Below are 72,089 nucleotides of genomic sequence, written 5' to 3' on the forward strand. Positions count from 1 at the left end.
GACACTGTGTTGCCTTTTTTCTCCTTTTTTCCAGTTCTTAAGGTGTAATGTTAGGTTGTTCACTTGGGATCTCTCTTTTTCTTGATATAAACCCGTAATAATATAAACTTCCCTCCTATTACTGCTTTCACTGCATCCTAGAAGTTTTGATATGTTGCATTGTCATTCTTGTTTGGCTGTATATATCTTTTGATTTCTATTTCATTTCTTCTTTGACTCAAATATTTTTTAGAAGTATATTGTTTATTTTCCATACTTTTGTGGCTTTCTTTACTTCCTTTTTGCTGATGAATTCCAATTTCAAAAACTTATAGTCAGATAAAATGTTTGGTACAATTTCAATCTTCTTCAATATTTTGAAGTTAGTTATCTTTGTGGCCCAACATATGCTCTATCCTTGAAAATGTTCCATGCTCATTGGAAAAGAATTTATAATCTGAAGTACTGGAGTAAAATATTATGTAAAATCTATTATATCCATTTGGTCTAGTGTGTCATTTAAGTCTGATATTTCTTTATTAACTTTCTGTTTGGATGGTTTGTCTAAAGCTGTCAATGCTGTATTGAGATGTCAAAATATTGTTGTGCTTTTTTCTGTTTCTACTTTTTGATCACTTAGTAGATGTCATATATTTTGGTGCTCCCTGATTTCTTGCTTATATATTAAGAAGTGTTATGTCTTCTTGATAAAATGTCCCCTTTATCATTATGAAATGTCCATCTTTTCTTTTGTTACCTTTGTTGTCTTAATGTCAGCATTGTCAGATGTTAGCATGGTTATACTCGCTTTTTGGGGGGATATTATTTGCTTGGAGAATAATTTTCCAACATTTCACTTTGAGTCTACTTAGACCTTGGAGCTTATACATGTCTCCTGAATGTAGCATATGGTTCCATTTTGATTTTTGATTCAGTCTGTTACTCTGTGCCCCTTTATTGGTGAGTTCACTTCATTTACATTTAGAGTAATTATTGACATTAGGATTTCTTATAGCCATTTTGTGTTTTATTTTCTCATAGCTCTTTTTCTCCTTTGGGTCCTCTCTTTTGTATTTCTGTAAATTGTTTTTGTTTGGTGTTATTTTTTACTTCTTTTCCCTGTTTCTTATTATTTTAAGCTATGTGATTCAGTATTGTTTGTTTTGTGTGTGTGTGTGTGTGTGTGTGTGTGTGTGTGTGTGTGTGTGTGTGTAGGCTACCATCAGGTTATTAAGAAAAAAATTGTCATATGCAGAAAAATCCTTTGTCTTATGTGTGCTTCTGCACTCTATCGTTCTTTGCTACTGTAGATCTTCATCCTCTCCCCTTTTATATTATTGTTGTCACAGATTATCATTTATATTTTGACCTTGTTGGAGCTTTTACTTGTAGTTTTAATTTGTTTTGTTCTGTACATACTGTCTTTAGCTGTGCAAAAGCTTTTTAGTTTGATATAGTCCCATTTGTTTATCCTGTCTTTTATTTCATTTGCCTGTGGAGATAAATCAGCAAATATATTGCTGCGATAGATGTCAGTGAACTTACTGCCTATGTTTTCTTCTAGAATTTTTATGGTTTCCTGTCTTACATTTAAGTCCTTTATCCATTTTGAGTTTATTCTTGTGCATGGTGTAAGTTGGTGATCTAGTTTCATTTTTTTGCAGGTAGCTGTCCAGTTTTCCCAACACCATTTGTTAAAGAGACTGTCTTTACTACACTGTATGCTCTTATCTCCTTTGTCAAATATCAATTGTCCATAAAGATGTGGGTTTATTTCTGGGTTCTCTGTTCTGTTCCATTGATCTATATGCCTGTTCTTATACCAGTACCAAGTTGTTTTGAGTACAATGGCCTTGTAGTATAACTTGATATCAGGAAGTGTGATATCTCCCACTATATTCTTCTTTTTCAAGATTGATGAGGCTATTCGTGTTCTTTTATGGTTCCATATAAATTTTTGGAATATGTGTTCTATATCTTTGAAGTATGTCATTGGTATTTTAATTGGTATTGCATTGAATTTATAAATTGCTTTAGGTAATATAGACATTTTAATGATGTATATTTTTCCTAACCCTGAGCACGGTATATACTTTCACTTGTTTGTGTCTTCCTTGATTTCATTTATCAATGTTTTATAATTTTCTGAGTACAAGCCTTTAATCTCCTTGCTTAAATTTACTCCTAGGTACTTTATTTTTGTTGTTGTTGCAATAGTGAAGGGGATTGTTTCCTTAATTTCTCTTTCTGACAGTTCATTGTTTGTGTATAAAAGTGCCTCTGATTTCTGTGTATTAATTTTATATCCTGCCACCTTCCTGAATTTGTTTATTAGGTCCAGTAGTTTTTTGATTGAGACTTTAGGGTTTTCTATATACAGTATCATATCATCTGCAAATAATGATAGTTTTACTTCTTCTTTTCCAATTTGGATTCCTTTTATTTCTTCTTCTTGTCTGATTACTGTAGCTAGGACTTCCAGTACTATGTTGAATAAGAATGGTGAAAGGGGGCATCCCTGCCTTGTTCCTGATTTTAGGGGAATTGCTTTTAATTTTTGTCCATTAATTATGATGTTGGCTGTGGGTTTGTCATAGATGGCCTTTATCATGTTGAGGTATGTTCCCTGTATTCCCACTTTGCTAAGAGTTTTGATCATAAATGAGTGCTGGATTATATCGAATGCTTTTTCTGCATCTATTGAAAATATCATGTGGTTTTTCTCCTTCCTTTTGTTTATGTGGTGAATCACATTGATTGATTTGCAAATATTGTACCAGCCTTTCTTCCCCAAAGTAAATCCCACTTGATGATGATGTATGATTTTTTTCAAGTATGCTGGATCTGGTTTGCTAATATTTTGTTGAGGATTTTAGCATCTAAATTCATCAAGGATATTGGCCTACAATTGTCTTTCTTTGTGTTGTCTTTGCCTGGTTTTGGAATCAGAATTATGCTTGCCTCATAAAAGAAACTTGGAAGTCTTCCTTCCTCTTGAATTTTTTGAAATAGCTTGAGAAGCATAGGAGTTAGATCTTCTTTGAATATTTGGTAGAATTCACAAGTGATGCCATCGGGCCCAGAGGTTTTGTTTTTTGGGAGCTTTTTCTGGGTTCTCTGTTCTATTCCATTGATCTATGTCCTTGTTCTTATGCTAATTCCAAGCTATTTTGAATACAATGGCTTTATAGTATAACTTGATATCAGGATGTGTGATACTACCCACTTTGTTCTTCTTTTTCAAAATTGCTGAGGCTATTCGTGTTCTTTTTAGGTTCCATATAAATTTTTGGAATATGTGTTCTATGTCTTTGAAGTATGTCATTGATATTTTAATTGGCATTACATTGAATTTATAAATTAATTTGGGTAATATAGACATTTTTTTTTGTTTTTTTTGTTTTTAATTTTATTTTTTTAATGGGGTGACATCAATAAATCAGGATACATATATTCAAAGATAACAAGTCCAGGTTATCTTGTCGTTCAATTATGTTGCATACCCACCACCCAAAGTCAGATTGTCCTCTGTCACCTTCTATCTTGTTTTCTTTGTGCCCCTCCCCACCCCCTATCCCTCTCCCATTCCCCCCTCCCCCCCGTAACCACCACACTCTTATAAATGTCTCTTTGTTTCACTATTATGTCCCACCTACGTATGGAATAATACAGTTCCTGTTTTTTTCTGATTTACTTATTTCGCTTCGTATCATGTTATCAAGATCCCACCATTTTGCTGTAAATGTTCCGATGTCATCATTTCTTATGGCTGAGTAGTATTCCATAGTGTATATGTGCCACATCTTCTTTATCCAGTCATCTATTGATGGGCTTTTTGGTTGTTTCCATGTCCTGGCCACTGTGAACAATGCTGCAATAAACATGGGGTTGCATGTGTCTTTACGTATCAATGTTTCTGAGTTTTTGGGATATATACCCAGTAGAGGGATTGCTGGGTCATAAGGTAGTTCTATTTTCAGTTTTTTGAGGAACCACCATATTTTCTTCCATAATGGTTGTACTACTTTACATTCCCACCAACAGTGAATGAGGGTTCCTTTTTCTCCACAGCCTCTCCAACATTTGCTGTTACCTGACTTGCTAATAACAGCTAATCGAACAGGTGTGAGGTGGTATCTCATTGCCGTTTTGATTTGCATTTCTCTAATAGCTAAAGAAGATGAGCATCTTTTCATATATCTGTTGGCCATTTGTATTTCTTCCTGGGAGAAGTGTCTATTCATATCCTCTTCCCATTTTTTTATTGGATTGTTTGTTTGTTTGTTGTTGAGTTTTATGAGTTCTTTGTATATTTTGGATATTAGGCCCTTATCTGAGCTGTCGTTGGAAAATATCATTTCCCATTTAGTTGGCTTTCTGTTTATTTTGTTATCAGTTTCTCTTGCTGAGCAAAAACTTCTTTGTCTGATGTAGTCCCATTCATTAATTTTTGCCTTCACTTCTCTTGCCATTGGAGTCAAATTCATAAAATGCTCTTTAAAACCCAGGTCCCTGAGTTGAGTACCTATGTCTTCTTCTATGTACTTAATTGTTTCAGGTCTTATGTTTAGATCTTTGATCCATTTTGAGTTAATTTTTGTACAGGGGGAGAGACTGTAGTCCAGTTTCATTCTTTTGCATGTGGCTTTCCAGTTTTCCCAGCACCATTTATTGAAGAGGCTTTCTTTTCTCCATTGTGTGTTGTTGGCCCCTTTATCAAAAATTATTTGACTATATATATGTGGTTTTATTTCTGGACTTTCTATTCTGTTCCATTGGTCTGAGTGTCTATTTTTCTGCCAATACCATGCTGTTTTGATTGTCGTGGCCCTATAATAGAGTTTGAAGTCAGGTATTGAAATGCCCCCAGCTTCATTCTTTTTCTTTAGGATTGCTTTGGCTATTCGGGGTTTTTTATAGTTCCATATAAATCTGATGATTTTTTGCTCTATTTCTTTAAAAAATGTCATTGGAAGCTTGATGGGAATTGCATTAAATTTGTATATTGCTTTGGGTAAAATAGCCATCTTGATTATATTTATTCTTCCTAGCCAAGAACAAGGTATATTCTTCCATCTCATTATATCTTTTTCGATTTCCCTTAACAATGGTTTATAGTTTTCATTATATAAGTCCTTTACATTCTTTGTTATGTTTATTCCTAAGTATATTATTTTTTTTGTTGCAATCGTGAAGGGGATTATTCTTTTGAGTTCCTTCTCAGTTGTTTCATTGTTGGCATATAGAAAGGCTATTGACTTCTGTATGTTAATTTTGTATCCTGCGACCTTACTGTATTGGCTTATTGTTTCTAGTAGTCTTTTTGTGGATTCTTTGGGGTTTTCGATGTATAGTATCATATCATCTGCAAAAAGTGATACCTTTACTTCTTCTTTTCCAATATGGATGCCTTTTATTTCTTTGTCTTGTCTGATTGCTCTGGCTAGAACCTCTAGTACCACATTAAATAAGAGTGGAGAGAGTGGACAACCCTGTCTTGTTCCTGATTTAAGGGGGAAAGCCTTCAGTTTAGTGCCATTTAATATGATGTTAGCTGATGGTTTATCATATATGGCCTTTATCATGTTGAGATATTTTCCTTCTATACCCATTTTGTTGAGAGTCTTAAACATAAAATTGTGTTGTATTTTATCGAAAGCCTTTTCTGCGTCTATTGATAAGATCATGTGGTTTTTGTTCTTTGTTTTGTTGATATGGTGTATTACATTAACCGTTTTACGTATGTTGAACCATCCTTGAGATTCTGGGATGAATCCCACTTGATCATGATGTATTATTTTTTTAATATGTTGTTGTATTCGATTTGCTAGTATTTTGTTTAGTATTTTAGCATCTGTATTCATTAGAGATATTGGTCTGTAGTTTTCTTTTTTTGTGCCATCCTTGCCTGGTTTTGGTATGAGGGTTATGTTGGCTTCGTAAAATGTGTTTGGAAGTATTGCTTCTTCTTCAATTTTTTGGAAGACTTTGAGTAGAATAGGAACCAAGTCTTCTTTGAATGTTTGATAAAATTCGCTGGTATAGCCGTCAGGGCCTGGACTTTTATTTTTGGGGAGGTTTTTAATGGTTTTTTCTATTTCTTCTCTACTGATAGGTCTGTTTAGGCTTTCTGCTTCTTCTTGACTCAGTCTAGGAAGGTTGTATTTTTCTAGGAATTTATCCATTTCTTCTAGGTTGTTGAATTTAGTGGCATAAAGTTTTTCATAGTATTCTACAATAATTCTTTGTATATCTACGGTGTCCGTGGTGATTTCTCCTCTTTCATTTTGGATTTTGTTTATATGAGTTCTTTCTCTTTTTTCCTTGGTAAGTCTTGCCAAGGGTTTGTCAATTTTGTTGATCTTTTCAAAGAACCAGCTCCTTGTTCTATTAATTTTTTCTATAGTTTTTCTGTTCTCTAATTCATTTATTTCTGCTCTGATTTTTATTATCTCCTTTCTTCGGCTGGTTTTGGGTTGTCTTTGTTCTTCTTTTTCTAGTTCCTTAAGGTGGGAAGTTAAGTGGTTCACTTGGGCTCTCTCTTGTTTGTTCATATATGCCTGAAGTGATATGAACTTCCCTCTTATCACTGCTTTTGCTGCATCCCATAGATTCTGATATGTCGTATTGTCATTTTCATTAGTCTGTATATATCTTTTGATCTCTGCACTTATTTCTTCTTTGACCCATTCATTTTTTAAAAGTATGTTGTTTAGTTTCCACATTTTTGTGGGATTTTTTTCCTCTTTTTTGCAGTTGAATTCTAGTTTCAAGGCTTTATGATCAGAAAATATGCTTGGTACAACTTCAATTTTTCTGAATTTGCTGATGTTGTTTTTGTGGCCCAACATATGGTCAATTCTTGAGAATGATCCATGTACACTGGAGAAAAATGTATACTCAGTCACTTTGGGATGAAATGTCCTGTAGATGTCTATCATATCCAGGTGCTCTAGTGTTTTGTTTAAGGCCACTATGTCTTTGTTGATTCTCTGTTTGGATGACCGATCTAGAGCCGTCAGCGGTGTATTGAGGTCTCCAAGTATGATTGTGTTTTTGTCAGTTTTTGTTTTAAGATCAATAAGTAGCTGTCTTATATATTTTGGTGCTCCTTGGTTTGGTGCATATATATTAAGAATTGTTATGTCTTCTTGATTCAGTGTCCCCTTAGCCATTATGAAATGGCCATTTTTGTCTCTGAGTACTTTTCCTGTCTTGTAGTCAGCATTATCCGATATGAGTATTGCTACACCTGCTTTTTTTTGGATGTTATTTGCTTGGAGTATTGTTTTCCAGCCTTTCACTTTGAATTTGTTTTTATCCTTGTTACTTAGATGAGTTTCCTGTAGGCAGCATACAGTTGGATTTTCTTTTTTAATCCATTCTGCTACTCTGTGCCTTTTTATTGGTGAGTTTAATCCGTTTACATTTAGTGTAATTATTGATACTTGTGGGTTCCCTATTGCCATTTTATATCTTGCTTTCTGTTAGTTTTATGTCTTGTTTGATCCTTCTCTTTTGTTTTTCTATCTTTTGTTTTTATTTGGTTGTATTCCATACATCTTTCCACTGTTGCTATCTTTTTTATCTCATGTGCTTCTGTGGTGGTTTTTTCAATGGTGGTTACCTTTGAGTAATGAAAAGGGTCCCTACCCTGTTCATTGTAGCGAACTATTTTGTGAGTACTTTTGCACTCCATCGTCCTTTGCTACTGTTAATCTCCATCTTCTCCCCCTCTTTCTTTTTGTTGTTGTCACAGTTTAAATTTGGTTTTATTGTGTTCTTCTTGGAGCTTTTACTTGTGGCTCTGTTTTTTTTTGTTCTTTGTATCTGATTGGAGAACTCCCTTTAGTAATTCCTGGAGTGGGGGTTTTCTGATGATAAATTCCCTCATCTTTTCTGTATCTGTGAATGTTTTTATTTCTCCTTCATATTTGAAGGATAGCTTTGATGGGTATAGTATTCGTGGCTGAAAGTTCCTCTCTTTCAGGACTTTAAATATTGGGGTCCATTCTCTTCTAGCTTGTAGAGTTTCTGCTGAGAAATCTGATGATAATCTAATGGGCCTTCCTTTATATGTTGTATTCTTCTTTTCCCTGGCTGCCTTGAGAATTTTTTCTTTGCTGTTGGTTTGTGTCAATTTCATTATGATATGCCTTGGAGTAGGTTTGTTGGGGTTAAGAAAACTTGGAGTTCTGTTTGCTTCTTGAACTTGAGGCTTTAGTTCTTTCCACAGGCTTGGGAAGTTCTCATCTATTATTTGTTTGAGTATGTTCTCCATTCCATTTTCTCTCTCTTCTCCCTCTGATATACCTATTATTCTTATGTTATTCTTTTTGATGGAGTCAGATAATTCTTGTAGGGCTATCTCATTTTTTTTAATTTTTGAGTCTCTTTCTTCTTCTCTCTGTTGTGCCTCAAGTTGCTTGTCTTCTATTTCACTAATCCTCTCTTCTATCTGACCTATTCTATTAGCTAAGCTTGTTACTTCGTTTTTCAGCTCGTGAATTGAGTTTTTCATCTCTGTTTGATTTGTTTTTATAGTTTCAATTTCCTTGGACATATATTCTTTGTGTTCATTGAGTTCTTTTCTGAGCTCCCTAAATTGCCTTTCTGTGTTTTCTTGTATATCTCGGAGGATTTTTAGGATTTCTATCTTGAATTCTCTGTCATTTAGCTCCAAAGTTTCCAATATATTAAATTTTTTCTCCATAGATTTTTCCTCATCTAGCTGTGTTACCTCTCTTTCTTTTGTATCCATGATATTCGATTTTCTCTTCCTTAATGGCATCTGAGGGTGGTTTTGTTGATAGTATTAATGAGATTTAATAAAGAATAAAAAGTTTAAAAAAATAATAAAAAAAAATCGAAAAGAGTTGTTTTTTTTAAAAAAAAATTAATAATGAAATAAAGAAAAATAAAATAAAATAAAAATTAAAAAAAATAAATAAATAAAAAAAAAGGAAATTATTCCCCCCCTCCTTTTTTCCTCTCCTCTCCTCTCCCCTCTTTCTTGATAAAATCTTGTGGTGGACTGTGAATTATAACAAACAATGCCTGTGATGTAGGGCCTGAATTGGGGAAAAGTAATAAAGGGGCAAAAAAAAAAAAAAAAAAAAAAAAAAAAAAAAAAAAGAGCGTATGGACCCACAAAAAGCAAATAAGGAAAAAATTTGGGTCAAGAATAAAATGATTTGCTTTTAGGTGTTGGTTGTCTAAGAGTTATGATGAGAGGATTAAGAGGAAAACGGAAAAATGGGGGGACAAATTAAAAAATTACTATTGTATTTAGTGGAACAAGAACTAGATAATATGGAGAGCCAGGGATGGGAGCACTGCTAGTGAGTTAAAATGGTGAAGTAAAAACCCCCCAAAATGCCACAAACATAAGTTTGAGTCTCAGATAAGATAATTTGTTTTTTATTGAGGTTTGAATGAGAGGAGATGTAAAGGAGAAAGGAAGAAACTAATATAGAGGGAGAAAAGAAAGAGAGAGAGAGAGAAAAAAAAAGGGAACCACTAAAAGAAGAAAAAAGAAAGGAGAGAGAGAGAGAGAGTTAAGGGTTTTGGAGTGCAACCCTCATAGAGAGAAAGGAAGAGAAGAGAAAAGATAATGGGAGATGTAACACTTATGGGTAGTGTAGTTCAATGAGAGGAGAGAGTAAGACCGGTAGAGAGTTAATCAGCCAAATTGGAGGAGGAAAAAAAAAGTATCAAGAATGAAGATAAGAGAAACAAACGAACAAATATAATAAAATGGGATAGGTTATAAAGTCTGCAGGTTATTCTTGATTTTGAGAGGTTATCTTCTTGCTTTTTCTTTTCTCTCCCTCTTCCTGGTCGGTGACTCTGTACCCCGGGTTTTGCCCCTTTGCCACGCTCAGGTGGAGGTTTGCAGTTGATAAGTCTCTATGGCAATGTCATGTATTGTGCTTTAGTCTCGTTGGCAGTCGAGGCTATTAGCATTTATAGGCTCCGACAGTGAGAGAGTCCGTGTTCCTGGAGCCTTTCTCCTAGTCTTTCCTTCCTCAATTAGTAGCCTGATAATCCAGCTATGGGGTTGCTGCTGCCTCTGCCTGGATAGTAAGAGGCTCAAAGAGCTGGCAACTCACCACTCTATTTCCACTCAGCACAGGGCTCTGGGTAAGGCTCAGTCAGTCAGAGCTGCTAGCATAATCAGGCGGGCTTTCCGGCCATTCAAAGACCTCTGGCTCTGCCACTCTGTCCGGTAACACAAGCGGGCGCCCACTTCCGGGGCGCTTGGAGGAAACTCTCACTCACTGGCTGCGCGCGCAGACCAGGATATCCGGCCAGCAGTCTCACGCTCTGAGTGAAGCCCCCAACCGCAGGGAAAAGTTGCAGCGTTGAAATTGAGTCTCGCTCCGTCCCCGTGCGCGGCTTTTGCAAGGCGCTGGGGTGGCCCGAGATTCCGCTTTGGCCCACACAAAGGCCCCTGACTCTGCCCCTCTGTGCGATAACACGGGCGCGCACTGCCGAGGCACTCGGAGGAATCGCTCACTCCTTATCTGCGCGCGCAAACCAGGATATGAGGCCGGCCGCGTTTCCCTCTGAGTGAAACACCCTCCAGTACAGAAAATCTCCACCGTTGGAATTAGTTCTCACTCCCTCCCGTGCGTGGCTTTCCCAGGGCGCTGGGGCTGCCCAGAGACTCTGCCCTCGGCCCACAGAAAGGCCTCTGACCCTGCCTCTCCGTGGGGCAACACGGGCACCCACTTCCGGGGCTTAGGAAGAAATCTCTCGCCCACTAACTGCGCACCAACCAGGAGACCAGGTAAAATGTCCATGCCGCTTGTCTTTCTTTGTTTGGGTTTGGCGCGAGTGTTAGCTTGTATTGCCCGGGTTGCCACAGGATCAGATTTTCCTTGGCTTGGATCTCCGTGCCACAGCCTGGTTCGGCCGTTTGTGTCGCGGCCTGGATGTATTCACCCCCTTTGCCTGCCTTAGTTTCTATATTCACAGTTACCAGAGAAAGCCGCCCTGTTTAGGTTAGTGAGGAAGGCGGAGCATTTCTTACTCCCTATTTCCTTCGGGGTTTGGTTATATATTTAGCCAATTTTTCACTCAATCATACCTTTGGGTGTATTGCGAAGCATCTGGAAGCTCCAAGTATAGGTTTTTCTGTTTCTGGTTGAAGATCTTGTTGAGTTTTGGGGGAGATTTATCGGTGTCGCTTCCTACCCCGCCATTACTCTCTAATATAGACATTTTAATGATGTTTATTCTTCGATCTATGAACACGGTATATGCTTCCACTTGTTTGTATCTTCCTTGATTTCTTTTACCAATGTTTTACAATTTTGCAAGTACAAGTCTTTAATCTCCATGGTTAAATTTACTCCTGGGTATTTTATTTATTTTTTTGTTTCAATAATGAAGGGGATTTTTTCCTTAATTTATCTTTCTGACAGTTCATTGTTGGTATATAAAAATGCCTCTGATTTTTGAGTATTAATTTTATATCCTGCCAACTTGATGAATTCATTTTTAGGTCCAGTAGTTTTTTGACTGAGACTTTAGGGTTTTCTATGTACAGTATCATGTCATCAGCAAATAATGATAGTTTTATTTCTTCTTTTCCAGTTTGGATGCCTTTTATCTCTTCTTTTTGTCTGATTGCTGTGGCTAGGACTTGTAGAACTATGTTGAATAAGAGTGGCAAAAGGGGACACCCCTGCCTTGTTCCTGATCTTAAGGAGATTGCTTTTAATTTTTGCCCATTGAGTATGATATTGGCTGTGGGTTTGTCATAGATGGCCTTTATCATGTTGAGGTATGTTTCCTGTATTCCCACTTTGCTGAGAGTTTTGATTATAAATGGGTACTGGATTTTATCAAATACTTTTCCTGCATCTATTGAAAATATCATGTGGTTTTTCTCCTTCCTTTTGTTTATGTGATGACTCACATTTATTGATTTGCAAATATTGTACCAGCCTTTCTTTCCCAAAAGAAATCCCACTTGATCATGATGTATGATTTTTTTCATGTACTGCTGGATCCGGTTTGCTAATATATATATTTTAATAATTTTATTTTTTTAATGGGGCAACATCAATAAATCAGGATACATATATTCAAAGATAACATGTCCAGGTTATCTTGTCATTCAATTATGTTGCATACTCCTCACCCAAAGTCAGATTGTCCTCTGTCACCTTCTATCTAGTTTTCTTTGTGCCCCTCCCCCTCCCCTTTCCCTCTCCCTCTCCCCCCTTCCCCCGTAACCACCACACTCTTATCAATGTCTCTTAGTCTCACTTTTATGTCCCACCTACGTATGGAATAATGCAGTTCCTGTTTTTTTCTGATTTACTTATTTCACTTCATATCATGTTATCAAGATCCCACCATTTTGCTGTAAATGATCCGATGTCATCATTTCTTATGGCTGAGTAGTATTCCATAGTGTATATGTGCCACATCTTCTTTATGCAGTTATCTATTGACGGGCTTTTTGGTTGTTTCCATATCCTGGCCACTGTGAACAATGCTGCAATGAACATGGGGCTGCATGTGTCTTTACGTATCAATGTTTCTGAGTTTTGGGGGTATATACCCAGTAGAGGGATTGCTGGGTCATAAGGTAGTTCTATTTTCAGTTTTTTGAGGAACCACCATACTTTCTTCCATAATGGTTGTACTACTTTACATTCCCACCAACAGTGAATGAGGGTTCCTTTTTCTCCACAGCTTCTCCAACATTTGCTATTACCTGTCTTGTTAATAATAGCTAATCTAACAGGTGTGAGGTGGTATCTCATTGTAGTTTTGATTTGCATTTCTCTAATAACTAATGAAGATGAGCATCTTTTCATATATCTGTTGTCCATTTGTATTTCTTCCTGGGAGAAGTATCTGTTCATGTCCTCTTACCATTTTCTTATTGGATTGTTTGTTTGTTGTTGAGTTTTATGAGTTCTTTGTATATTTTGTATATTAGGCCCTTATCTGAACTGTTGTTTGAAAATATCATTTCCCATTTAGTTGGCTGTCTGTTTATTTTGTTATCAGTTTCTCTTGCTGAGCAAAAACTTCTTAGTCTGATGTAGTCCCATTCATTAATTTTTGCTTTCACTTCTCTTGCCTTTGGAGTCAAATTCATAAAATGCTCTTTAAAACCCAGGTCCATCTAGTTTTCTTTGTGATATGAAGAAGACATAGTACCTATGTCTTCTTCTATGTACTTTATTGTTTCAGGTCTTATGTTTAGATCTTTGATCCATTTTGAGTTAATTTTAGTACAGGGGACAAACTGTAGTCCAGTTTCATTCTTTTGCATGTGGCTTTCCAGTTTTCCCAGCACCATTTATTGAAGAGGCTTTCTTTTCTCCATTGTGTGTTGTTGGCCCCTTTATCAAAAATTATTTGACTATATATATGTGGTTTTATTTCTGGGTTTTCTATTCTGTTCCATTGGTCTGAATGTCTATTTTTCTGCCAATACCATGCTGTTTTGATTGTCGTGGCCCTATAATATAGTTTGAAGTCAGGTATTGTAATGCCCCCAGCTTCATTCTTTTTCTTTAGGATCACTTTGGCTATTCGGGGTTTTTTATAGTTCCATATAAATCTGATGATTTTTGCTCCATTTCTTTAAAAAATGTCATTGGAATTTTGATGGGAATTGCATTAAATTTGTATATTGCTTCGGGTAATATGGCCATCTTGATTATATTTATTCTTCCTAACCAAGAACAAGGAATATTCTTCCATCTCATTATATCTTTTTTGATTTCCCTTAACAATGGTTTATAGTTTTCATTACATAAGTCCCTTACATTCTTTGTTATGTTTATTCCTAAGTATATTATTTTTTTGTTAGGTTTGCTAATATTTTGTTGAGGATTTTAGCATCTAAATTCATCAGGGTTATTGGATTTTAATGTTCTTTCTTTGTAGTGTCTTTTCTTGGTTTTGGAATCAGAATTATGCTCACTTCATAAAAGGAGCTGGAAAGTCTTCCCTCCTCTTGAATTTTTTTAAATAGTTGAGAAGTTAGTTCCTCTTTGAATATTTGGTAGAATTTGCCTGTGAGGCCATCTGGCCCAGGACTTTTGTTTTTTGGGAGTTTTTTGATAACTGTTTTGATCTCATTTGTTGTAATTGGTCTGTTTAGGTTTTCTGATTCTTCCAGATTGATTTTTGAAAGATTATGTGTTTCAAGGAATTTGTCCACTTCACCTAGGTTGTCTAATTTTTTGACATACAGTTCTTCATAGTATTTTCTTACAATCCTTTGTATTTCTTTTGTGTCAGTTATTTCTCCAAAGTTGGTTTCTCCAGATGATAGTTCTTAAAATTAGTTTGTAATCCACTTTGGTTCTGGGAGGTGGGAGTTGGTACGTCCACCTACTCCATTGCCATCTTGTCTTCTCGTGTCAGTTATTTCTCTACTCTCATTTCTAATTTTATTTATTTGAGTCCTCTGTCTTTTTTTCTTGGTGAGTCTGGTTAAAGGTACATTGATCTTGTTTACCTTTTCAAAGAACCAGCTCTTGGTTTCATTGATCCTCAGTATTGTTTTTTTAGCCTCTATGTCATTTATTTCTGCTCTGATTGTTATTATTTTCTTCCCTCTACTACCTTTGGGTTTTACTTGCTGTTCTTTTTTTAGTTCTTTTAAATGCAGGGTAAATATGTGTTTATTTGAGCTTTTTCTAGCTTCTTAAGGTATACCTGTAATACTATGAACTTCCCTCTAAGGACTGCTTTTGCTGTGTCCCATAAATTTTAAGTTGTTGTATGCTCATTATCATTTGTTTCTAGGAATTTTTATTTCTCCTTTGATCTCATTGTTAACTCATTTGTTATTTAATAACATGTTATTCATTTTGAGTATTTTTCAGTTTTTCTGTTGTAGTTGATTCTTAGTTTCATGCCATTGTGATTAGAGAGATGTTTGATATAATTTCAATTTTCTTAAATTTGTTGAGACCCCTTTGGTGCCCTAACATGTGGTCTATCCTAGAGAATGTACCATGAGCACTTGAAAAGAATATATATTCTGCTCTTTAGGGTGAAAGGTTCTGAAGATATCTATTAAATCCAGTTGATCTAGTGTGTCCTTTAAGTCTGCTGTTTCTTTGTTAATTTCTTTTCTTGAGGATCTATGCAGTGATGTTAGTGAGGTATTAAAATCCCCTACTATTATAGTACTGCTGCACTTTGATGTTCTCTGTCTCTGTGCTGAGTTTGTGCTGCTGACAGACCATTGGAAAACTGGCTATGACCTCTCACTCTGCTTCTGCTTTGGTTTAGTATCTCTCCTACTGCCCCTCAATGTCACTGCTCCTCCAGGCAGAAGAAGACCCCATGACTCTGGGTTTCTCTCCTCTCCAGATCCCCACAGAGCTCATATTGTTCAGTTTTCTCTCCTCTCCAGAGCCGTGCTGTGGGTGCATATTATCTTCTGCTCTCTCCTTCTCAATCCTTCCCACCTTTAGTTGATTCTACATGTGGACATTTTCGGGCAAGCCTGACAGCCCAGCTGGGGTTATTTTACTGTGTTATAGCTCTTCAATGTGTTGAAATTTCATAAGGTGACATCAAGGGTATCTGTCACACTGCCATCACTCTGATGTCATCCTGCATTCCCTTAACCCAATATACTTTGACCCAATTTATTTATTTATTTATTTATACAATATACATTAGTCAGTAAGGCATCTGTGGTCTGAACTACCATTCAAAAATCTTTATGTATAAACCCTTTTGAAGTCACACTATGATACTTCTAGAGTATAAAATATATATCTGTGGAGAAGAGAAACTACATAAATTACATTGGGAATGAATAACACATGCTTCTGGCATTTCAGAACTCTCTAAGTTTGGTAAGTTCTTTCCATAGACATCAAGACCATCTTTGCCAATGTCCTTAGTTTTGGAAACCAACTAAACTAGTTCTTGGAAACCAATTTCTGTGTCAGGATCTTTAAAAAAAAGTTTTCGCCCTTGCCGGTTGGCTCAGCAGTAGAGCGTCAGCCTGGCGTGCAGGGGACCCGGGTTTGATTCCTGGCCAGGGCACATAGGAGAAGCGCCCATTTGCTTCTCCACCCCCACCTCCTCCTTCTTCTCTGTCTCTCTCTTCCCCTCTCACAGCCAAGGCTCCATTGGAGCAAAGATGGCCCAGGCGCTGGGGATGGCTCCTTGACCTCTGCCCCAGGCGCTAGAGTGGCTCTGGTCGCGGCAGAGCGACGCCCCGGAGGGGCAGAGCATCGCCCCCTGGTGGGCAGAGCTTCGCCCCTGGTGGGCGTGCCGGGTGGATCCCGGTCGGGCGCATGCGGGAGTCTGTCTGACTGTCTCTCCCTGTTTCCAGCTTCAGAAAGAAAGGAAAAAAAGTTTTCAATTTGAGCAGTAAACATGGAATATAAATAAAGAAATGATAATCCTTCCTTTAGTTAAAAAATATAAAAACCTGTGTCCTAGTGTGATAATATGAATGATGGAAAGATGGAGTTTATATCTTTGTTTTTCCTGTAGTGTGAACTTTATTGTGAATGACAACTTGAAGACAAATGAATGACATCTAGATTTTCTACATATTACACTAGTTTGCTAAGAGTAGAGAACATGAGTTCTATCTAAGAAATCTGAAGTGTACACCTTGGATAGTAGTGTAATTACAATTAAAATGCAATTTACTGAATGATTAACTGAGGGTTTTTGTGAGTCTATGATGAATCTTATAGTAGTGACATCAATTGTTACTTGAATAATTTGGAACTTACTATGTTAAAATCACTAGTTATATTTAGGTGCAAAGACCCTAGGTGTGACTTTCCATAAATGAGTCCCATTCAAAAGAAAGCTTTTACCTTTTACCCTCTTCCACTGCAAATTATTAGTGATAAACAGCAAATTTTCTGTCTTACATTGAGAATAAAGGAAGTAAGGTGAACAAAATTAATGGACTGTGTAGTCAGTCATACTGTAGAAACCTCTTTGTGGCAAACTGCTAAAATAATTTGTGGCCTCAACTATATAAACAATTCACTATCAATGTTTGATGAAAATAGTATATAACATGAAAAAATAATTTGTTTCATGATCATTGGAAGATACTTTTGATTTTCCTAATCCTGAAAGTATTAAACTCCTTTTAAAGTCATTTAAAAATCATACTCCCATAAATACCTACATGCAAATATTCTGAATTATCTAACTTTCACCAAACTTACCATATGAAAACAAAGATAACAGTTGCCGTCATTCACTGATCTCCTTTCTCTGAGACTCTATCCTGCTCCACTGAACTGCATCTATTCTTCGGTCAGTACTGTATATGAAATAAAAGAAAAAAGTGTTATTTAGTACTGTATTCTTACCTTGGAAACTGACAGGTGCGGATAACGGAGGTGAATGTTGGAGGAAAAGGGAGGGAGGAAGGGATGCAGGCACTGTAGACACATAAATTAAAACTGCACTTTCTTAACACTAAATGTAAACTAAAACTGTATTTTCTTTACTTTAAACAAAACTAAAACTGCACTTTCTTTACTTAAAATGAAACCACAAAAACTTAGTTGTAAAAAAATGCACTTTCTTAATTTTAAACTTAAACTATGCTTAACATTATGTATTTTTTATTTAATCATCACCTGTTTTTGCCTTTTTGGCTGTACTTTAGGCACTTTCACTTACAGGATTTTTGAATAAAAATCTATCCAAAGAGGTTTGCTTTTTAAATGTTATGGAAATATAATAAGTGTCATTAAAAAGTGCTGAAGTACAACCAGTGGAAACTTTTTCTGAGTGTTTCTTTTCAATGAACCTTGAAAGCTTCTCCCACATTGCCAGCATGTCTTTAGTTTCACTTGTAGAAATCACTTCCTCTGACTCTATCTCCTCTTCACTACCAATCTCTTGCAGAAGCTCCATATGTTGCAACATCTGTAGCTCCTTTAACTCCTCAGTTGAGATTTCCTCCTCATGTTCCTCAACAAGCTTGCTTACGTCACCCTCATTTACCTCCAGACTCATCGACTTTCCAAGGGACACAATCTCCTCCAATGTTTCTACCTCGGTCTCAATCTCTGGTTTGAATCCTTCGAAGTCCCTGTCTGCAACAACATCAGGCCATAACTTTTTCCATGTTGAGTTCAAGGGTCTTCTTGTAACCTCTTGCCATGCCAAGTCAATAATGCTTAAACATATCATGATGTTGTGGTGATCTTTCCAAAACTCTCAAAGGGTTAAAATTGTATTCTTAGTCACCTCAAAGCAGCGGCGGAACAAGTTCTTTGTGTAAAGCTTTTTAAAGTTGGAAATTACCTGCTGATAATCTTGCATAGGTTGCAAGATTGAAGTCGTGTTGGGTGGGATGTAGAGGACTTTCACAAATTTGAACTCATCGAGAATGTCATCTTCAAGACCAGGCAGGCGGGCTGGAGCATTATTAAGGATTAGTAATGCTTTCATCGGGAGTTTATTTTCTTTCTTTTTCTTTTGTGGCAGAGACAGAAAGGGACAGATAGGGACAGACAGGAAGGGAGAGAGATGAGAAATATCAATTCTTCGTTGCAGCTCCTTAGTTGTTCATTGACTGATTTCTCATATGTGCCTTGACCAGGGGGCTACAGCAGACCGAGTGACCGCTTGCTTGAGCCAGTGACCTTGGTCTCAAGCTGGTGAGCCTTGCTCAAACCAGATGAGCCCGTGCTCAAGCTGGCAACCTCAAGGTCTCAAACCTGGGTCCTCCACATCCCAGTCGGATGCTCTATCCACTGCGCCGCCTGGTCAGGCTGGAGTTTATTTTCTTGAAGATATTTCTTCACTGCAGGACCAAAGATGATATTTACCCCTTCAATAAAAAACTGCTGCGTAATCCATGCCCTAGCATTGGCGCGCCATATAACCTGCAGTTTTTCTTTAATCTTGTGTCTTAAAGGCTCAAGGATTTTTGGAATGATATACTAGCAGTGGCTTTACTTTATCACCACTAGCATTTGCACATGATGCAAGGGTCAGATGGTCCTTCATGGGTTTATGGCCTGGCAGCCTCTTCTCCTCTGCGGTGATGAAAGGCCTCTGGGGCATTTTTTTTTCCAAAACAATCCTGTTTTGTCACAGTTGAACACTTGTTGGGAGATGTAGCCTTCCTTTGTGATAAGCGCAGCAAAACGTGTGTGTGATGTACTCCTCAGCTGCCTTAATGTCAGCACTCGCAGCTTCACCATGCCTCACCACCGAGTGGATGCCAGATCTCTTCTTGAAATTTTCAAACCAGCCGTGACTTGCCTTAAATGTATCTTCTTCTGCCTCTTTTGAGGTTAATGGTTCTTTCTTCTTCAAGTCACCATAAATAACACGTGTCTTTTCACATATTACTGTCTCCATCACTGTATCTCCTGCCAGCTCTTTCTCTTTCACCCACACCAGCAGAAGCTTCTCCATTTCTTCCTGGATATTTGTCCTTAACTGGGACAGAATTGTAGTTCCTTTGGCTGGATTTGCACTTTTGATGGCATCGTTTTGTTTAAGGATGGTACAAATTGTAGATGTATTGCAGTCGTACAGCCTTGCCAGTTCAATCACTCGTACACCACGCTCATATTTTTCTATTATTTCTTGCTTTACTTCTATCAACATCATTCTCTTCTTCTTCTCACCACTGTACTTTATACTCACTTTCTTCGGCCCCATGATAGCACACAAAAAAAGTTAGTAAAAAATGCAAAAATGATGCAAGAACGAGTACAGTGTATGAGATTTGGCTTGATTCTGTGGGTAACACGTGAGAAAGAACAAGATGCTGGTGTTGTGCTGCCGATACTGGACCCATGCGCCAATGCACCAACTAGCGGCAGCTTCCTGAATCACGCTGGTATCTTGGAATTTTACTTGGATCTCGAGTAAAAATATGGACCGAGGCACAGCTCATATCTTTAAAAAAATCATATGTTAATCTGCTCGTATCTCAAGGTACCACTGTACTGAGATACCTTACATTTCAGACACAGTTGAGTAATCAGCATTTTGTACAAAACCATGGACTATTTTGTGCACCAACATAGGTGGTAGGAAGAAAACAAACCTTGGGATGAAGTATGAATTGTCTCAATGAGTCAAGTGCTCAATTTCAGTTTTCTCACTTTTAAAATGGGGCTACTATCCCTATACAAATAGGTTTGGTTTCAGATGTTCTAGGATATGCTTACTTGACACTCAACACATATTAATAAATATCACTTACACTTTTGATGCATTGACTAAGAAGGTCACACAAAAACGTTCAGAGAAAGACCAATTAAACTAAAGAACTAATGTACATTTTTGAAGTGTAAATTACACAGGTTGCACTGGTTTAGCAAGGATTGTATTTAAAACACACAAATCTTGAAGAAAAGTCGTATTGAAGGAACCCACTCAGTTGCAAACTGTAAAATCTGCACATTTTCAGGAAATGTTTGTATTGCTGTCTTTTAATTGGTTTTAACTTGTTGTGTTTACATAGTTACATGTATACCCCCCAAATATGCTCCCTCCCTCTTGTTCTCTTTGATACCCCCTTTGCCCTCTCCCCTCACTGCCTTCCCCCCTTCCCTTCATAATTTACTATCCTGCCATCTAGCTCTCTGTGTCATGTTTATATACTTTCACTGTCTTTCCTTTCTGCATTGCTTTTATATGCTTCCTTTCTAACAGTTATGATATGTCACAATACATAAGAGACAGGTTTACCCCTCCCTCTCACAGGCAGTCTTTTTCTTTTCCCTTCACTTTCAACCTCAGGTTTTTCTGCATCTCCTTTCTCTTGATAAGGTGTAGTATCCTGACTCTCAGAAGGTGGCTCCTATTGTTGAGATTATTTACCACAGGACTGCTGGTCCTATAGGCATGTGTGTGCAAATGAAAGTTTTCTTGTTAATATACACCAATGATATATATACAATACATTGATATATTTATAATTATAAGTAAGTATAAAATGTTTTAAAAACATAATTTTACATACTTATTCTTTTTTATACCACTTCCCATGTTTTTTCCTTTTTAATATTTTTATGTCTTTACATTTCTCAAGAATTTTTCATCTTTTTTTCATCTTAATGAATTTATTGGGGTGGCACTAGTTAGTGAAATTATACAGGTTTCAGGTGCACATTTCTACAACACGTCATCTGTACAATATATTGTGTGTTCACCATCCCAAGTCAAGTCTCTGTCCATCACCATTTATCCCTTGTCTACCTTCCTCCACCTCCCGACCCCTGGTAATCACCCCACTGTTATTTATGTCCATGAGTTTTTTCTTTTTCACTCAATCTTTCCACCTTCTAGCCACCTCTCCTGAGAGCTATTAGCCTGCTCTCTATTAAGTCTGTCTCTATTTTGCTTGTTAATTCATTTTCTCATTAGATTCCACATATGAGTTAAATCATATGGTCCTTGTCTAAGCCAGTTTACATATTTAGTGAAGTAGCCAGAGTGTAGCTACTCCAAGAAAAGCTTCCCAGAAGGACTTCTTGAAGCTCTTTTAAACTTCTGGAATGGATGTGGGCAGTCTATGTTAATAAGCACGAGAAATGAATGTATTCCCACTGGCAACACCAGACTTAAAAGCCCTGGATCAATATTTCCTTCCTAAGATATTCTCCTCGGCCAGTGTTTCCTCCCCCTTATCAACATGGAAAGCTTTAACACTCTACTTAATAGTTGTTTAACAGAATGTCCACAAAAATACATTTCTGATAATAGACAATAGCAAAGCACTCTCAACCATGATTCCAACTGGCTGGGAAGATTCTTTATCTTCTATTATTATTTTTCATTTGGGCCCTGCCAGTTGGTTCAGTGGTAGAGCATTGGCCCAGCATGTGGAAGTCTCAGGTTCAATTCTTGGCCAGGGCACACAGGAGAAGTGCCCATCTACTTCTCCACCCTTTTCCCTTTCCTTTCTCTCTATCTCTCCCTTCCCCTCCCGCAGCCAAGGCTCCATTGGAGCAAAGTTGGCCCAGATGCTGAAGATGGTTCCATGGCCTCTGCCTCAGACACTAGAATGGCTCCAGCTGCAATGGAGCAATGTCCCAGATGGGCAAAGCATCACCCCCTGGTAGGCATGCCAGGTGGATCCTGGTGGGGTGCATGCAGAAGTCTATCTTTCTGCCTCCTGCTTCTAACTTCAGAAAAATACAAAAAAAAAAAAGAGATGAATGCTGATGCATGCAAGTTCTTATTCCCCTACCCTTATCTCCTGTACACACACACACACACACTTTCAAACTTAACTTTATTGTTTTCTATGGAAAACTCTCCAGTATTAGAAGATTACTCTCTTCTTAAACTTTAAAGGTAGTTCACTTTAACTGATAAGGTTTCTGTGGATATCACATCATTAGAACTCAGTTGACATCAACATGAACTTTCAGAAATTATTTCAGAGTATACAAGCATAGAATGGTTTTTATTAAAATTTAACAACAGAGACTACATCAAAAAGCAGTTGCCACAGAGCAGAATCTACTTTACCATCAGAAGAAATTATGGCCAGTGGTAGACTACCTGTTTCAATACTCTATAATAAAAAATATTAACAGATTTATTCAATTGTATATCTGGAAAAGTACAGATACAAGGCTAAAATTGTTTCTTTATATTTCAGAATTTTTTCAAATATTTTGTTTATCAGGAATGACTGAAATAAGAAATATAATTGAGTCCCATCATCATCACAGAAATGGCTTTAAGAAAAAATTCGTCAGATGAATATTATTGCTTCTCATTTTCAACCAGCAAATAGTTGCCATTAATAAATAGAAAGCCAATAGTTTGTCAAGAATATTTAAGATGTTACATAATACAATACAACACGCCTGCTCAGAGTAGTGGAAGTGGGGAAGGACTAGGAAATAATTTATATGAACTTCTTAATTTCATCATACAAGACAAGCACAAAAGCACCACCCATGCTTCTGAGAACATTTGACCACACATCCTTGATAAAAAGTTTTGCCTCCTTCATCCAAGCAATCTTCTTCCAGCAGTCGAGCATACTTGTGTACATGATATCAGTTCCTTTGCACTCTGACTGCATCAACATGAGGCAAAGAACAGTGTCAAATGGATAGAAAGTCAACCCAGCCACCACGGTGATGGACTGTACCACTATCCAGCTGATGAAGATCTGAGTATTCTTGGGATCTGGAAGCATTCCCTTTACAGTGTCACAGATGTTGAAGTTGGCAGCTTGATAGATGATAATACCCTGCACAGACACATTAAAGCCTTGGTAAAGGCCCTTAGTCCCATCTGTTTTGTAGATCTTCACCAGACAGTCATTGCGGCCTTTGAATTCCCTTTCAGCTCCAGCTTTTTCCACATCAGCTGCTAGATGTGCACAGGTAAAAATCAAAAGGATACACAAAACACAATGAGGTGGCCCCAGTGCACTACCTGATGTGATTCCCTGCAAAGTAGTGCCAAAACTGGGTTCTCTTGTCCTACCACCCATGAAGATCTGCTTGAATTTACCTTTGAAGACAAAGTTGAGAACTTGGGTGGGGAAGTATTTGATGACATTGGCCAGGTTTCCACTCCGGAAGGACAGGACTCCCTGCTCCGTGGGGACATCTGCCGTGATTTGCTTGCTGTCATGCTGCACCTGCAGCAACTGCTTGACCCGCTGGATGGCGCTACAATCTGCCAGGAAGTCTTTGGTGAAAGACACGATGGCATCTGGCATGTGGAAAGGAAACTGTGGGTGAGGAGACTGAGCTTGTAACCAGTTGGGACTTCGAGATTCTAGGGCGGAGCTAAACAAAGCAAAGCTAAAATTGTTTCTACAACATTCAAATGGAAAAAATCTGAGCGGCGTGCAGCGATCAAGAGAATGCAGTCTACATTTTTTACACTAGGGGCAGCAATATATAAAGAATGGCGCTGTATTCCCATGAAGTTTCCAACCAACTCTGATATTTAACCAAAAACAAATACATGTTAATTAAACATTGAAAGACGAATACTTTGGGACCAATTTTCTGGGATTTAAGGAGGACCTCTTGGGGAAGATGTTGATTGGTGTGGTTTGTACTTTTGTTGCCTTTAGAGCAAGGTAAAATGATGCCTTATTTTCCTCTGAGTGTGAGACTGGCAGCTGAGGCCAAATGTGAGAGTAGAAAGCAGCAGGTCAGGATTCAAAACCATGCCACAGAGTGATTCTCAACTAAACTTCTAGGAAAATTTTTGTTTATCTTTGTGTATTTATATTGTTTATGTAAAACAATGATAAGGATGAATGGGTCTGTTTGGTTAAAACCCATCTTCCAGGTCACTCCATACTGCTTTCCACAATGACTGTACCAATCTGCATTCCAACGAGCAGTGCAGGAGGGCTCCCTTTTCTTCACATCCTCTCCAATACTTGTTGTTTGTTAATTTATTGATGATAGCCATTCTGACAGATGTGAATTAATATATCATTGTGATTTTAATTTGCATTTCTCTGATGATTAGTGATGTTGACCATGTTTTCATATGTCTATTTACCATCTGTATGTCCTCTTTGGAGAAGGGTCTATTCAGTTTCTTTTTTTAAATTGGATTGTTTGGGATTACTTTTTGGTGTGAGATTTTATAAGTTATTTATAATTTTAGATATTAACCTATTATCAGATATATCATTGGCAAATATGTTCTCCCACTCAGTCTTTTCATTTTATTGATGGACCTGGAGAGTATTATAATAAGTGAAATAAGCCAGTCAGAGAAAGAAAAGTAGCATATGATATCACTTATATATGGAATCTAATGAAAAAAATAAACTAATAAACAAAATCAAATAGACTCATAGATACAAAAAACAGACTGACAGCTGTCAGAAGGGCCGGGGATTGGGAGGCTGGTGAAAAAGATGTTAAGCAAAGAAAAAAAAACACCTCATAGACACAGACAATAGTATGGTGATTTCCAGAGAGAAAGGGAAGTAGTCAAAGGTAGAAGAGGGTAAAGGGAGATAGATGGTGATGAAAGAAGACTTGACTTGGGGTGGTGAACACACAATATAATATACAGATGATGAATTATAGAATTGTACACCTGAAACATACACTGATCACAAAAATTAGGGGATATTTTATCACTTCATATTCATTTTGAAATATCCCCTAATTTTTGTGAGCAGTACATATAATTTTATTAACAATGTCACCCCAATAAATACAATAAAAAAATTTTTTTTTGTATTTTTTTTCTGAAGCTGGAAACGGGGAGAGACAGTCAGACAGACTCCCGCATGTGCCCGACCGGGATCCACCCGGCATGCCCACCAGGGGGCGACGCTCTGCCCACCAGGGGGCGATGCTCTGCCCCTCCGGGGCATTGCTCTGTTGCGACCAGAGCCACTCTAGCGCCTGGGGCAGAGGCCAAGGAGCCATCCCCAGCGCCCGGGCCATCTTTGCTCCAATGGAGCCTCGGCTGCGGGAGGGGAAGAGAGAGACAGAGAGGAAGGAGAGGGGGAGGGGTGGAGAAGTAGATGGGCGCTTCTCCTGTGTGCCCTGGCCGGGAATCAAACCCGGGACTTCTGCACGCCAGGCCGATGCTCTACCACTGAGCCAACCGGCCAGGGCTTACAATAAAAATTTTTAAAAAACATCCTCCATAAGGTTTTGTGTTTTGAATACCAATTTTGTTTTTATCTCACAAACTAAAGAATTAAGAATATTCAGCTTCAATTTCCTTGGTAATTGAATTCTGCTTCCTGTCTAGACTTCTGGTTATGAGAAGAGAGAAAAGGAAAAACAAAAAATGGGAAAGGGAGGATAGAAAACATTATATCTTATTTCCATTGCCTTTCCCTACCACAGTGTAATAATTCTCCACCACTCTAGCCATTATTCAGCAAAAATGAATTAAGTCTGTTGATGAGGTTGAGTGAGATCAATTTCACATGTAAAGCCCCAACTTACCCTCATCTGTGTATCAGTTTGGTACTAATCAATTGACCCATTTGGGGTAAAATCTAAGGTGTTCTTGAAAATAGATCCTAAGACTGAGAACTCTTAGCAGAATAGACATCTTTGTATCTACTGCTTCCTGCCTCTCTTGCTTTCTGAAATATATTATAAGGGTTTTATCACTAATTATAGAGAAAAAGCTGCATACTTTCTCACTCTTCCATTTCATCTCCTTATGTCTACTGAAATGAGTGAGGACAGTAGACATTTGTTTATTTATTTATTTATTTATTTATTTATTTATTTATTTATTTTTGTATTTTTCTGAAGCTGGAAACGGGGAGAGACAGTCAGACAGACTCCCGCATGCGCCCGACTGGGATCCACCCGGCACGCCCACCAGGGGGCGATGCTCTGCCCCTCCGGGGCGTCACTCTGCTGCGACCAGAGCCACTCTAGCACCTGGGGCAGAGGCCAAGGAGCCATCCCCAGCGCCCGGGCCATCTTTGCTCCAATGGAGCCTCGGCTGCTGCAGGAGGGGAAGAGAGAGACAGAGAGGAAGGAGGGGGGTGGAGAAGCAAATGGGCGCTTCCCTATGTGCCCTGGCTGGAAATCGAACCCGGGTCCCCCACACTCCAGGCCGCCGCTCTACCGCTGAGCCAACCGGCCAGGGCCAGGACAGTAGACATTTGACCCATGGAAGAGAAAGGGGCTAGCACTATTAGAATCCCTAAGTGACAAGCTATTCCAGAACCTAGGCTCTCAGCCACTCCTATCAATGGCTCCCATGGCACTCTAAAGGAAAGCTTTTTGCTAGAGCCTTACCTTCATCTTCTTCAGTCCAGCATTGTGTTCTCACTCTAAATCATCCCTTTGTCATCCATGCCACCATTCCAATGCCTAACCTCTATCATGAATCCTCCCATAATTTCCCATTTTGTGGTCTTTATCAAACCCTAAAGGGACTTCCTAGAAATCCAGCTATCTGGACTAAGCTTAAATGCTAGCAGGCCCCAAATATAGTTTATGCCTTCACAGGCTCTGTAATCCTGGATACAAGATTCTCCCTTTCCAGATTCTAGTTTCTAGGTGCCACAGGGTTCAAGGATACATTCCTTCTTTTCAAATTTATGTAGAAAATTCAATTTAACAGGGTGACATTGATCAGTAAGAGTACATAGGTTTTAGATAAATGTTTCTATAGCATTTGAATTGTTGATTATGTTGTACACCCATCACACAAAGTCAAATCATTTTCTATCACTCTATATTTGTCTATCTTTTCTCCCTTCCCCTGACTCCATTCCCACATTCCCCTCCCTTTAGTAACCACTTAACTTGTGTCTATGTCTATGAGTCTCAATTTTATATCCCATCTATGTGTGAAATCACATAGTTCCTAGCTTTCTCTGATTTACTTATTTCACTGAATATAATGTGCTCAAGGTCCATCCATGTTGTTGTAAATGGCAATATGTCATCATTTCTTATGGCTGAGTATTATTCTATTGTATATATGTACCACATCTTCTTTATCCAATCCTGTATCAAAAGACATATTGGTTGTTCTATGTCTTGGCCACTGTGAATAATGCTGTGATAAACATGAGGATGAATGTGTTTTTACCTATCAATGTTTTTGAGTTTTGGGGGTGGATACCCAGTAGGGGGATTGCTGGGTCATATGGTAGTTCTATTCTTAATTTTTTGAGGAACTAGCATACCTTCTTGTATAATGGTTGTAATAATTTGCATTCCCACCAGCAGTGATGAGGGTTCCTATTTCTTCACATCCTCTCCAACACTTGTTATTACCTATCTTATTGATAATAGCCAACCTAACAGGTGTGAGGTAGTATCTCATTGTTGTCCTGATTTGCATTTCTCAAATAGCTAGTGAAGATGAACATCTTTTCATATGTTTGTTTGCCATTTGTATGTCTTCTTGGGAGAAGTGTCTGTTCAGGTCCTCTTCCGATTTTTTAATTGGCATGTTTGCTTATTTGTTGCTGAGCTTTGTGAGTTCTTTATATATTTGGGATATTAACCCTTTATCAGAGCTATTGTTTGTAAATATTATCTCCCATTTGATTGGCTGGTTTTTTTTGTTTTGTTGTCAGTTTCTTTTCTGTGCAGAAGCTTTTTAGTTTGATATAGTCCCATTTATTTATTTTAACATTTACTTCTCTTGCATTTTGGGGTCAAATTCATAAATTGTTCTCTATGGCCAAGGTCTATGAGTCTAGTACCTATGTTTTCTTTTATGTACTTCATTGATTCAGATCTTATATTTGAGTGTTTGGTCCTTTTTGAATTAATTTTTGTGCAGGGAAACAAACTGTAGTCAAGTTTCATTCTTTTGCCATGCCATATGGCTTTACAATTTTCCCAGGACTATTTATTGAAGAGGCTTTCTTTTCTCCATTGTGTGTTTTGGGCTCTTTTTTGTAAGATTATTTGTCCATATATATGTGGTTATTTCTGGGATCTCAATTCTGTTCCATTGGTCTGTAAGACTGTTTTTCTGCCAATACCATGCTATTTTGATTATCCTGTCTCTGGAATTTAATTTGAAGTCAGGTAATGTGATACCTCTGGCCTCATTCTTTTTTCTCAGGATTCCTTTGGCTATTCAACATTATTTATGGTTCTATAGAAGCCTGGTGATTTTTTGGTTCTATTTAATTTTCCCTATTTTTTAAACAATTATTTAGTTTTTTCATTTATCAATGGTATATATAAACATAGATTATTTATTTATTTACTTAAAAGACTTTATTTTTTATTTTACAGAGAGAGTACAGGGGAGGGGTGAAGCATGAAGTATAGTTGTATCACTTTAGTTGTCTATTGCTTGCTTTTTGTTTGTCATATATGCCTTAACTGGGCAAGCTCAGGGTTTTGAACCAGTGACCTCAGCATTCTAGTTCAATGCTCTGTCTACTGCACCACCACAGGCCAGATTACAGTGAACATAGTTTACACTGAAGGTCAGAAAACATTTTCTGTAGAGAGCCAGATATTAAATATTTGAGGTCATGGGATCTTTGTTGCAGCTCTTCAACTCTGCTGTTTGGTGGCACAAACACAACCATGGACAATATGTAAGTGAACAAGAGTGGGCTGTGTGCTAACCACACTTTGTTTATGGACATTGAAATTCAAATCTCACCTTACCAGGCAGTGGCACAGTGGATAGAGCATCCAACTTGCATGCAGAGGACCCAAGTTTGAAACCCCGAAGTCACTGGCTTGAGCGTGGGCTTATCCAGCTTGAGCATGGGCTCACCAGCTTGAGTGCAGGGTTGCTGGCTTAAGTGTGGGATCATAAACATGACCCTATGGTTTCTAGCTTGAGCCCGAAAGTTGCTGGCTTGAAGCCCAAGGTCGCTGGCTTGAGCCCAACATTGCTGGCTTGAGCAAGGGGTCACTTGCTCTGCTGTAGCACCCCCCCAGTCAAGGCACATATGAGAAAGCAATCAGTGAACAACTAAAGGTGCTGCAATGAAGAATGGATGCTTCTCATCTCTCTCCCTTCCTTTCTGTCTGTCCCTATCTGTCCCTCTCTCTGACTCTGTCAAAAAAAAAGGAAAAAATTTGAGTCTCACATAATTTGCACATGTCAAAAAATACTCTTTTTTTCTGATATTCCTTTTTGTTTTCTTTCTTTCTTTCTTTTTTTAAGTGAGAGGAGAGGAGATAGTGAGACAGACTCCTGCATACACCCTGATGGGGATCCATCCAGCAACCCATGTCTGGGGCCAATGCTCAAATCAATCAAGCTATCCTCAGTGCCTGAGACTGATGCTCAAACCAATCCAGCCACTGGCTGTGAGAGGAAAAAGAAAAAGAAGGGGGATAGAGAGAGGAAGAGAAGCATATGGTCACTTCTCTTGTATGCCCTGATTGGGAATCAAACCTGGGACATCCATATACCTGGCCAATGCTCTACCCATTGAACCCACCAGCCAGGGCCTCTCTATATTTTTTTTATTCACTCAGAGATTTCTTCTTCACCAATGGAGTATTCAGAAGTGTGTTCAATTTCCACATGTTTAGAAATATTTCTTCCTAACCAGGCAGTTGCACAGTGGGTAGAGCACTGGCCTGGGACACTGAGGACCCAGTTTCGAACCTGAAGGTCACCAGCTTGAGCACAGGCTCACCAGTTTGAGCACGGGATCATTGGCTTGAATGTGGAATCATAAACATGACCCCATGGTTACTTGTTTAAGCCCAAATGTTGCTGGCTTGAAGCCCAAGGTCGCTGGCTTGAACCCAAGGTTGCTGGCTTGAACAAGGGGTTATTGGATCAGCTGGAGCCCCCTGTCAAGACACATATGAGAAAGCAATCAATGAACAACTAAGAGGCCACAGTAACAAGTTGATGCTTCTTATCTCTCACCCTTTCTGTATGTCTCTCTATCTCTTTTGTGCACGCATGAGCACCTGCATAAAAATAAAATAAAATAAAAATAAAAAAGAAATATTTCTGTGGTATTTCTATTATTTATTTCTAGCTTGCTTTATTATGTCACAGAACATATGACTTCAATTCTTTAAACTTGTTAAGGTTTATTTTATGGACCAAAATATAGTCTATTTTTGTAAATGTTCTATGGATGCTTTACCATTGTATATGGCTGATGATGGGTGGACTGTTCTATATATATATGGTGATTAGATTCTATTGGTTGACTGTGCTATTCACTTCCATATTTTTGCTGATTTTCTGTCTTATCTTCTGTCAACCACTCAGAGATGTGTATTGAAGTCCTCAACAATGATTGCAGAATTATCTATTTTTCCTTAAGCTTTATTAGTTTTTAATTCATGTATTAAGAGGCCCTGTTGTTTAGTGCTTAAATATACAAAGTTACTATGTCTTCCTGGTATAATAATTCTTTTTGTAATTAACCTTCCTGTGTCTAGTAATATTATTTCTTCAGATATCAACTTCATCTTATATTTGTGTAATTATGCTGGTTTTAATTAATATTTGTATAATATATATTTATCCATGTTTTTACTTTCAATTTTCTTTATGTGATTACATTTAAAGTGTTTTTTTTAATATAAATGACATATACTTAAGTAGTGTTTTTATATATTTATTCAGTTGAACAAGCTCTGCCTTTTAATGGGTATATATTAAAAGTATAGTTATTAACATGTCAGAAATAAAGTTTGCCATTTATTATTTGTTTCTGTTTTTCTTCTAGTTTTCTTTCCTTTAGATTTCTTTTCTTGCTTTCCCCTGGGATATTTGAACATTTTTACAAATTCCAGCTTAAATTTGAATAGTTTCTTATTGAGATAAAATGCACATAATATAAAATTAACAATTTTCAAATGTACAAATCAGTGGCATTTAATATGTTTACAATATTGTTTAACTACCACCTCTCTCTAGTTGCAAAACATTTTCATAACCCCTAAAGGAAATCACATACCTATTAAACAGTGTCCATTTTTCCCTTTCTTCCCTCTAGAAACCACTGATGTGTGTCTCTTTGAATTTAACTATTACAGATATTTTATATGAATTGAGTAATAAATTAGGTGACCTTTTGTGACTGGCACCTCTCGTTTAGCATATGGTTTTAAGGTTTAGCCTAGGTGTATCATGTATCAGTATTTAATCCCTTTTATGGCTGAATATTATTCTTTCAGATGAATAGAGCCCATTTTGTTTGTCCATTAATCAATTCATGGATATTTGGGTTTGAATTTTTTTGTATTTTTTTTTGTATTTTTCTGAAGCTGGAAACGGGGAGAGACAGTCAGACAGACTCCCGCATGCGCCCGACCGGGATCCACCCGGCATGCCCACCAGGGGGCGATGCTCTGCCCACCAGGAGGCGATGCTCTGCCCCTCTGGGGCGTCGCTCTGCCGCGACCAGAGCCACTTTAGCGCCTGGGGCAGAGGCCAAGGAGCCATCCCCAGCGCCCGGGCCATCTTTGCTCCAATGGAGCCTCGGCTGTGGGAGAGGAAGAGAGAGACAGAGAGGAAGGAGAGGGGGAGGGGTGGAGAAGCAGATGGACACTTCTCCTGTGTGCCCTGGCTGGGAATCGAACCTGGGTCCCCCACACGCTGAGCCAACCGGCCAGGGCCTTGGGTTTGAATTTTGATATAGTGACTATTGTTGCTATAAACATTTGTATACAAATTTTTATTAGAAAGTCTGCTTTCAATTTTTGAAGTACATGCTTAGAAATGGAATTGCTGGATCATATGAAAACTCTATGGTTAACTTTGTGAGGAACCTTTAACATTCCCATAAGAAATGTACAAAAGTTCCAATTGCTCCACATTCTCATTAATACTTATTATTTTTCATTTTTAATTGGGCATTCTAGTACATGTGAAGTGTAACTCATTTTGGTTTTTATTTGCATCTCCCTAGTGATTAGTGTTGAACATCTTTTCATGTGTTTGTTAGCCATTTGTATATATACTTTGAAGAACTGTCTGCTTAAGTCTCATGATTTTAATTATGTTATTTGCCTTTTTTACATTGAGTTGGACACTAGACTCTTTCTTATCAGGTAGGTATATGATTTGCAAGTATTTTCTCTCATTTCATGAGTTCTAACTTTCTAGATAATGTTCTTTGATGTGCAAAAGTGTTTGAAATTTTAATGACCTTCAGATTATCTATTTTTTTCTTTTGTTAATTTTGTTTTAGGTGTCAGGTCTAAGAAACCACACCCATGGCCATATCTAAATTAATAAAAATTTACCCTTATAATTTCTTTCCTTTCCTTCCTTCCTTCCTTCCTTCCTTCCTTCCTTCCTTCCTTCCTTCCTTCCTTCCTTTTTTCCCTTCTTGCCTTCCTTCCTTCCTTCCTTCCTTCCTTCCTTCCTTCCTTCCTTCCTTCCTTCCTTCCTTCCTTCCTTCCTTTGTTCCTTCCTTCTTTCCCTATTTTCTCTATCTTTCTCTCACACTAAAAAGAAAGAGAGAGAAAGAGAGAAAAAGTCACAGGAAGGGAAAGGGATGAATAGGATCAACTCATACTTGTGGCACCTCAATTGTTCATTGATTGCTTTCTCATATGTGCCTTGACCAGAGGGCTCCAGCCAAGTTAGTGACCCTTTGCTCAAACCAGCGACCTTGGGCTTTAAGCCAGTGACCATGGGGTCATATCTATAATCCCACGCTCAGGCCAATGACCTTGTGCTCAAACTGGTGAGCACACGCTCAAGCCGGAGACCTTGGGATTTCAAACCTGGGTCCTCAGAGTCCCCGGCCAATGTTCTATACTGTGCCACTAAGCTTGTAAAAGTTTTATAGTTTCAGCTTCTATATTTGGATGTTTGATCCATTTGAACTTCATCTTTTAATATGATGTGAAATAATTATCTAATATAGTATTATCTTTTGCATATAGATATTCAGTTTTCTTAGCACAATTTGTTGAAGAGACTACTCTTTACCCATAATCTTGGAAGTCTTGTTTTAAAAAAATCTATTAACTATAATAAAATGCAAAATAAATGTTTTTAAAAACTCTATTAGCTATAGATGTTTGAGTTTATTTCTGAACTCTTAATTCTATTGCATTGGTCTATATCTGTCTCCTCTTACAGTACCACAATATTTTGATTATTGTAGCTTTATAATAAGTTTTTATTATCAAAAGTCTTAGTCACTTTTAATTGGGTTATATATCTTTATACTACTGAGTTGTAATAGCTCTTTTTATATCTTGGAGACGAGTTCTTTCTAAAATATATTTACTGTACCTCGGTACAGAACAGACTGATGATTGTCAGAGGGAAAGGGGTTTAGGGGACTGGGTAAAAAAGGTGAAGAGATTAATTAATAAGTACAAATTAATAGTTACAAAATAATCACAGGAATGTAGAGTACATCATAGAAAATATAGTCAATAATATAGTAACTATGTATGGTACTAGGTGGGTATTTAAAATATTAAGAGAAACACATTGTAAAGTATAACTATTATGCTATACTCTTGATAGTAAATGAAAATAATATTAATATAAACTGTAATTGAACAATAAAATTTAAATTAAAAAAATAAAATATATGTACTATGAATCATTTCATCTAGTTCATGCCTTTTTATTTACTAAATAATATCTTTTAAAAAATTAATAGACCTTATTTTTCAGCAAATTTATCTTTCATAAAGACAAAGTGGAAAGTACAGAAAGTTCCCTTATACCATCCCAAGTGCTTAATTACCTTTCTATTAACATCTTGTACTAGTGTGGTATTTGGTTTATAATTTATGAGGCAATATTGATATATTACTATTAATTAAGTCTTACAGCTTATATTAGGGTTTATTCTTTTTTTTCTTTTCCTGTTTATTTTTTTCTTTATTTTAATTGTTGATAGATATGTATTTATTGCCATTTTATTGTTCATATTTTTTTAAACTATTTTTTCCTCTTCTTCTTAAAGAAGACCCTTTAACATTTTATGTAATACTGGTTTGGTGAGGACATACTCCTTTAGCTTTTTCTTGTCTGGGATTTGAAATGATAGCTTTGTTGGGTAGAGTAATCTTGGTTTTAGGCCCTTGCTTTTCATCATTTTGAATATTTTTTGCCAATCCGTTCTGCCCTGCAAAGTTTCTGTTTAGAAATCAAATGACAGTCTTATGGGAGCTCTCTTGTAGTTAACTAACTCCTTTTCTCTTGCTGATTTTAAGATTCTCTTTGTTTTTAACCTTAGGCATTTTAATTCTGATATGTCTTGGTGTGGGCATCTATGTGTTCATCTTGTTTGGGACTCTTTGTGGTCCCTGGACTTGTATGTCTATTTCCTTCACCAGGTTATAGAAGTTTTCCATCATTATTTTTTCAAATAAGTTTTCAAATTCTTGCTCTCTTCTCCTTATGGCACCCCCCATGATATGACTGTTGCTATGCTTAAAGTTGTCTCAGAAGCTCTTTATACATCTCCTTCTTTTTTCAGGGGATTCTTTTTCTTTCTTTTTGATGTTTTAACTGGGTGTTTTTTGCTTTCTTATATTTCAAATCACTGTGCTGATTCTTGGCTTCCTCTAATGTACTGTTGATTCCCTGTAAATTTCTCTTCATTTCAGCTAGGGTATACCTTTCATTTCTGACTGTTTTTTTATGGCTTCTATGCCCTTTTTTATGCTGTTGAAAGTTCACCTACTCTTCTCCAAGTTCATTGAGCATCCTTATAACCAGTATTTTAAACACTGCAAATAATATATTGTCTCCATTTTGTTTAGTTCTTTCTCTGGAGTTTTGTTTTGTTCTTTCATTTGGGACATGTTTCTTTATCTTCTCATTTTGGCAGCCTCCCTGTGTTTGCTTCTATGTATTAGGTAGAGCTGCTGCTTCTCCTGGGCTAGATAGAGTCACCTAATGTAGTAGGTATCCTGTAGAGTCCTATAGTAGCACAGTCTCTCCATTTACCCAAACTAGGCACTCCAGGTGTGCCACCCTCCCTGTATGGGCTGTGTACACTATCCTGTTGTAGTTCAGCCTTGATGGCTATTGGTACATTAGTGGGGGATATTTACCTCCAGGTCAATCAGCTGCAAGGACTAGTTTTAACGACCATGGAGGATTGGCTGTGCAGGGGCCCACCCCATGGAACAGGACTTATTTCTGTGGGGCTCTGGTACCTGCTTAACCTCCTGAGTGTGTTGCTTGTGGAGGTGGTTGGGTAATTCTTTGATGTAATTTGAAGCTTTTCACCAGGTGTACTGTATTAGAGGCCTCCCAGGAGGTGTAGGCCAAGGTTAGCTACTGCTAGTGTTCTTCCCAGGGCCACCTGGCATGAGCTGTAAAGCTATCTTCAAGTGGCTGCTACTTGTGCTGGGCTTGGAGGTTTCTAGGGAAGACCATGCTGCAAATGAAGACCAGTTGCTGCTGTACTAAGCCTGGGGATACTTAGTGAGAGGTGTGGGGCTCACTGAGACCAGATGTTCTTTGTTTGAGAGATTTCAGGAAAGTCCAAGGCATGAGCCAAGACAGGACATACATATGGAAAAATCCACTTGAAACAGCTTAAATGAGACTGAAAGTTGGGTGGAGTGAGGCTCCAGGGAATCACCAGAGCTGAGAGAAAAGTAATAGAACTGGTTGATGAAAACTCAGATATGGCACCAGTCTGACGGTTCTGTGTGAGATAGGGCTAATAAATGGAATAATTGCCTATGCTTTCCTTCTGGATTTTGTGCTAGTGTTGGACAATTCAGTTCTTCCCTTATGTCCCTGGTGCTTTCTGAGCTGCTGCCCCAGAGCTAAGAGTGAATGAGTCTGAGTCATTTCATTCACAGGCTCTTTAAGATGAACTTCCAGTGACTCCTGTAGCTTTTCATCTCCTTCAGCCACAATTCCCACTGGTTTTTACAACCAGAAGTTATGAGGACTTCTTTTCCTGGCACTGGAACCCTGGGCTAGGGGTGTGGGGACTGGTGTGGAACTGAGACTCTTTGCTCCTCAGGGAGAACCTCTGCAGCTGAAATATTTCTCCTGATTTTTATCCACTACATGTGAGTGTGGGACCAGCCTGTGCCTTGTCTCTGCACCTCATACCAGTCTAGATGTATTTATTTACATGCATAGTTGTAGGACTTTCATTCTGCTAGGTTTCAGGCAGTTCTGAATTATGGTTATTCTGTAGTTTAGTTGTAATTTTAACGTGGTTGTGGAAGGATAGGAGTACTGCATTTATCTATGCTGCCTTCTTGATTGGAACCCAGAAAGTTAAGGTTTATTCCTTGTGTTGTATATTTTATGGCTTTTGACAAATGTATGATGACATGTATTCACCACTACAGTATCATGCAAAATAGTTTCATTGCCTTAAAAATCCCCTGTGCCTGAGTAATTCGTGCCTTCCTCCTCCCAAGTCCTTGGTAATAACTAATTTTTTTATTATTGAGTTTTAAGAGTTTTTTGTATATTTTGGATACCAGCCTTTAATCAGATATGTCTTTTGCAAATATTTTCTATTTATGTCTATTTTGTCATTCTCCTGACATTGTTTTTCTTAGAACAGAAGTTTTTAATTTTGATGAAATCTTGCTTATTGATTACTTCTTTTATGAATTGTGCCTTCAGTGTTTTATCTAACTAGTCATCACTAAACACAAGGTCATCTAGATTTTCTCCTATGTTATTTTCTAACATTTGTATAGTTTTCTGTTAGGTTTATGTACATTATGGGTTAATGTTTTTAAAGGATAAAATACCTTCTACTGAGGATATTCAAAAGAATACTCTGACAACTTTAAATGCAATCCTGAAAGGAAATTGCTTTAATTAAGCAATAGCAGTGGAGTTGAAATGACTACTTTGTCTACTATGATAACTTGCATCAGAGGATATAACATTCACTAAGAGATGGGCTCTGTTAGTATTTTGCTAAAGAATCTGTCACTTTATATTCCTGCTTCTTCTATCTAAATATAATGTATGTGCATTTGGAACTTGCCTCACACTTTTTTTCCTCCAAAAGCTCCATCTCTTTTGTGTGTGTGTGTGTGACAGAGACAGAGAGAGACACACAAAGAGGGAAAGATAGGGACAGACAGACAGGAAGGGAAAGAGATGAGAAGCATCAACTCTTAGTTGTGGCACCTTAGTTGTTCACTCATTGCTTTCTCATATGTGCCTTGACCAGGGAGCTACAGCAGAGCAGGTAACCCCTTGCTCAAGCCAGTGACCTTGGGCTTCAAGCCAGTGACTTTTGGGCTCAAGCCACCGACCCCATGCTCAAGTTGGTGAGCCTGTGTTCAAGCCGGATGACCCCTGCTTAAGCTGGCAACCTCAGGGTTTGGAACTTGAGTCCTCTGAATACCAGTATGACACTCTATCCACTGTGCCACTGCCTGGTCAGGCCAAAAGCTCCATCTCTTTAAAGAGCTCCATGAACTAGCTCTTAATCCAAAGCTTCCGAGCCTCCTACAGCCTTAATCTACAGCTAAATTGATTTGATATTTTAATCAAAAGGATCAGCTCTCCATGAGGCTCAGTTGAGGGGCAGCTCCAGTGCAGCTGTCTGTCCCCAGCCCTCAGAAAGAACAAGCAAATGTGGGGTCATGATGAAAAGATGGAGAAAAGAATGAATTCTAGGAAACTAGCTTTGGTGTCTCAAGAAAATATTACTGATTTGGAATTGGGAACCATGAGCCATTATATGCACTTAGCTTGGTGTAGACATCTGTTGAGTACTTTCTAAAAAGCTTTCGATATCATTGTCTTGTAGTTATTTTACCACGAAAAGGGAGTGTGGAATAGAAATTATGCAACAATTGTCATTATCACATTGATGTCTGACTTTACTGAGCATCCATGTCTGTAAATCCATTGGAAAAATTTCAAAAATGACACCAATTAAGAATTACATTTTTTTTCTCAAAAATGAAGTCTTATTTCTTGCAGTGCTGAGTTCCTTGAGGATGGGATTTGTGCCTTCATCATCTTCCATTTTCAACAATATGCCAGGCACCTAGTGGCACCCTATAAATGTTGACCTATAGCCCTTCATAGATTTCACTTCCTGTAATTCCAAAACCTACTATCCTCTGCTCTGGTACCCACTTCTATCTCATTCCTACTTGATTTTCTCTTATTCTTTTTTTAATTGATTTTAATTCATTGTGTTTACATAGATTCAAGTATTCCACCTAATACATCCCCCCACCCCCGTGTTCCCCTCAACATCCCTCTTATCTCCCTCCCCCCAAAGCCCTCCTCCTTTCCCTTCAGGATTTGCTTTCCTGCTCTTTATAACACTGTTATGTGTATATAATTTCACCAATCTCTTTCCCTTCTCTGATCCCATCCTCTCATCCCCTTTCCCTCTGTCCTCTTTTCCTCTGGTCCCTTTGATCCCGCCTCTGCTTCTATTTCGTTTCTCAGTTCACATTCTTACTTGGATTCCTCAAATGAGTGAGGTCATATAATATTTGTCTTTCTCTGCCTGGCTTATTTCACTTAGCATAATAGTTTCCAGGTCCATCCATGTTGTTGCAAAAGGTAAGATTTCCTTCTTTTTCATGGCTGCATAGTGTTCCGTTGTGTATATGTACCACTGCTTATTAATCCACTCATTCACTGATGGACACTTGGGCTGTTTCCAGATCTTGGCCGTTCTAAACAATGCTGCAATAAACATGGAGGTGCATTTCTTCTTTTGAATCAGTGATTGGTACTCTTAGGATATATTCCTAAAAGTGGGATGGCTGGCTCAAAAGGCAGTTCCATTTTTAATTTTTTGAAGAATCTCTGTACTGTTTTCCACAGTGACTGCACCAGTCTGCATTCCCACCAGCATTGCAGGAGGGCTCCCTTTTCTCCACATCTTCTCTAGCACGTATTATGTGTTGTTTTGTTAATGAGCACCATTCTGACTGGTGAGGTGGTATCTCATTGTGGTTTTAATTTGCATTTATCTAATGATTAGTGATGTTGAACATTTTTAAATCTGCCTATTGGCCATCTGTATGTCCTCTTTGGAGAAGTGTCTATTCATTTCTTTTGTCCATTTTTTGATTGGATTTTTTTATCTTCCTGGTGTTGAGCTTTACAAGTTCTTTATAAATTTTGGTTATTAACCCCTTATCAGACATACTGTCAAATATGTTCTCCCATTGTGTGGTTTGTTTTTTTATTTTGTTCATATTGTCTTTTCTTTAAGTTCATTTTTATACACAAATTTATAGTACAAGTTTGCCCATGGCCAGAATAATATGTATGTGTGTATAATATGTATAATAAATCATCACAGCTCTGATTTTGAACTGGAAGGTCAGTGAGGTCTATGAAAGGTAAACGGATGCTATATAAGCCTAGGTCTGTGTCAGTTGAACTTGTACTTGGACTGATGCTCTGTCCTCCTCTTGGTGATCATCTCTCAAGCACATAAAGATGGTGTCAGAGCCAAAAGAAAATAGTCTTAATTTTGATGTCAAATGGCTTTAAAAGGTGCCAGACTTAAGATAGTTAGTACAATGAGGTTAATTCAAGAGAATTCCTTTAGTTAAGAAAAATAAATTCTAGTGCCCAATACAATTCTTCCTATCAAAAAAAAGGCCAATGATCTAAAACAAGTGTTGAAAGACTGACCTTTGTCTCTCACTATCTTGAAGCTCCATGTCTGGTGTGAAATGGAAAGAATTTATCTATTGTTACCATAAAACATGCCATATTCAAAATGATTGTATATGTGGAAGACCTAAAAAGATACTCCTGATTAATTCAAAGATGGCAACAGAGTAGGCAGAAGTTCCAACTGCCACTTCCCATGAACAAATTGGATTACAAGCTAATATAAGAACAATCTTCTTGAAAAACTAACTTTGGACTAAACAAAGAGGAGTCTAGAACCAGGATCACAGAAGAAACCACACTGAGACTGGCAGGAAGGGCAGAGTCGTGGAAAGGGCTGCCTACTACCAGGAGCAAGTGGTGGCTAAGGGTCCAGAGGGACTCTCACTGCAGGAAGGGTTGCCATGAGAGGTGTGGGTCCTAAGCCCCAGGCCCGGAGCAACAAACAAAAGTCGGGAACCGGATGGCTTAACAGATGAATTTTACCAAATATTCAAAGAAGAAATAACTCCTATTCTTCTCAAACTATTTAAAAAAACTCAAGAGGAGGGAAGACTTCCAAGTTCCTTTTATGATGTAAGCATAATCCTCATTCCAAAACCAGGTAAAGACACTACAAAGAAAGAAAACAATACACCAATATCCCTGATAAACATAGAAACTAAAATTCTCAACAAAATATTAGAAGACCGAATCCAGCAATACAAGAAAAAAATCATAATCAAGTAGGATTTACTCTGGGGAGGCAAGGCTGGTCCAATATTCTCAAACCAATCAGTGTGATTCATTACATAAACAAAAGGAAGAATAAAAATCACATGATAATATCAATAGATGCAAAAAAAGCATTTGATAAAATCCAGCACCCATTCATGATCAAAACTCTCAGCAAAGTGGAAATACAGGGAACTTACCTCAACATGATAAAAGCTATCTATGACAAACCCACAGCCAACATCATACTCAATGGACAAAAATTAAAAGCAATCCCCTTAAGATCAGGAACAAGGCAGGGATGGTCCTTTTCACCACTCTTATTCAACATAGTTCTGGCAGTACTAGCCACAGCAATCTGACAAGATAAAGAAATAAAAGGCATCCAAATTGGAAAAGAAGAAGTAAAACTATCATTATTTGCTGATGACGTGATACTGAACATAGAAAGCCCTAAAGTCTCAGTCAGAAAACTTCTAGTCCTGATAAATGAATACAGCATGGTGGCAGGATATAAAATTATTATTCAGATATCAGTGGCATTTTTATACACCAGCAATAAACTGTCTGAAAGAGAAATTATTATTGCAAATTGAAATTCATTATTGCAAAATAAATAATAAATAAAGTGCCTAGGAGTAAATTTAACCAAGGATGTAAACGACTTGTACCAGGAAAATTATAAAACACTGATAAAAGAAATCAAGGAAGACACAAACAAGTGGAAGCATATACTGTGTTGATGGATAGGAAAAATTAACATCATTAAAATGTCTATAGTACCCAAAGCAATCTATAAATTCAATGCAATTCTTATTAAAATATCAACGGTATATTTCAAAGATATAAAACATATTCCAAAAAATTATATGGAACCAAAAAAGAACACGAATAGCCTCAGCAATCTTGAAAATGAAGAATAACGTGGGAGGTATCACATTTCCTGATATCAAATTATACTACAAGGCCATTGTACTCAAAACAGCTTGGTACTGGCATAATAAGAACAGGCATACAGATCAATGGAACAGAACGGAGAACCCAGAAATAAACCAACGCCTTTATGATCAATTGATATTTGACAAAGGAGGTAAGAACATACAATGGAGTAAAGACAGTCTCTTTAATAAATGGTGTTGGAAAAATTGGACAGATACATGCAAAATAATGAAACTAGACCACCAACTTACACCATTCACAAAAATAAACTCAAAATGGATAAAAGACTTAAATGTAACTCATGAAACCATAAACATCTTGGAAGAAAATATAGGCAGTAAACTCTCTGATATCTCTCATAGTAATATTTTTGCAGATATATCTCCATGGGCAAGTGAAATAAAGAACAAGATGAATAAATGGGAGAATATCAAACTGAAAAGCTTTTGCACAGCTAAAGACACCATTAACAAAATAAAAAGACAACCCACACAATGGGAGATCATATTCGCCAATACGTCTGAGCAGGGGTTATTAACCAAAATTTATAAAGAACTTCTAAAACTCAACACCAGGAAGGTAAACAATCCAATGAAATAATAGGCAAAATAACTGAACAGACACTTTTCCAAAGAGGACATACAGATAGCCAATAGGATATGAAAAAATGTTCAACGTCATTAGTCATCAGAGAAATGCAAATTAAAACCACAAGGAGACACCACTTCACACCTGTCAGAATGCCTCTCATTAACAAAGCAACACACAATAAGTGCTGGCAAGGATGAGGAGGGGAACCCTCCTGCACTGCTGATGGGAATGCAGACTGGTGCAGCCACTTTGGAAAACTGTATGGAGATTCCTCAAAAAATTAAAAATGGAACTGCCTTTTGACCCAGCTAACCCATTTTTAGTAATGTATCCTAAGAATACCAAATCAATGATTCAAAAGAAGATATTTCATTCCCATGTTTATTGAGCACTGTTTACAATAGCCAAGATCTGGAAACAGCCCAAATGTCCATCAGTGGATGAGTGGATTAAAAAGCAGTGGTACATATACACAATGGAATACTATGTGGCTGTGAAAAAGAAGAAAAATCTTACCTTTTTCGATGGCATGGATGGACCTGAAGATTATTATGCTAAGTGAAGTAAGTCAGGCAGAGAAAGACAAATATCATATGATCTCACTTATATGTGGAATCTAATGAACAAGGTGAACTGAGGAACAGAATAGAGGCAGAGGCAGGGTCACAGGGAGCAGCAGAGGGACAGCTGTCAGAGGGAAGGAGGATGAGGGGACAGGATCAGACAAGGTGAAGGGTCAGTGAAATTATATATACATATCATATAGATTCAGATAACAGGGCAGCAAATCATAGAGGGAAGGGAAGAGGGTTTTGGGGAAGTGGGGGAAAAGGGGGTATAAAAAAAGGACACAGCGGTGGGGATGAGGGTGTTATATTCAGTGGGACACTTGAATCCATGTAAACACAATAAATTAAATTTAATAAAAATTTCAAAAAAAATCTTAAAAAAAATATAGATACTCCTACACAAGAAATGTTTGAACTCCTTATCCTTACCATATGACCCAGCAATCCCTCTACTGGGTATCTATCACAAAAATTCAAAAACATTGGTATGTAAAGACACATGCACCCCCATGTTCATCACAGCATTATTCACAGTGGCCAAGACATGGAAACAACCAAAGTGTCTCTCTATAGAGGATTAGATAAAAAGATGTGTTACCTATATACAATGGAATACCATTCAGCCATTAGAAATGATGACATAGTGACATTTATTACAACATGGATGGACCTGGAGTACATTAAAGTGAGTGAAATAAGTAAATCAGAAAAAGCTGAAAACTGTATGATTTCACACATATGTAGGGTATAAAACTGAAACTCATGAACATAGATAAAAGTGAAGTTGTTACGAGGGGGAAAGGAACTTGGGGGAGGGGGACAAGAGAGGGGTTGGGAAAAGGGTATAAAGAGGGACAAATATAAGGTGACGGAAAATAATTTGATGTTTGGTGATGGGTGTACAACATAATCAACCATTCAAATGCTATAGAAATGTTTACCTGAAACCTATGTACTTTTATGGATCAATGTCACCATGTTAATGTTAATTTTCTAAATAAAATTTAAATATTAAAATATATGAATTCAAGCCTGGGTGGGGGAGGGAGAAAGAAAAACATTTTTCCAATATCTCCACTCTTACAGTGGATCACCATTCAGGCTGGCAGGAGGAGGAAGGGATGGAGGGCTGCGGAGAAGACACCAATGCCCTGAAGAACTTCTTTAACTGTGCCTGAACTAGGCAGTAATGCCTGTTGAGAGGGTGCTTTCTACTTGTGGACCAAAGAAAGCAATATACACAATTTACCATTTTTTCTCAGGAGCTATTTTATTCCTTATTAATGCCCAGAGAAAGGGTTTATAAGTGTCCATGACATGGAATTGTCTGATTAGGAAACTTTCATAGCTGACACCTAAAAAATGCTCACATTTTTTTAAGGAAAGAAAAAGAAAAATATATATCATTACAATGCTAAAGAAACTCTCCAATACTTATTTGTACATTCCATTCAAGCCTGTCACTCTCACCCATGAAGTAAAATGTGCACATTCTCATTTGAAACAGTCCTAGGGTGTGGTCTTAGCTAGGGTGTCTGAGTTAATTTTTATAAGAGTTGCAAGGTCTGTATCTAGATACATTTTTTCTGCATATGGAAGTCCATTGTTCTAACACCATTTGTTGAAAGACTATCTTTTCATCACTATTGCCTTTGCTGCTTTTTCATAGATCAGTTGACTATATTTGTGTAATTTTATTTAGGTGGTCTTACTTCATTGATTTATTTGTCTATTATTTCACCAATACCAAAATTTCTTGATTATTTTAACTTTATAGTAAATTTGCAAAATAGGTAATGTCAATCCTCTGTCTATGTTCTATTCTTTCAATATTGTGTTGGCTATTCTGGGTTTTGGATTTTCCATATACACTTCAGAATTAGTTTATAGGTATCTACAAAACAATTTGATTTAATTTTTATTACATTTAATCTATAGTTCAAGTTTGGGAAAAGTGACAACATGACAATATTGAGTCTTCATATCCATGAATATGGACTATTCATTTATTTAACTATTTGATTTTTATCAGAATTTTGTCATTTTTCTCATATAGATCTTGTAGATATTTTGTTAAATTTATACCTATGTATTTTATGTGGGGATGCTAATATAAATAGTATAATGTTTTTCATTTAAAGTCCTTTATTATGAATTGACTTTCATATATTAACTATATACTGCCACCTTTTTGTAAACAACATGTATTATATAAATACCCAACAAAAAGCACAGAAAGCAGGAAAAGAACAAATAACAACAACAAAGACTAGAAAACATTAACAAATATGGTCAATATTTATCCAACTATATAAGTAATTATTGTAAATGTAAGTGGTCTAAATGTAACAATTAGAAGACAAAGACTGTCCAGTGATTAAAAAAAGACCCAACTTTGGCCCTGGCTGTTTGGCTCAGTGGTGGAGCATTGGCTGGTGTGTGGATATTCCAGGTCTAATTCCCAGCCAGGGCACACAGAAGAAGTGCCCATCTGCTTCTCCATCCCTCCCCCTCTCGCTTCTCCCTCAATCTCTCTCTTCTCTTCCCCTCCTGCAGCCATGGCTCGATTGGAACTAGTTGGCTCTAGGTGCTGAGGATGGCTCCATGCTCTCCACCTCAGGTGCTAAAAAATGGCTCCAGTTGCAATGGAAGCAAGGGCCCCGGGTGGGCAGAGCATCACCATCTGGTGGGCTTGCCAGGTGGATCTTAGTTGGGGCACATGCAGGAGTCTGTCTCTGCCTCCCCTCCTCTTACTCTTGTTGCTAGATCAATGATGTTATCCATACTATAAAAGAAAATACAAACATTTGTAACAGCTAATTTTGAAATCTCAGGACAATCTTTAATTAAACAGTGATAATAAATAGAGCTTTCATTACAATTTAAAACAAAAACAAGTTAAGGTATTTTTCTAAAATGTGCTAAAATTTAGTATAGAATATGTGAAATTTTGTTGAAACACTACCTGCATTAAGATATATCTTAGTATACTTTTAATTCCCATGATAAGAAGATATTCTTATTAAGCATAAAGATTATTTATAAAAGAAATAATATGAGCCTGACATTGAATATCTTTGCTCCAAAACTAAATTCAAAAACCCATGAAATAATATTTATAATACTTTGGGGGGGGATCATGAGAATTTTCTGTATTACTGTTATTTTTAAATATATTAGTTACTAATATTTATACAAGAAGAAATTAAAAACTCATGTAAGTAAATAACCATGAAAACCATTGGAAAGTCATCAAGAGCAACCCAACTACCACAATTAATGGCAGTGGGTCCAGATAATTATACTGGTTGGTTCTACTAAATCTTAGAAGAACAGATATACCCTGTATTGTTTAAATTAAACTAGAAACTACAAACCATTCTTACAAGAATTAGGAACCATGGTACATCTGGAAAATAGCTATCAAAAATTATGAGAATATATATTGCTCTCTGAGGTTAACCACAAAATCTGGGTAAGAGGTATATCTAAAAGAGGAAACAGACGCTGTTAATGGGACCAATCCATCAGGGAGTAACCCAACAAAGCTCTGGGTATGTTCCTCAATCCCCAGATGGTTGGGTTCCCCAGATGGTTGGGTCCATGATTCAGTATACCATGCTATACTCACAGTCTCAAATTCTATGCAGCTGCATCTCAAGCATCTACCATAGTGCCTTACACACTGTAGGCACTCAATAAATACTTGTTGAATGAATTAATCCAGGTGGAGCAATAAGTATCACAGAAAAAGGGTTTTAATATCTACACTAGTCAAAGGTATCCTCCAACTCAAAAAGAAAATACAAACAACAACAATAATAGCTACATCTCATGCTCACAATAATCATATTGGATAGGTTCTATGATGCTTCATTTTACAGAAAGTAATCACCCAACTACTAAGATAACTTGGGTGAGTCTGACTCCAGAACTTGTATTTTTAGCCCACTACCTTTTACTGAAAACTAATCCCCAAATGAGCAAAGAATTAGATAAGGCAATTTTTAAAGATCAAAACAATACTGAGATATCACTTCCAGTGCCTATCAGGTTAACAAAAACTTTAAAAATTAATAAAAACAAATGATATTAGCATGTTGGTGAGAGAACAGACACACACACTCTCCTATGCACCATTGGTGGGATGTATTGTCTATCTATAGGGCAGATTGGCAGTGTCAAGATTTAAATGTCTACAGAACTTTTGACTCAGGAATTCTTTTTTTCTTTTTTAGGATTTTACCTTACAAAAACATTCTCATGTAGACCCAAATGTTTATTGCAACATTATTCATAGTAGACAGGAAAATCCCTGGAAGTAAGCTGAATTTCCATCAATAAGGACATGTTTAAATTCTAGTAACACCAGATTTTGGAATATTATTATAACTCTACTAAACAGAAATAATTTATATGAAAGACTTATTGGCATATGGCCAGACAGAATAAAAGGAAATTGCAGATCAAAATGTAGTATGATCTCATTTATGTACTTATAATTTTAATTATGATAATCAACTCCACAGATGAAATTGCCTGGTTATGATATAATTCTGTTGCCCTAGGATTGAGAAGGGAAGAAGAAGAAGACAATGAGAAAAGTGAAAGAAAAATTAAAATGAGATAATGAGGGGGTAATAAAAAAGAGACCTTCAAAATTTTAAACTGTAGATTTTGAAAGGGAGAATAGTGCTTAAAAATATCTGCTGATTGGTCTAGCGACTGGGGCAGAGGCCATGGGGCCATCCTTAGTGCCCGGGGTGGCTTTGCTCCGGTGGCGCCTTGGCTGCGGGAGGGGAAGTGAAAGACGGAGAGGAGGGAGGGGAGGGAGAGGAGGAGGGGTGGAGAGGCAGATGGGCGCTTCTCCTGTGTGCTCTGGCCAGGAATCAAACCCGGGCATCCTGCACATCAGGCCAATGACTCCTACGGGTCTACCATATCATGCTTTTTACTTAAAACAAAAAAAATTTACATTTCTTTTGAAGGCTGATGAACAGGAGACACCAAATCTTTTTCGCCTGCAAACTACTACCTTCTTTATTAGATCCAGCTAATAACACTGTTTTGTCTTTTTCCAAATAGCTCCAGATATATGGAAAAGATTTATATAGGCGGATGGGGATCCTCAAACCCCTCAGTGAGATCTCCTGAGCATGGCTTTTAAGATACTTAGAGGCAGAAAAAGCCCGATAGAGATCAGGGGAACTACCAGCTTTTAGGATACACCCTTAAAGGCTCCAATGCCCCAAAGGGGTCTCATAGGATGCCATCTGGGTCCTGCTTCAATAGTGGAAAGGAAGGTCATTGAGCTAAAGTCGGCCAGGCTTACATGCCTCTGCTGTGAGGAAACAGGGACACTGGAAGTTAGGCTTCCCCCTCGCTCCTCTAAGGGAGAGTTCAGTCTCTTCCAGCCCTGCTCCAGCCACCTATGACCTAACCTTGCCCAGAAAGCTGGGGTTTGCCACTGAAGGCTGAAGGTGCCCAGGGCCGTCGGCCCCATCTACGACACTGTGGACGAGCCTAGGGTATTTCTTCCAAGAAGCAGGTAAACTGATCTCATTTGCACAAGGGCCACTTAACTATGTTTTGCCTGAATAGTCAGGTTTTTTATTCTTCCCTCAAAGATCTCTGTTGTGGGTGTTGATAGTCCTATTTTCTGCTGCTTTGCTTAGTATATAGTGTTTCCTTTATCCCTCCTACCTCAATGCCCCACTCATATTTCAGGCTAGGACCTACTCCTAATTTAGAGCTCTCCTTTCCCCTTTTGCCAACTTGTATTATGAATTTACCTTTGCCACCCACCTTAGTGTATCCCAAGGTTCTCTTTACCATGCCACAGTTGCAGAGCTCCAGGGAAAAGCAACCTGGTCTCAACTCTCCAGGCAGAGGAGAACAGAAGCTCCATATCCACGCATGCTGCAAATGGCTTTTCCAGTCTACCTGAATTATTACCAGCTAGAAGCAGCTGTCATTGGGACTTGGACATGAGCTGCAAAGTATAGAATGGTGACAACAATTCCAGTGCCATACGGACTTTTCCGGTGTGGACTTTTCCTGGACTCCTGCTCCCTGTGACAGCTCCTAACAGACTGAACTGTGGTTGGGTTGCATTTCTCAGGGATTTGGCATGGTGATGGGGCCAAATTGGACTTGGTGAACATGTTAAGGACACTACTCTTTTATGGATTCTTGCTGTATTGGCCAAGAGTTTGCTTAAAGGCTTTTAATCACTGTAAAAAAAAAATAGAAGACTGTATAAAGAAGATGGGGCACATATACACCATGGTATACTATTCAGCTAGAAGAAATGATGACATCGGATCACTTACAGCAGAATGGTGGAATCTTGATAACATTATGCGGAGTGAAATAAGCGAATCAGAAAAAAACAAGAACTGCAGGATTCCATATATTGGTGGGACATAAAAGCGAGACTAAGAGACATGGACAGGAGTGTGGTGGTTACAGGGGGTGGGGGGAGAGGAGGGGGAGGGGTACAAAAAAAATTGGATAGAGGGTGACGGAGGACGATCTCTCTTTTGGTGATGGGTATGCAGCAGAACTGAATGACAAGATAACCTGGAAATGTTTTCTTTGAATATATGTACCCTGATTTATTGATGTCACCCCATTAAAATAAAAATTTATTTATAAAAAATAAATAAATAAATATCTGCTGAAAATAGCCCAAGCACTCATCAGTATATGAATAGATAAAAAAGCTGTGGTATATTTACACAATGGAATACTACTTGACCATAAAAAAGAAGAAAATTTTACCTTTTGCAACAGCATGGGTAGACCTGGAGAATATTCTGCTAAGTAAGAAAAGCCAATCAGAGAAAGGAAAATACCATATGATCTCTTCTTATATGTGGAATCTATCAAACAAAATACAGTGGTACCTTGAGATATGAATTTAATTCATTCTGCAGTCGAGCTCGTAAGTCAGTCAACTCATATATCAAACTGATGATACTGGACCCTTGCGCCAATGCGCCAACTAGTGGCAGCTTCCCGAATCATGACTCGTATCTTGGAATTTCACTCGAATCTCGAACAAAAGTACGGACCGAATCGCAGCTCCTATCTTAAACAAAAAAAAAAGCGTTTTTATGTCCCACCTACATATGGAATAATGCAGTTCCTGGTTTTTTCTGATTTACTTATTTCACTTCATATAATGTTATCAAGATCCCACCATTTTGCTGTAAATGATCCGATGTCATCATTTCTTATGGCTGAGTAGTATTCCATAGTGTATATGTGCCACATCTTCTTTATCCAGTCATCTATTGACGGGCTTTTTGGTTGTTTCCACGTCTTGGCCACTGTGAACAATGCTGCAATGAACATGGGGCTGCATGTGTCTTTACATATCAATGTTTCTGAGTTTTGGGGGTATATACCCAGTAGAGGGATTGCTGGGTCATAAGGTAGTTCTATTTTCAGTTTTTTGAGGAACCACCATACTTTCTTCCATAATGGTTGTACTACTTTACATTCCCACCAACAGTGTATGAGGGTTCCTTTTTCTCCACAGCCTCTCCAACATTTGCTATTACCTGTCTTGTTAATAATAGCTAATCTAACAGGTGTGAGGTGGTATCTCATTGCAGTTTTGATTTGTATTTCTCTAATAACTAAAGAAGATGAGCATCTTTTCATATATCTGTTGGCCATTTGTACTTCTTCCTGGGAGAAGTGTCTGTTCATGTCCTCTTCCCATTTTTTTATTGGATTGTTTGTTTGTTTGTTGTTGAGTTTTACGGGGGAGAGGGGAAAGGGAGAGGGAAAGGGGGTGGGGGAGGGGCACAAAGAAAACTAGATAGAAGATGACAGAGGACAATCTGACTTTGGGTGATGGGTATGCAACATAATTGAAAGACAAGATAACCTGGACTTGTTATCTTTGAATATATGTATCCTGATTTATTGATGTCGCCCCATTAAAAAAATTAAATTATTAAAAAAAATCATACGTTGGTCTGCTCATATCTCAAGGCACCACTGTAATTTAACAAACAAAACAGAAGCAGAAGCATAGACACGTAGAACAGACTGACAGCTGTCAGAGGGGAAGAGAGGGTTAGAGGGTTGGGTGAAAAAAAATATTGAGAGATTAAGAAAAGAAAAAAAAAGAATGTAGATCTGGAACCAAACTGCCTGGGTTCATGGTTGGGCTATGTACTAATTAACTGGCTAACTATCAGTTAGTTACCCATCTCTCTGAGCTTTTTTCTTCATCTATAACATGGGGATAATAGTACCTATCTTGTAAGGTATTTATAAGGATAGGCTAAATTAATCCATGTAAAGCACAAAGGGTCTGCTGTATAGTCAGCACTCAATCAACATTAGCTGTTATTTCTTTGGACCAGGCACTGTGCTTAGTGTTTTCTGTACATAATGCTATTGTATTGTTACAACGATCTAGATGTCAGCTACGGAAGCTGATTGCTAGAGAGAGCCCTTTCCACTTGTGCTACACTTGCTTCTGTGTTTTATTGCCCACCTTTTATAGTTGAAGACACGGAGGGCCAGGGAGGTCATTTTGCTCAAAGTGCCTTAGCTATATACGGATGATCTGATTCCTAAGCCAAGCAAGTTCATTTTACTACATCAGAGGGAGAAGAGAAAGAAAGTAGAGGGGAGAACCAATGCTGGGTGAAGGGGGAGGCAAGAGGGGATTACATTGGGTTTTATCTCTAACAAGGGCCTAAGATACCTTTGGGGCCGACTCAGGAAAAGGCCAGCAGAAGGCGGAGTGGGTGGAGCTGAGCCAGGGAGGAAGAGATAAATGTCAGGTCCTGACCCACAGCACCCACCCTGTTGTTCATTCGTTCGTCCTCAGTGCAGGGCAACAGGTAAGGTTTACTTTCAGCCTGGTGCCCACTTTCTGGTCTGCTTGCTGATCTCTGCCCATGCTCACTCTCTGGCCTGGCTAGATCTGACTTTGTTATTTAGAATCTGTCTGTCATTTTCTTTATTTTCCCCCCTCTGTATTTTCCTGCTTTTCCTTGTTTTCACCTTTCCTGTGTCTTTTTCCCCTTGTTTCCTCTCCTTTGATAGTTTTTAAGATCACTCACTTCAGTTCATCTTTCTCTGACACCCTAGCTTTTCCCTTATTTTCACTTTGTCTGAGTTCTATGTATCCATTCTCTCATTCTTTCCATTTCTTCCTTCTATTCTGTATCTCTCAGTCTCTTTCTCTTTCTTCCTTTCCTTTTCTGTCTCCCAAAAAGAGGTCTTGATATTTATTCCAGTAATTCTACATTCCTCCCTCATTTTGACTCCTTCTCTTTGTTTGGCTGACAGCAGAGATCAATTAGTTAGTGCTTAGGTGGGCAGAGTGGGGAAAGAAAATTGAGGGAGTGTATAGATGGTGAGGAGAGTGAATTGGATAGGAAGGGATCTGAAGAAATTGAGAGATGAATAGTTAACAGAAGTAAGGGGGAAAGGTGAAAGAGGAATACGCTATGTCACTGAAAGTCAATAGGTTTGTATTCTCAACCCTAATTTATTGTGAAATCTGAAAAGGGAGCTTGGCTTATGATTTCCACACTCTTTTTAATTTTGGTTTTGTGGTTTTCTAAATTTTTCAGTTTCTAAAAATTTCTGATTCTCTGCTTCCAGTTATCTAAAATGTGCTATGATTCTTCCATGATGGAGAGCGTATAAGGAAGGGAAGTAAATCCTGACGCTTCCAACTCCTGAAATGAAGTGATCACATCTACTCCACAACTAACTTATTCTTAGAAAGCAGGCCACAAAAGGGAAAAAGAGACACGGAATACTACAATGTGTGGTTTTGGGCTCTCTGAGGAGGTAGAGTTGTAGTTGGCCTTTCTGATTGGATGCTGACATGAGAGGATTTTAAGGTGCAGGAAAAACCTTCCAGTAAGGATCTGTCATTTGCCCTGAAAGTTCAGCTTTATCTCTTTGAATAGAAGCATTGTTTTCAGAAGACCCCTGGCAAAGATTGTTACATAATGGGTGCATAAGTTATGAAGTGGTGGAATAAATAAATAAATGAGTGAATGTTCACCAGTACCTGAAATACTACTTCAGTTAGAAATCTGTTCCTTTAGTAAAGGCATTGGTCAAATCAAATATATCGGAAAAGGGCCTATTAGTGCAGCAGAGGTGATTAACCTCTGGAGTCGGGCTTGCAGTCAAAAATGTGTGTAGTAATATTTGAATCATAGATCTATAGTGGTTAAGTTAGTAGTATCCAGAACCAAATTGGATAGATTTAAATCCTGGATCTCCTACTTACTAGCTCTGTGACCTGGACAAGTTACTTAATCTTTTTGAGCCTCAGTTTCCTCATCTTTGAAATAAATTGATATTTGTGTCTACATCACAGGGTTGTCACAAGGATTAAGTAAATCAATGCATGTGAAGCATTTACAACAGTGAGTACTTTGTGAGTGTTTGATTAGAATCTGATCGAATCTATTTAGTTATCTAGTCCAATGCCCGTGGAGCAAACACAGAGCCCAAGTTTACATAGTAAATTGTAACCTGATAAGAGAAAGAATCAGGATTGAGACAAGAATAAGCTTTTCAGACCTGGTTTAGTATATTTATGATGTAATTTCCCTTGTTATACTTTCACTTTCTTTACATAGAAAATGTAGAAAATAAAAATAATAGCTAACACTTTTTTCAGTATTTACTATGAGATAGGCATTCTTCTATATACTTTACATACAGATTATCTTACTGAATCTTCCCAACATCCCTGTGAAGTAGAATGTCCTTGTTATTATCAACATTTTACAGACAAAAGACACAGCAGAGACATGATTTTTCTAAGGTTCCAGAGCTAGTGAGTGGTAGAGCCATTATTCAAACCCAGATAGTTTGGCTTCAGAGGCTATGTTCTTAATATCCTAAATCACTAAATGACTTCTTTTATTCAATGTTACTTCATTTTCATGATGGATAATGGGACAGAATGTAAACAGAGCCTAAGGTAACTAGACTACAAGATTATGGGTCATAAAGATGGACAGGCAGAGTGAGGCAGGATAAATTCCAGGAAAGGACTGTTAGAACAGAGAAAATGGAACTGAAGCTTGAAAGAACTTGATGGTTCAACAAATTCCAATCAACAGTCTATATTTTTCTAGGTCACTGAGAACAACATTGCCCAAAACCCCTTCGAAATGATAAGTTATTGTACTTCTTCCATTTTTATATAAGGCATTGAGAGTAGGCTCTAATCCACCATCATTCCAAAGCAGAACTTGACTTTCCTTACAAACTCTGTGGCTTTTTTTTTTTCTACCATTTCACACCCTGCTGTTATCATTAATGTCAGTGTTGATGTTGGCGAAAGGGGTTTCTAGGAGCCTGGAACCTAGCCATTTGTTTTGCCTGCCTAGGTTTGCCTCCCTGCACCCCTTTTCACCACCAATAGCCAGAGTCAGTCCCAGCCAGATGCTTAGATGTGATTCTAGAAGGGAGCTCCTTTTCTCTCCCACACCCTGATCTCATCTGCAGAGTGGTCAGACCTCAGTGGCGATAAACTTTAGGAGCTTTATCTGTGGTTCGCAGGCTCAGCCTCAAGTGCTTTAGCCTTTGCAGGCAAGTAGGGGAAGGAAAACTCGTATCTCCAGATACAAGGTAGGCATTGGATCCAATTCATTACCTCCCATATGAGGTAGGCATAAAAATACTTTACGTCTGACAGCTGATGAAAGCTGAGACCCAGAGAGTGGAAGTGACTTTTCAAGAATGTCCAATAGAGCGTTGGGGAACTGCAATTAAAATAAGAAACACTAGCATTTATTGAAAATTATGTGCCAGGTACTGTCCTTATGGTTTAACATGATGAGTTTCATTTAGTCCTTTAAACACCTCTTGGCCTTTGGCAATTTCAGGGCCCACACACCCTGTGCCACATAGTAACCTTTGTTCCTATGACAGCCTGTGAGAGTTGGAGGGAGGATGCTCTGGAGTGGAACAAGGGGAAGATTGCTTTGTGAGTTAGGACGAGCATGCTTGCTTTGTGAGACCTGCAACGTGGGGGTGGGGGTGTTGATGCTCTATAGGAAGTGAAGGAGGTCGCCATATGAGAACAGGGCCACAAGTTTCTTCTGTTCACTTGTCCTTCAGGACATAAGACCATACTCATTAGCTTTCCTGATGGTGCCAGGGCCTTTGTCTTCCCACATTCCTTCATCTTTCCTATTGTTTTGTCTCATACCTTGTCTTTTGATCCTCTTATGCTGGATATCCAATTTGCCGTTTTTCTGTTAATCTGTTCCTCCCTCTTACTCTTTCTAGCTGTCTTTCTCTGTGTCTCTCTCAGCCCTGACTTATCCCAACCCCCAACCTAACTTAGCCACCTCTCTGTCTCTACTGTTTGTCTTGTCTCTATTCCCTTCTGTCACTGTGTCATCTTCCTCAATAGGGCTAAGCTCCTCTCCCCACCCCCTTCCTCCTCCTTCTCTTCTCATAACTCTTCTTTGTTGTTCTCCCCGACCCCCACAATATCTGGCAGATTTTCTCCTTTATCTTCGTGCCTGACTGACTCTCTGCCCATGCTAGATTCTCTCCATTCCTGCTCTCACTTTTCTGAATCTTTGCGTATTCCTCTATGCTCCTTGATCTGTCTTCATTTCCCTTTTGTGCTCTTCTATCTCTGCCTCTACCTCTGCTTTCTCTCTCACTAATCTCTCTCTCTCTTGTCATTCTTCCTTCCCACCCTTGCTCTCTTCTCTCTTTTCATTCTAAGCCTCTCAGCTCAGTCTCTTCCTCTGTCTTTTTGGATTTCCCATCACCCTTTTGTCTTGTTTTTCTGGAGCAGTCCTCTTCTCCTTGTTTTTTATCTCTATCCTGTCTCTTTTTCCTTTGGCTTTGATCTCTTCCTCTCTCACAATTTCTGTACTTATAACTCCACCACTACCACTGTATCTTTGTTCTCTCTCACTTTCCTTCTTTTATCTTTCCTTTTTGTAAATTTTAAATTTTATTTAGAAAATTAACTTTAACAGGATGATATTGATCAATAAGAGCACATAGGTTTCAGGTAAACATTTCTATAGCATTTGAACTGTGGATTATGTTGTATACCCATCTCAAAGTCAAGTTATTTTCCATCACCTCGTACTTGTCCCTCTTTATACCCTTTCCCCCACCCCCTCTCCCATTCTCCTCCCCCACATCTCCTTCCTCCTGGTAATCACTTCACTTTTATCTATGTCCTTGAGTCTCAGTTTTATATCCCACCTATGTGTGACATCATACAATTCTTAGCTTCTGATTTACATATTTCATTCAGTATAATGTTCTCAAGGTCCACCCATGTTGTCGTAAATGGCACTATACTATCATTTCCATTGTATACATGTACAATATCTTTATCCAATCGTCTATCAAGTGACATTTTTGTGTTTCCCATGTATTGGCCACTGTGAATAATGTTGCAATGAACACAGGGGTGCATATATCTTTGCATACCAGTGTTTTTGAGTTTGGGGGATAGATACCCAGTAGAGGGATTGCTGAATCATATGGCCATTCTATTCTTAATTTTTTGAGGAACCACCATACTTTCTTCCATAATGGTTGTACTAATTTGCATTCCCATCAGCAGTGAATGAGGATTGCTTTTTCTCCACAGCCTTTCCAACACTTGTTATTACCTGCTTTGTTGAATATAGCCAATCTAACAGGTATGAGGTGGTATTTCACTGTAGTTTTGATTTTCATTTCTCTAATAGTTAGTGAAGATGAGCATATTTTCATGTATCTGTTGGCCATTTGTATGTCCTCTTGGAAGAAATGTCTGTTCAGGTCCTCTCCCTATTTTTTATTTGAATTGTTTGCTTGTTTGTTGCTGAGCTCTGTGAGTTCTTTATATATTTTGGATATTAACCCTTTATTTTTCTTTTCTCCTGACTCTTTCTCTACTCTCCTTCTCTTTTCTCCATTTGAATCCCTGTTCATTCATTAATTTGCTCCCAAAGTCAACAAATATTTATTGAATGCCTGCTGTGTGTATTTGGTTTCTTTTTTATGATCTTCTGTCTGCTTTCTCTCTTCTGTCTTAGCCTCCACCTCTTTCATTCACCCATAGACTTGTCTCCCAGACCCCTTGGGTCTTGCTTTCACCTCCTTCTCTATCTGTGCTTTTCCAAAATACAAAAGTAAATCCAAAACAGCAAAATACCAGTTTTAGGGAATATGTTTTGTAGGGTCTAAGGCCTGCCTTTTTGTCCTATTCCCTGAATATACATACCTGTGACTGCAAACTCCTTTTCCCTCTCTGCCTTGGGCCTGCTCAGGAAAAACTCTGGGCTGAGGCTCAGAAGTCAGTGGTATATGTGTGCATTAGCGGGCTGAATCTCCACCTTGGCTGAGACCAATATTCTCAGAAAAATTCTTGGCTTGAAGTGTTGATTCAAAGTGTTAGGAGGTTATCGACTCCTATTCTGCCACACACTCATACTTCAATGATCCTCTGCATCACAGAGAGGGTCACTGGCAAAATATGAAGCAGAATTCAGGTTTTATGACCTCTGGTTGGAGCTCTTTCCTTCCCCTCTTTAACAGTAAGTTTTTTTATTCTTCCTCTCTGATGTCCCATTGGTATATTTTAACATTGGGAAGGTTCTTACCCTGAAAGAACAATAAAGGCAAGTATTGGGTGGGAAGTTAAAAGCAAAGGATCAAATGCAGGAATGAAACTTGGCTTTTGGCCAGGCCTTCATAATAGGATCTCATCTTCTGCAGGACTTCGGGTTCAAGATGGTGGCAGCAGCCATGTTGCTACAGCGTTGTCCAGTCCTTCCTCGAGGCCCCTCAGGCCTCCTGGGCAAGGTGATTAAGACTCACCAGTTCCTTTTTGGTATTGGATGCTGTCCCATCCTGGCCGCACAAGGACCAACCTGTTCTCAAATCTACCTTAAGGCAACCAAGACTGGAGGAGGTAAGAAGAGGTTACTGGAAGATGAGGAGAATGTCTGGTTTGTAGAGACAAGGTGCCAATAATTAGTAGGGTTTATGTAAAAATTGTAAAGGCAGAATAAGCTGGCCTAAAAATATACCTAGGGTCTGACTTCTGCCAGTATCTCTAAAGAGCCTCACTTTCATGCCCCTCATACTCAATATACTCATTCTGAAATTACTTAAAATTGCCTAGATCAACTCTATTATCTTAAACTTCTATGCCTTTGCTCCTGTCAAATAATCCTCTGCCATATCTTTTACCAGAGTATCTCATATTTCTCTTGAGACACTTAACTTAAGCATAATCTCCTCTGCAAAGCTGTCCTAGACTTCCAGCCTGTCTAATTCTAACTCTGGGTCATGTGTCCTCCCTGTTCTAGACTTCCATAGCCTATATTCTTCCTTACATTCAGGCACTGTTCATAATGTATCTTCAGTGTGTGCTATTCCTGCCAGTTTAGGGGCTCTCCTAGCACAGAAACCAGACTCATCCATCTGTGTGTCTCTACCATACCCTGAGATGGCACTTTGGGATACAGTAGGTTTCAGCAATAACTGTTAAACTAAACTTAAGGTTAGAAATGCACTGCTACTTACCCTCTTACCTTTGCATAGATTCTCCATCTTGGGCCAAGAGCCACTGTCCCTTCATGCTGTCAGAACTCCAGGATGGGAAGAGCAAGATTGTGCAGAAGGCGGCCCCAGAAGTCCAGGAGGATGTGAAGGTTTTCAAGACAGGTTGTATTCAAGTTCCATTTTATCCAATTTCTACTTCTAACACTTGAACTCACTTCACTACAGTCCTGAGCTAGGCTAATCCAAGGGCAGCTAGTATGCATCCCATGATAGGGAGTCGAGTTTTTCCAGGGAACCATACTAGGCAATAGGTTAAACTGTACACTGAAGCACACTGTCCCAAATACACACACATGAAGAAGCTCCTGTATCTTTTAACCATTAGTCTAAAATAAGCCTTCAAGAGTTCTGCCTCTTCTCTTCCAAGTGTGTAAATTAATCCCAACAGGCTGGACTCCTATATTTAAGCAATAACTCTATGAAAATATGGATTTGCATGAAAGAATAAGTGATGGGAATGGGTACATACCATACAAGGGTATGGAGCCCTAGGTCAACTCAAATGGTACAGATCACTCAAGATAATAACACGAGAGATGGTCACAGTGTTTACATCTTTCATAGGCCCTTTTCAGATATCATTAAGGGTAAAAATTTCAAAATTGAATTTTAATGACCTTCAGAAAATAAGAGTAAGATACACTGGCTTGCATCTACTTCTCATGTACAAGATTCAGGGTTTCTGCCCCAGTTACCTCACCCAAGGGGAAGTTCTATTAGAAAGAAGTGTGGCCCTGGCCGGTTGGCTCAGTGGTAGAGCGTCGGCCTGGCGTGCAGAGGTCTTGGGTTCGATTCCTGGCCAGGGCACACAGGAGAAGCGCCCATCTGCTTCTCCACCCCTCCCCCTCTCCTTCCTCTCTGTCTCTCTCTTCCCCTCCCGCAGCCGAGGCTCCATTGGAGCAAGGATGGCCCGGGCGCTGGGGATGGCTCCTTGGCCTCTGCCCCAGGCGCTAGAGTGGCTCTGGTTGCAACAGAGCGACACCCCCTGGTGGGCAGAGCGTTGCCCCCTGGTGGGCGTGCCGGGTGGATCCCGGTCGGGCGCATGTGGGAGTCTGACTGTCTCTCCCTGTTTCCAGCTTCAGAAAAATAAAAAAATTTTTAAAAAAAGAGAAAGAAGTGTAATTCACCTTATGGCATGTTTCCTGATACAGGAGCCTGCACTTAGGGAGATGAATAGCTGCTCATTTTGCATAATATTTTTTTCTTTCTGCAGAAGGTTTACCTACTTTATAAACTTGATTTATCATATTTTGCTTTGAGTTAAAAATAACAACACATGCTTTATTCACCACCACCCCCGCCCTTCATGGCAAATAAATCCCACACTTCTTCTCAGACCTGCCCACCTATCTGGTCTCAACCAGCCTGAGGAACCCATTCTCTAGTCCCCAGGAGCCAGAGCAAATTTTAGAAAAGTTCACATACCTGCTATAGAACAACATGACTGGTGAATTTCCTGAGGTGGAAAAAGGAGGTAGAAATATGGAAGGAGTGATGAAAGGGCTTCTGACACCAAAGGGAGTCTGAGTTTATTAAATGCCAGTATTAATGCTGGCAATTGCCAGATCAGTGTGCTTTGGCAGTTGATTCACTTCTCATCAGTGAGATTTTCATACCTGCTTCAACAGGTTATCATAAGGAAGAAATAAAATTACATTTATGGATGTGTTTTTAGCTTGTTATGAGGCCTCATTAGATCTTAAGTTTATTCCTATTATTTCTTCTCCATGTTTCCCTTACAAACCCTCATCCTTCATAGAGTGCCTTTTCCCTCTTTTATATTTGTTTATATTCATTTAATAACAGAATTTGTTTTATTTTCCTAATATAAAAGAAATAGTATTCACTGTAAAATATTTTCCAACAGATACAGGAAAGTATAAAGAGAGAAATTTAAAATTAAAGTTCCAGTATCTGCTATTATTTTGTTTTCTTCTATATATTTTTCTGTGACTAAACACACACACACACATATCCTACATTCTCCTCTACATACACTTTTATTAGGAATGTGATCTTACTTTACACAAAGTTTGCTTTGTTCACTCAACCATATATCATGGCATCATTCCATGTCTAAACATAGAACTACAATCGATGCAATGTCATTCAGTTAATCAAGCACGTATTGTTTCAGGTTATTCAATTATTTGGGCATAGTCTCCCAGTTAACATTGTATATTGGTGTTACATACATAAAATGTGTCCAACTATAATATGTAGTATTATCTTAGACTTAGTATGAATATATTTGAGATAATTTATCTACTACTCTATTGGGTTGCTTCCAATTTTTCCTATTATAAACAGCAGTGCAATAAACATTATTGAATGTACCTTCTCATGCACATAAGTATTTCTTGGGATGTAAGGTTGTGTATATTTTTAATATGAATAAATATTTCCAATTGCCCTCTAAAATACATACGTTATCTATCAAAGAAAGTATCCATATTCTCACACCCTTGTCCAACACTTTATATTATCAGACTTTTAAATCTTTATCAATTTTCTAGGTGAAACTGTGTTTGTGTAGTTTGATTATCCCTGATTAAGCATATTTTTCTACATTTATTGACTTCTCTGTTTAAATTCTTTGCCTACTTTTCTACTGGTTTGAAATTTTTTCATAGTAATCTTTCAATTTATAAAAACTATATTCTACATATCAATAATTTTTCTATTAAATATGTTACAAAATTTCTCTAGGTATATCAATCAGTCTGTGTATTTTAAAAACTTTTGACACATATTTCCAAATATCTCTGCAGCAAAAATGTTATCAGTGTATACTCCTACCTCATAGGTTAACATTGGCAACCATCATTATTTCTGTCTCATATATACAGTTCTAGAGTTTGACAAGCCCTTTGGCAAATGTTATTTCAATTTATTCTGAAAATAGGTTTTCCCCACTTTGTAGTGGTAGTGATTTAAAAAGTGGTCTCTAGGTTACTTACTTGTAGGCCACTTACTTATTGTATGACCTTGGTCAAACTACCTAAACTCTCTATGCCTTGATTTCCTCATCTGTAAAACCAAGATACTAATAGACCTTTCCACATAGGATTGTTGTGAGAGATAAATAATAGGTATAGCCTGACCAGGTGGTAGCCCAGTGGATAGAGCATTGACCTGGGACACTGAGGACCCAGGTTTGATACCCTGAGGTCACCGGCTTGAGTATGGGGTTGCTGGCTTGAGTGTTGGATCATAGATATGACCCCATGGTCGCTGGCTTGAGCCCAAAGGTTGCTGGCTTGAAGCCCAAGGTTACCGGCTGGCTTGAGGAAGGGGTCACTGGCTCAGCTGGAGCCCCCTAGTCAAGGCATATATGAGAAAGCAATCAATGAAAAACTAAAGTGCCATAACAATGAGTTGATGCTTCTTATTTCTCTCCTTTCCTATCTGTCTGTCCCTGTCATTCTATGCCTCTGTCTAAAAAAAAAATAGGTATAAAGTTCATAAGACAGAACATTACATGTAATAGGCAGTCATTAAATGTTGGCTATAATAATATAATCAAATATTAGTTATTATTATTAACACTACCATTATCACTTTAGTCATAATAATGCTAATATTAGCCAGACATTAGCTTAGGTATTGTACATTGTTTGTAATCAGATGCTCATAATTCTGCAATTTAGCCTCATTCTAAAGATGAAGAAATTAAAACTAAGAGAGAAGATTCATGACTTGCTCAAGGTCTCACAAGTAGGAAGTAGCAGAGTAATTACTTGAAACTGTATCTGTCAATACTCTTTCCACTGAGACTGGAAGTAGTGATTCCAGTAAGGTGATTTCCACACTAAACTCAGGAAAAGAGATGAGTCCATGCCAAGGGTAGAACGCCTGAGTGAATGTATGAGTAAATGAGTGAGTAAGCAAAGGGATGGTTGCATGAAGTAGTGGAGAGTTAATGTAGCCCAGCAAGTTAATGACTGATCAAATAAATGAATAAATGTAAAGAAAATTAGAAAAGGTAGAATCAACAGCATGAATAAAATGTGAACTAGCTAGGAAGTGATTTCAAGTGAATTCATTTCATCCCCATCTCTACTCCTGCAGGAAACCATGTGTTTGGTTATGACCAGTTTTTCAGGGACAAGATCATGGAGAAGAAACAAGACCACACCTACCGTGTGTTCAAGACCGTGAACCGCTGGGCTGATGCATATCCCTTTGCCCAACACTTCTCTGATATATCTGTGTCTGCAAAGGATGTGTCTGTCTGGTGCAGTAATGACTACCTGGGCATGAGTCGGCACCCTCGGGTCTTGCAAGCCACACAGTGAGTAGTAGGCCCTGGGCCATGAGCTGTGGGGACATTCTAGACAAGAACCAAAGCCACACATGGAAGGAAATGGTAGGGCTGGCAGTGAAAACTGGGGTTCCACCCACCACTTGTTTTATAAGGTCCTCCAGCATATTTAATCCTCAGATATTAACTAAGTCAGTTAACAAACCATATTTTTCTAAACTCTTGGATGTCCAATGCTATTGAGGAGAGGATAGGATAAGTAAGCCCACTCACCATGAGCTCTCACTCTGGCTACAGAATGACTGTTGTCAGAGATGGTGTGTGACGAAAGTCTTCCAAGTTTTTCAAGCTCAACCTAGCTTCTCCCTCAATCCCTGAGTGCCTTCAGCCTGAAAATGAGGGTCCGTGTCTATCCTCCATCCCCATGCTGCCCTCTACTTAGTCACTTAGTATACAAACAACACAAGATCATTAAGTCAACATTGACATCCATCAAGAAAGAGAAACCTACCCAGTTTCTCAGTGTCTGACAAGAGTTTCTTCTCCTTGTCTCCTCGTTTGTTTTTTCCTGACTAGAGAGACCCTGCAGCGTCATGGAGCTGGAGCAGGTGGTACCCGCAACATCTCAGGTACTAGTAAGTTTCATGTGGAGCTGGAGCAGGAGCTGGCTGAGCTGCACCAGAAGGACTCAGCCCTGCTCTTCTCTTCCTGCTTTGTGGCCAATGACTCTACTCTTTTTACCTTGGCCAAGATCCTGCCAGGTAAGCCTAGGGCATAAGCTTTGTCTGGGGCTGGTATCCTGTACTACCAGCATACAGTCTCACTGTCTTCATTACTTGTTCCCTCTCTTGTGAATTCACTTGCTCCCATTGCCCTTCTTTCTTCTCCACCTTGCTTATCCTCAACAGTGGATGACTACATCCCTCTCTTTTCTCCCCTTCTACACATAGGCTGAAGAGCACTACTAAGGAACATTGCCTAACTACACAGAAGAGTAACAATTTGTCAACCCCCCTCCAACTCAACTGGGCTTTTACTACTCATAAACAGTCCTTTTCTGTCCCCACATCTGGTTTTTAAAACTTTCTTTCCTCTTCTAAAACCTGTGACTACCTCCTCCTTCACTTTTAGCAAATAACTTCACATCCTACATCACAAAGAAAACAGAAGTCCCCAGAAAGGGACCCCTTCAATTTATAGCCACCAAACTTACAAACTTACCTAATTGTTCATCTATTCTTCATTCTTCCCTTTTACAATTTGAAGGTGAATCTCTCCTTCCACCTAAAGCCAATCTCTTACTTTGTACACTGGATTCCATCTGGATCTCATCTTCCCACTCTCCCACTCTCTAGTCAATAATATCCTCAACTCATATGCCTGTCATCCTTCCATCACAGCTCCAACACTGAATGAATATAACTCTCCAACCTCTCTATCAATCCTGGGTTTATATAATTGCTCAGATGGGAGTCACTAAAACTTTATGGTTCCCAACTTCTATCAGCTCCTCTATTCTCTCTGGCAATCCTGTTTCCAAGTCTCCAGGACAACTTTGCCAATCCCCATTCTCCTCAGCCCTCCTACACCTCTACTTCACCCTCACCCACATGAACATCCTCACATGTTCTCTCCTCATTCCTTCTCTCCTGTCACAGTGGAAGAATTGCCCTTTTTATTATTTACAAATCCTTCTGCTGATGCTTTGTGTCCCATTCCCCTCTACTTTCTCAAGAATGTTGACCTATAAGTTTCCTCTCCCCTGTATTTTCAGCCTCTCCTCTTTTAAAAACATATTGAAGTTTCTTTCATCTCATAAATATATTTATACATATATATCCCCTCATTATGCTCTAACTATGGCCCTATCTTTCTCCTTCTTATAACGGACAAATTGCTTGAGAGAAGTCTCCATACTTGCTATCTACTTCCTCACTTCCTGCTAATTTTTAGGACACTACGAACATCACCATTACTTCTCAGAAACTTTTTCTGAGGTCAAACATAACCAATAAATCCAACATTTTTAGAAATATTTCCAGTGAGCCTCCTCCTCAACCATTACAATTCAACTTCTTTCCATTTCCGCTGCAACCATCGTAGCCTAAATAATATAATTTTCTTGATTTCACCTTTGCCCTCATGCAATCTATTCTTCATATCAGGCAGAGTGATATTTTTTAAATGAAAAACATTATTTTAATTACTCCTCTGCCCAAACATCTTTAATAGATACCCATTGCCCTTAGGACCAATTTTAAATTCTTTATCATGGCTTCTAAAGCCTCAGGCAATTTGACCTCTACCTATTTCTTAAGCCTCATCTTTTGGCATCCCTTTTATCACTCTTCCATTCAGTAATATATAGGCATTCATATGTTAACTTACTCACTTATAAATCAGTTATGTTTATTCATTCATTATTCAAGAAATACTTATTTATCTACTGTGTACCTAGCCTCATCTGGGTATCAGAAACAGAAAGGTAAAAACATGTGGTTCCTGCTCTGAAGAAACCTTCGGTCTACCTGTCCTTCATGACAGGTTCATCAGAAGTCATGCCTGATTTCCTCAGACAGAAGTGATCCTTTACTCTAATAAAATGCCACAGTTCCTTGATGCCAATGCAATTTGAATGGCCAGGAATCAACTCCCTCCACAAATTTTTCACTTCTACCTGCCCTGCCAGTATTGCCCAGTAAATATCCCTGCATTCCTCAGCTCCTAGAGGAAGGTCTTCCCTCTGTTATCTTCACTTATACATTAAAGGGGCTGGATTCTATGGTCATTACTGGCCCTTCTACCTCTGATATGTCATGAATTTATGATTCAAACTGTGGAAGTTTGATAATTATCCAACTTATAAGCAGAGAGATGCTACCTGGAAGAGGTGGGATTTTATCTGGACCAAGAAGAATTGAAATTGAGCATCAGTCCAGTTCAACAAACTCCTTTCCAAGGCTTGATCATATGTGTCTAAGAGAAGGAACATAGGCCCTGTCCTCAGGAAACTCTAGAGTTTCTTGGGAAATTAAAATTTCCTTTACTCCAAGATAGTCAGAGGCCAGACCAGGGTTGGAAATGACTGCAGGGAAAGATGTAGAGGTCAGAATTTTAGGAAAGAGGAGATCTTCCAAGGGAGTAAGAGGTGTCACAAAGATTTCTAGAGGATGGGAAAACAGAGCAAGGTCTTATAGAGAGGAAAGGGTTGGTCCTCTGCCCCTCCCAGATCAGTCCTGAGGTTGAAGTGGGAATACTGGGACAGAAGCTTAAGAATTATTCATCTTGTTCCTTAGGGTGTGAGATTTACTCAGATGCAGGTAACCATGCTTCAATGATCCAAGGTATCCGCAACAGTGGAGCAGCCAAGTTTGTCTTCAGGCACAATGACCCTGACCACCTGAAGACACTTCTAAAGAAGTCCAACCCTGAGACACCCAAAATTGTGGCCTTTGAGACTGTTCACTCTATGGATGGTATGTATATGCACGAGCATATATTTACTAACATTGGTCTCACAAAAACCAAGATGATAATGATAATAGATAACATTTACAGAGTGCTTATTACATGTCAGGCAAAATTATTAGTATTTTATATGTATATATATAAATTTACTGAATCTTCATAATTCTATGAAGTAGGTCCTATTATTACATGTTATTATTATTTTTATTCATTTGCATGAGGAAAGTGAGATACAAACAAGAGAAGTAACTTGCCTAAGACCACACAGCCAGAAAATGCTAAAAGATCGAGGCAGCTATTACAGTGATCTTACAGATTAAGAAATTAAAGTTTAGAGACAGCTCCCAATTTATCTTGGGTGACTTAGTAAATTAGTGCCAAAGTATGTATCTTCACCCTAGGACTTATGATTCCAATTCCTTCACACAAGTCTCCCTCCATGACAAATGATGTACAAATCAATGATCTCAGTGTATGGCTTTTGCAATGGAAAATTTCACAAATGATTGTCCGGGAATTTTTTCAAGGTCCAGTATAAAGCATTGAAATCAAAACAGGTTTTCAAATCAGACAGATCTAAGTTAAAATCTCACCCCTGGCACTTATTAGCTCTATGAATTTGGATAACTCTTTGACTCTCTGAGCTTCAGTTTCCCCCAAGGTAAAACATCTGGTTGTAAGAATTAGAGATGATGAAAGTGATCCTATTTATTATGATCTAAGTAGATCATAGTAAATGATCATTTTAATTTTTCACTTTTGCAACTGAAACAAAGGAGAGTCCATAGTATTCCCTGATTTAGCCAACATACATGCCATCAGCATCATGTAATGATAATGCACAGGCTATGGAACCAGACTATCCATTTTCAAATCCCAGCATGACAATTTACTTAGTTGATCAATTTTCTTAATTGCACTGTGTCTCAGTTGCCTTATTTGAAAAATGGAGGTGATAATAGAGTAGTTGTGAGAAACAAATTAGTTAATATATGTAAAGAATTTATTGTTGTGCCCACTCCCACATTTCTACAACTAGTAATAAAGTAAAATCATCCCATGATTATACTATTGAGACTACTCTTATTTATTATTTCTGTAGTGGAAACCAGGTTGGGACGATCCTCTTTCCTTACATTTGCAAGTGAACAGTCCTTATTTTTTGATGGAAGCTATCCTAAACTGTCAATGGTAGGGCAGAATTTCTCCCATTGAAATGATGCTTGAGCCATCACACTGTCTTGTCTTGCGCTTCACTTTCTGTGGTTGTTCCCACCAGTTGCTCATATTCTTTAATCCTAGCCTGGAGTCCTTGTTTCCATCAGAAGAAGTTTCTTCTGTATTTGAACTCCCTGGATCTTAGTAGTTTCTAGGAATGGAGAAGGTGTGGGTTCTTGTATATGCAGTGGCCAAGAGGTCTACATATGGGACTCACAGCCATTTGAAGATCTTATAAACAGTTATAAGTAGAGAAGATGTCTAGAATAACATGGAAAAATCTGGTAATCTGTATGGAAATGGAAGGGAACCTACAGATCACTTCTAATTCACTTTCAATCAATAGATTGAGACTAAGCCTATGTGTGGGAAGGTGCCCGCATATAACAACATTGACACAGATGAGAAATACACTTCCACAGAGAAACAGAAAAGACAAAGAGACGGAGGCACAAAGAAACACAGAAAGGGACACAAAAGTACAGAGAAAGAAATTCTGAAGTAGAGAGTCAGAGAAGTAGACAAAATGAGAAAGTGAAGGAGGAAGGAGAGAGAGAGAGAGTCAGGGACAGAGAAGAAGTAATGGGGAAAAAAGACAGAAAAAATAAGGCAGACAGAAAAACAGATACAGAAACAAAGACAGAAATGGCCACAAAAAGATAGGTAGTGGCAGAAAGCCAGAATGATAGAAACAGGGAGGCCAGAGAATAAATATATTGACAGGGCTGCCAACAGCACCTGGCTGAGTGGATGAGTGGTATCTGAAATCGGGACAGCATTAACCTGGTGCAAAAGGTGACTTTTTCAATTTATTTAAACACATATATCACATAGGCTAGTGCCAACCCTAAATGGAAACAAAGAGAGGCTGGAACATGGCATAAACAAGAGAACACATATTGTCAGAATGAAGTAAAAATAGAGAGGCAAGCCTAGACTATAACCTGGAGAAAACACAGATACACACAGGTGGGGTGGAGGGTAGGAAGAGGGGTGATGGTAGAGAGAGAGAAAGAAAGAGAGAGCACATGAGTTTGGGTGGGAGGGAGGTGAAGGCAGTTAATATAAATAAAGAGGTTTGAAATAGTCCCAGGGTAGTTGTGGAACAGAAATGCCACACTGGAGATGGGAGCTGGGGAAGGGTTATGATCTCCTACCTCTATGGCTTGACTTTGCTCAGGTGCTATCTGTCCCCTTGAGGAGTTGTGTGATGTGGCCCACCAGTACGGAGCTCTGACTTTCGTGGATGAGGTTCATGCTGTTGGACTTTATGGTCCCCGGGGAGCTGGGATTGGGGAGCGTGATGGAATTATGGACAAGATTGACATCATTTCTGGAACCCTTGGTGAGTGAGTGCCTTGGAATTCCCTTACATAAAATCCAAAAAGGAGGTGGCTGAAAGATCCTTTTCTTCCTCCTCCCCGAAGCTGCAGGAGTGATTGGGTAGAATTCACAGCCCCAACCTGTGGAACTCCTGGATTCCCTCTTTTTACTCCTTCCTCACTACAAGTTGCTGAAAAAAAATGTGTGTGTGTTTTTTTTTAAGACTCCTGTGCTAGGCCAAATAGCCAGGTCATACTCAGTAAGTGGGGAGTTGTAGTTCTACTCCCCTTTCCTACTACAGCCCCAAACTTCATCTTAGTTTCACTTTCAGGCCTAAACAACTCAAGATCCCCACCCTGCTCCTGCCTATCTAGTCATTGCATATGGCAGGTCTTGAAACCCTATCTCAAAGCAGCAGAATTATCAATTCTTGCAAATAATGATTCTCCAGCCATGGACAGGAGAAAAGAGCAGAGGCCTGGGAAGGGAGTCTAGAGCTCCAGCTCCTGATGCACCTCTTTGTGTTACCTGGGGCATGATTCTATTCTTCTGGGGACTGACAATGGGGTCTGTGCATATCCTCCTCCTCCCTGTCTCCAGGCAAGGCCTTTGGCTGTGTGGGCGGCTACATCGCCAGCACCCGTGACTTGGTGGATATGGTGCGCTCCTATGCTGCTGGCTTCATCTTCACCACTTCACTGCCTCCCATGGTGCTTTCTGGGGCTCTGGAATCTGTGCGGGTGCTCAAGGGAGAGGAAGGCCAAGCCCTGAGGCGAGCCCACCAGCGCAATGTCAAGCACATGCGCCAGCTACTAATGGACAAGGGCCTTCCTGTTATCCCCTGTCCCAGCCACATCATACCCATCCGGGTGAGAGCCCCACCCTTCCCAATGCCCTCCTCTCCTATCTCTGACGGGAGCCTTCCCACACCTGGAAAACTGACACCTGCTTCTGTCATCAACTCTGCTTTCCTGTTAACCATTTTTGAAAAGTTATCAGCCATTCTAGATTAACCAGTTAACCAGTCTTTTTTCTTTTTGTATTAGCTCTTATGTCATCCTTATTGGAAAGTGCTGGCCCTCACAATATTGAGTATCCATAACCTATATATAATTCAGTGTTTTTCAAACTGTGCATCAAGAGCATTAGTGGGTTATAACATCATCTTAAACAAATCTTTCTTGTACATCCAGCCTCTTAAAGAGACCACCTCTTAAGAAACCTGTAAACTAAGTATGATGAAAATTCTTGTATTTTATCAAGGAATAGCCATTGGCTTACATCTATGGTATTGTGGCTATAAATATATTTGCTCACAAAAAGAGAAAAAGAAAAGAAAGAAAATGTTGCAGTACATCACATATAGTAAGGGTATCATTTTACGAGAAATTTGTTTCAGTTTTGTATGTATGTATGTGTATGTGTATATGCGTATTGTAGGTCATGGTGTGAAATGTATTTCTTATTAAGAATTGAAGTCAGAAAATATAAAATCAAAAGCAATAGGACTAGTTGTTATTTTAGATTCTCAACTATGTTTGAGTGTTTACTACCTTTAAAAATGACCTGCAATGCCTGACCAGGCAGTGGCACAGTGGATAGAACATTAGCCTGGGTCGCTGAGAACCTAGGTTTGAAACCCTGAGGTCGCTGGCTTGAGTGTGGACTCAACAGACTTGAGGCCCATCTGGCTTGAGCATGGGGTCATACATATGACCCCATGGTCACTGGCTTGAAGGCCAAGGTCGCTGGTTTGAGCCCGAGGTTGCTCACTTGAGCAGGAGACACTGGATCAGCTGGAGGCCCCAGTCAAGGCACATATGAGAAAGCAATCAATAAACAACTGAGAGGCCACAACTATGAGTTGATGCTTCTCATCTTTCTCCCTTTTTGTCTGTCCTCCTCTCTAAAAAAAAAAAAAAATCTGTGACTTCTTTCTTAAATAACATCTATTTGTGTGTGTCAGTTAAGTAGGGGTGTAGAGAAGATAATTTTATGTAACTATTGTATGGATGAGAAAGAAATAGTCACTGCTCCTTAGACCAACCCAATATTCCCTTGAAAGACTTTGTAAATATTTGTGGTTGTTGTTGTTTTAATTAACCTAATGGCATCACCCCAGAGTGAGGCTTAAGAGATTTATCTTCTTATCCAGAACCACCCCAAATTAACATACTAGCCAAGTAAAACCAGCACGCTTGCTCTGCAAACAGCTTCAAAATGTTTCCTAGCAACAGCTCCACCCTGCTTGTTCAAGTTTGATAGCTGACTCTGAACAACTTGAGTCTAGAGCTGACACTGACTAAGCCCTTTATGAAAAAAATGTCCCAAAATTCAATGTTGTTCCTTCATCTGGTTCCTTCTACCTACTTAACAGAGCTAGTGATAGTGGGGCCAAGGTGGCAGATATTGACAGGCTTTTCTCATGAGCCCAGGTGGGTGATGCAGCGCTGAACAGCAAGATCTGTGATCTCCTGCTCTCCAAGCATAACATCTATGTGCAGGCCATCAACTACCCAACTGTCCCCCGAGGTGAGGAGCTGCTGCGCCTGGCACCCTCCCCCCATCACAGCCCTCAGATGATGGAAGACTTTGTGGGTAAGTCCTCAGCATGGTTGCACAACACACTCTCCCTTCTTCCGGCCCCAGGACCTGAAAAAGTTAAAATGGATACCATTCATTTAAAAAATATATTTCTGAAACATCTATTGTATGGCAGATTTTACACCAGGGTCATAAATGAATGAGAAATAATCCCTAGACTTATAGGGCTCCAGTTTGGTTGAGGAGTTCATAGTGGACACAAACAATGTCTTCAAGGGGTGAAAATTAACGAAGACAGAGAATGTGGAAGTTGTGGGAACAGAAAGGAGGGTTGTGACCCAACATAGGAAATTCAAGACCGGCTTCCTAGTGGAGATGACATAAAAACCAGGTCTTTCAAGGTGAATGGTATTGGACCAAGAGAAGAAAAGGATAGGTATGGAGGGGTATTCTTAGCAGAGGAAAGAACATGAAGAAAGGCAAGGAAGAGAGGGTGAGAAGCAGCCTGGGATATATCAAGAACAATAAGTAGGTGTTACAGAAATGTAGGATAGTAGGAATGGAGTGGGGAAGAGGAGTGTCTATCTGTGGGTCTACAAAGACAACACAAAACAGAGACTGGATTGAAAGGCTTATAATGCTGACTGAAAGCTTGGGTTTTATCCTGAAAGATGACAGTTTGGTCAATTCACCTAAAGCTTACTGGATTATAGGGTGTGGTTTATAGCATAGGACTTGACATAAAGAAAGTACTCATTCCAAGTCTGTTGGAAGACATGTACATAGGCAGTTGAAGATCTAGCAGACAGGCATAGAGATGGATGGTACTAGTCCAGTGTGATGAGCTACATTGCTCTTGGAGCTGCAGGAAGAGTGCTCATTTGTGGCTAGAG

At 38.6% G+C, this 72,089-nt stretch overlaps 1 protein-coding gene and 1 pseudogene across 1 annotated transcript in view; one reads left to right on the forward strand and one right to left on the reverse strand.

Moving 5' to 3' along the window:
• Positions 1 to 22,855: 22,855 nt before the first annotated feature.
• LOC136386309 (ADP/ATP translocase 2 pseudogene) lies at positions 22,856 to 26,723 on the reverse strand (annotated as a pseudogene).
• Positions 26,724 to 51,556: 24,833 nt separating this feature from the next.
• ALAS2 (5'-aminolevulinate synthase 2) overlaps positions 51,557 to 72,089 on the forward strand; it is a 24,737-nt gene continuing 4,204 nt past the window's right edge. The window contains exons 1-9 of the mRNA XM_066357121.1: positions 51,557 to 51,646; positions 57,528 to 57,723; positions 58,359 to 58,481; positions 62,451 to 62,673; positions 63,220 to 63,404; positions 65,940 to 66,119; positions 68,510 to 68,674; positions 69,253 to 69,521; positions 71,088 to 71,250. Coding sequence (XP_066213218.1) covers positions 57,543 to 57,723; positions 58,359 to 58,481; positions 62,451 to 62,673; positions 63,220 to 63,404; positions 65,940 to 66,119; positions 68,510 to 68,674; positions 69,253 to 69,521; positions 71,088 to 71,250 — 1,489 coding nt within the window. The 5' untranslated portion in view covers positions 51,557 to 51,646; positions 57,528 to 57,542. The remainder of the gene's footprint in view (positions 51,647 to 57,527; positions 57,724 to 58,358; positions 58,482 to 62,450; positions 62,674 to 63,219; positions 63,405 to 65,939; positions 66,120 to 68,509; positions 68,675 to 69,252; positions 69,522 to 71,087; positions 71,251 to 72,089) is intronic.

The sequence above is a fragment of the Saccopteryx leptura genome, chromosome X (assembly GCF_036850995.1).
Source record: "Saccopteryx leptura isolate mSacLep1 chromosome X, mSacLep1_pri_phased_curated, whole genome shotgun sequence".
Lineage (NCBI taxonomy): Eukaryota > Metazoa > Chordata > Mammalia > Chiroptera > Emballonuridae > Saccopteryx > Saccopteryx leptura.